The 60,110-nt window shown below is 31.8% G+C and overlaps 2 protein-coding genes, 1 long non-coding RNA gene and 1 other non-coding gene across 4 annotated transcripts; 2 read left to right on the forward strand and 2 right to left on the reverse strand.

Annotated features, from left to right (window-relative positions):
- The first annotated feature begins 12,158 nt into the window (after positions 1-12,158).
- On the forward strand, positions 12,159-12,265 carry LOC123195361. Its single transcript, XR_006497431.1, has one exon. It is a non-coding gene; the product is annotated as a small nucleolar RNA R71 (small nucleolar RNA).
- Positions 12,266-19,100: 6,835 nt separating this feature from the next.
- Positions 19,101-20,649, reverse strand: LOC123193816. The gene is made up of 2 exons (XR_006497152.1): positions 19,377-20,649; positions 19,101-19,263 (listed from the first exon to the last, which is right to left on the reverse strand). It is a non-coding gene; the product is annotated as an uncharacterized LOC123193816 (long non-coding RNA).
- A 1,385-nt stretch (positions 20,650-22,034) lies between these two features.
- Positions 22,035-42,747, reverse strand: LOC123194606. Its single transcript, XM_044607892.1, has 27 exons — positions 42,587-42,747; positions 42,206-42,493; positions 42,060-42,119; positions 41,858-41,950; positions 41,430-41,658; positions 39,925-40,031; positions 38,742-38,804; positions 37,292-37,392; positions 36,230-36,324; positions 36,094-36,114; positions 33,662-33,757; positions 33,457-33,577; positions 33,134-33,313; positions 32,710-32,906; positions 31,751-32,022; positions 29,537-29,638; positions 28,950-29,126; positions 28,648-28,836; positions 28,026-28,267; positions 27,791-27,937; positions 27,065-27,284; positions 24,455-24,583; positions 24,203-24,343; positions 23,403-23,441; positions 23,143-23,319; positions 22,711-22,770; positions 22,035-22,448 (listed from the first exon to the last, which is right to left on the reverse strand). Exons 1-27 carry the CDS (start codon positions 42,590-42,592, stop codon positions 22,374-22,376), a joined length of 3,627 nt encoding a protein of 1,208 aa, XP_044463827.1. The 5' UTR covers positions 42,593-42,747; the 3' UTR covers positions 22,035-22,373.
- A 4,307-nt stretch (positions 42,748-47,054) lies between these two features.
- LOC123194770 (serine/threonine-protein kinase STY13-like) lies at positions 47,055-55,698 on the forward strand. Its single transcript, XM_044608170.1, has 3 exons — positions 47,055-47,246; positions 48,209-49,191; positions 55,058-55,698. The coding sequence occupies exons 2-3, from the start codon at positions 48,281-48,283 to the stop codon at positions 55,395-55,397; spliced, it is 1,251 nt and encodes a 416-aa protein (XP_044464105.1). The 5' UTR covers positions 47,055-47,246; positions 48,209-48,280; the 3' UTR covers positions 55,398-55,698.
- The last annotated feature ends 4,412 nt before the right edge of the window (positions 55,699-60,110 follow it).

Raw genomic sequence — 60,110 nt, forward strand, 5'->3', positions numbered from 1 at the left:
CCAACTTGTCCCAAGTAACCTTAACTACTTCACAATTAGCTGTGATTTTCATTTGGTTAATGGAAATGTAACATTTCTAGTCTAATATACTAGTCCATTATTAAGATACTATCAACTTTGGACACACAGTCTATCATAGTGTTGTTTTTGGGTTTTGCAACCCAAAACACGTTTTGACAACATAAGGAGTTTTTAAGCTATTTAACTAATCAAATATTCTCATCCCCAAACAATATGAAATGTATCGACAAATCTAACATCTCTCTCATACTTTGTGGATATGGGATTTGTCAAAAGGTATCACATACACACCCCCCCCCCCCCCCCCCCCCCCCCCCCCCGCCCACAAGACTCAATATCCTCGTAAAGGCTTGCCCTACCATCACTTAAGATGACGAATAGAATTGCTCTTATACCATTATAACATCTCTGATCTAATAGTTTGGCCCACTATTAAGATATTATCTACTTTAGACACAGTCCACATGTTTTTACATCTGTGTTTTGTAACACATCTTGACAGTTTAAGGAGCTCACAGGCTATTTTAATTAGTAAAATCTTTTCATCCTTATAAACAAACTCAACATATCTCTCATGTTTTGTCAATGTGAGATTTTTCTAAGGATATCATAGAAAACAACATTAAAGTTAGCATGAATAGCCTTAAAGTTTTAGTTACAAAGTTCAGGTTTAGTATCAATCCATTATTCAACAAGTTTTTGCTTAGGAATCGCATCTTCAACAATAATAGGATGTACCTAACCATTTATAATAGATATCAAGAATTATGCATCAATAGATTTCAAAAATGTTCTCATTCTTTCCTTTTAATAAGGATAAGTAGTTTCATCTAACATAAGTGTTCAAGTGAATGAAATGCCTTCTCTAAACAAATCCATTCTGAGGAAGAGAACAATATACAACTAAGGAAGAAACGAAATAACAAAAAGCAAACAAAACTAGAATTCCAAAACCCATGCCCAAGAGGATCTAATAAAAATTCAAAATCCACTATGATACATATTAAAAGATCTCACTTGAGTGAGTGATATGGGTTTGGTTAGTTTAATTGCTTTTAAGCTTCTAGTTAACAGAGATTAAAATGTTCTTTAATCCACAAGAAAAACACACACTGGAAGACAATTAACAATGTAGAAATATAAAAGGAATAGAGTAAATTTTATATGTTTCAGCTATAATCAATATAGCCCACATCTATGGGACCCAGTCCAGCAAAATCAATTCCACTATGAAATAAAATCATTCTCAATTACAAGGTGAAATTAACCACAACCAAACACTTTATGTTCATTCAACTAATTTATAACTTCCCTTCAGATATTAGCCTATTGTTAATTATGAAATGCATCAAGCCTCTCACTCGGTTTCCAAGCATCCCACATGATTTTAAAGCATCATACTCAAAATAGGTTAGGCTTCCCTTCAACTTTAACGTCAAAATCCCTTCAATCACTAGTCTTAAAATCTATTTTAAGCATAAATTAAGTGTTGTATCCATAATATATCCAATTAAGTTATTATGTGAGTAGAATGAAAGAAACAAACACAAAACAAGAAAGCACTAGCTACATATATATACAAACATGGACAATCAAATACCAGGGCAAAAAATGCATCAAAATTTAGGTTTAGCCAAAAATAAAGAAGTATATTAATCCCAACACCTAGCATAAATATACAAAATGTTGACACAAGACCATATCATAACAGAACACCTACCAAATTAAAATAGAATCACATAATAATAAAAATATTTGCCAAGTGTAAAATATAAAAGAATTGGTACAAATGCGGTCACAAAGTGCATATATTGTGCACATAATGTTCATAATTTGCCAAATATATTTACAATTGTTATTATCAAGATTTTAAGAATTGGATCAAAGTATGAACCATTTTGAGGTCTAGCTCTGATCGATCCATTTTGATCAGCTAATCCAACTAAATTTTTAATTTTGTGTAAAAATCTGAAAACAAATTAGTCTGATTACGTATTCCTTACATATTGAATATAAATTTATGTATAATTTTTAATTGAAACCCTGCAAAGCACATGTTGAACTACTATTATAAATTAATTATGTAACATAACCATTATAACACAAATCAACAAATCATATAAGAAAGAAAATTAGATATGTAGGTAAGAAAATTAATAAGGAAGATCAAATCGGGCGGAGGCATAATCATATAAAGACTATCATATATAGGTAAGAAAATTAATAATGACATAGAAGTTTCATGGCTTAAAAGTTCTACCTAGGCTTAAGTAATGCATAACTTCACTGTTATGTCATGTAATGACTATCAACTTATCAATTTTTTATGATAAAACCTGTTTACTTGGAGAAGAAGTCTATTTCACTACTTCTAGGTGCAAGTTTAAGAAATTGATAAACAGGTTTAAGTTATACAAGTTATGCACTCTATTAGTCTAGTGCAGTAAAGAAACAAGAATAAGTGGCTTAATTAATACAAGTCAAGCAAGCAAAATTATAAAACCTATAGGGGGAAGCCGAACTTGAAGAAGACAATTTGGAGAAGAAGTCCACAATAGATTAAACATCAAATGTCAACAACGTGCACGAGAAGAATGATCAAATCTCAACAAAACCCGCGAGAAGAACAAACAATGTCATATGAAGTTAGCTAGCTACGTTTAGTTCTACAACAACAGCAATAACGCAAAAAGGCTAGAGCAACAACGACAAAGTAGGCTAGCGTCGTGTTTTTGGTTTTTCTGTTTCAAGTTTTAAACTTTTAAAGTTTTAATTTTATAAAACCAGAGATGAGATTAAACTTCACTAGATTGCAAATCGACAACAAACTACCAATCCAGCCCTGGTACAGTCCAAAAACTTGCAAAAAACAAATATTTCAACTATAAAAACTGTTTGAGGCACCAATTCACAGCCTAGTCCAGTTTTGCAAACCTTGTTATTGATACATGTCGAGCACAATCAAAAATTAAATTTCTTTACTTAAAATTAGTAATAACGGCAAGTAAAGGTCAATCCACAAAAACTAATTAATCAAATTATCTAATTATCTAATTAATATCACAAATAATGAACAAAAAAGGAAGAGGGGTTTACTTCTATGAGTTGATAGACAAGAAAAAAATTTCTAAAAACTGAATTAAGTAATAAAAATTCAATCAAAGACAATCTCGATTCAAGGGAAATTACCACGGTTGCAAAATGATCACTGACCTCTAATATATAAATTTTATTCTTTATTCAAATTTTAACCTTGAGTACCAAAATCAGACAATTGGTACCTTTCCTAATTTCTTTAATCTAAGTCCAGCACACAAATTAATTCTTATCAATAAACCAGTTGGTATTAAGCAATCCTCATGAATTTATGATAGCATTACAAACCAGGAAAGAGTTAAAGATGAATAAAAATCTAACAAGCTTCAAATTATTTAATTCATTCTATGTCTCTTTTAAACAAGCAAAAAAAAAACTTGGGTCATAATTGTTCTTGCATAATTATTGTCAAAATGTATATTGAATCTATAAGTGTGGAGATCGAAACTCATATTATACAAAACTAATCGGTTTGTGTTAAAGTTCAATCTCTCACACTTATATACCAATCACTTATATTGTATTTATTAGATGTGGGGTTTTTGTCTCCAACAATTGTTACTCCAACTAAACATCATAACAATTACAAATTATGGATTTAGTTTAGCTATAGACCACACAATTCAATCAATTAATAGGCCTCTTAATTAAGTAAATCATGTAATCATTAACATGTAAAATAAAGAAACATAGATATTTGAATAGAAAAATGAATAAGATTATGAACAGAGTCTCACAATTTTGATAACTGGAATGAAGTTCTCTTAAATTGAACTAAAGAACTTTGTCAGACATTATGGAATGAAGAGCATGAAAAAAATAAAAATTATGTTCTCTTCCCTTCCTTTAACCTAGCAACCTAAGAGTTATATTTATAAGCCAATAGAAACATACAAGGGTTGCCCAACCAACTCCTAAAATTAGATAAATAAAATTCCAGCTAAGGCACATATATTTCCAGCCTTCCAGACCTATATTTGACTCCCTCTTGATGTAACACCCCAAAGCTAAAATAAAACATATAACTTCAAAAGACTTAAAAAAATCCCTTAAATAAAGTCAAGTCTTGAATACAAAGTTTTTCAACCACAAAAACATGAGGAAAAAAATATATATATATCTTTCAAACAAAACATACAATCAAATAGTTACTAAACTAATTTATTATTATTATTTTCTTTTAGCCAATCTCCCCAACTAACTCCTCTTATTCTTTATTCCCCAAATGCTAAACAGAAACTCACACTTTATGACATCTTTAATCTGCAAAAATGTTAATGACGAAGGGTGAGCCGTCAACTCGGTAAGCAGAAGCTAAACATTATATATGCATACTTAATCATTTAATTCAAATATTTATAAAGAAAATCAAATAAAAGAAGGTCAAACAGAAAACAAAGTGCTTACACATATAAAACCACAAATAAATAAATAAATTATTTCAGAACCTTTCAAACAACCAAACTTAAGTCAAAATTTATTTTAAACTCTTGTCACATAATGTCACCTGTACTCTCGGTGACCCGGCCAGAATTTCAAAATCAAATGTCACCTGTAATCCCGGTGACTCGGCCAGAATTTCATAAATGTGCACAACAGAACAAATAATCCAGCTGGACCAAACTTATAGTTTCAGAGTTCAGAGCAGATATTCAGAGACAACGGACAATGAGTCAAAACCATATATATAAACAAAATTTCAGATCATAAATGTACTATAAATAATTTTATTGAATCAATGTCTAAGTAATTAAAATTTAAGTGGAACAAAGAAAGTATACGAAAATATTTTATAACTTACAAAAGTCATTTCATACAAACAGAATGAAATATCATTTATATAACTTACAACACATGTATGTGAACAAAACAATCATATATATATATATATATATATATATATATATATATATATATATATATATCAAAGAAATATCTATATTATATAAACAAAACATTTGTAGAAATTCTTTGGGTTTGATAGAAAAAGTTTATAAAAATATTATATAGCTTATGAAAACTAAATTTTTTTCAGATTTGACTATCATTTGCAAACATATAACATTTACATGCATATAAAAAGAATAGTTTCTACTTACCTCGACTAACAGCAAAAACGTCTACACAAACCCTTATACGATCCAAGCTATCATGTAAAACTTATTCGGATCCTAGCCAAAACCAATGAATTCAAATTGTAATAATACTCTTAGTAATATCCTCAAATCCCGCTGAAAATCCTCAATTCCAAAACTAATTTTACAAATTCTAAGAGTGTCTAAGGTGAATAATCCTAGACCTAACTAACACATGTTTACACTGTATAACCTTTGTTCTATGAATTTTATAAATTTCTACACAAATCGAAACATTATAAAACTTTGTAGGGACAAAGAAAACATATAGATGGTTTACCCAAAAATTCAGCTTTGAAAAAAATATATAAACTTCTCAAAAAAATTACTTCCGTCCACAGCTCATGAACACAACAACAGTTTTCAAGTTTGACAGTTCAAGTTTCCAGCAATTTTATAAAATTCTATATGACTCGAAAATTCACGAAATTTTACAAATATAAACTTAACATATTGACGTTTTTAACAAAAAAATATGAACCTAAAAATACTTTAAAAGTCATGTAAAACGAAATTTTTATCACAGACCATTAACACTGTTAAAAATATTTCAGATTGAACATATACTCTTATAATAATTTTAGCAGATAACATATAATTTATAAAATTTTGAAAACTTCCAGAATTCAAGTCACAATTAATTCATAAAGAAACTAAAAATTATATTTCTTTACTGGTCACAAATTCTGTCAAATAAATTTCAGGTTTAACACTTAATACTTTAACAATTTTAATAAATTATATTAAATTGATAAAATTACGAAAATTTTCAGAACATAACTAGACATATTGATTTATATAAAAAAAAATATTTAAATTGAAAACGATAAAAATATATATATAAAAATAAATAAATCTTTTACAGACATGAACTTCATTAAAAATTTCAGGTTTATCATTTAAAAATTTTAGCTAGTTTTATGAAATTTTTTATAACTTAGAAAATCATAAAATTTCATAAAATAGTTAATGACTCTCTGTAATATCTCAAATAAAATTATTTATAATTTTTCAAATAGTATAAACTATCTATTTAAATTTACAAAATTAAGATATCAACAAATTACTAAAAATTTGTATTATTATTTTTTCTTTCTTTTCATAAAATGAACTTAATATATAAAATAAAAACAGAATCAAAGTTATATAATTTTCTTTTGTTTTTAGTAAATTTACAAACTAATATAAAACTATCATGAAACAAACAATTTATAATGCAAAATTGAGTTGAATTCTAAAAAAAGAAGCTCTAATCCTCAAATCATAAAACACCTATATATCAAAATAAATAAATAAAATATTGAGACATACTTTAATAAAATAAAACAACATTGCTTCCCTACTTTAGTCTCCTACTCACAATTCTTCTCCTCCTAAAATCATTACTCAAAACCTTGTTGTTTGTTTTGAAAATAAGAAAATCCTCTCTCTCCCTTTATCAATATTGATTTTATTTTTCTTTAAAGATAAGTTTTAAAATAAATCCACATTTATCACAAATAAAAATATCTCATCTCTTAATGGAAAATTTAACTATTATCTTTGTTTTACCTAATAAAATATTTTTAAAAATTAAACTCACCTTATCCTCTACAATTTAAATCTTATCCTATTTAAATAATAATAATAATAATACTTGAAGTTGACTATTACACTTGAAGTTGGACCAAGTCTTTATGTCAGCCATGTAGAAATAATTTAATTTAGCTAAGGATGAGGGCTTCTGGATCCCAGTAATAACTTTCAGTCCCATTTTGGATAGGAAAATGATCATTCTAGACTTTGACTAAGAATTTTCTGTTAGGATGTGTAAATGAATTTGTGTTTTTGAATCACCTCAATTGGACATTGGAAGCCTCAGATATGCCTTTTTAAAGATTTAGTGTTCAAACAGAAATCCTACTTTAATTAGGATACAAACCAACTTTTTAGATCTATCTTTGAAGCAAAGTTTGGAACGAAACAAACTCAGATTTTGGCCTATAATACCATTCTAAAAAGTTCAAGACGTCATCTACAAAAACTCTGAAGGCCTCTTCCTTATTTGGGAACTCTAGGTTAAAAACCTGCAAGAAACGCAAAATGTTAAAATCACTAAAATACTGGAATTTTCTAATTAAAAGTTCAATTCATTCTAATCTATCTAACCATGCCTTAAACATAAAAATAAACATAAACTAACACAATAGGGCATAAAATACTTCCAAAAGATCAAATGCAAGAGAAAAACATATATGAAAATATCCCCTCATCAAATTCCCCCATACTTAGCCTTTGCAAATTCTCGGGCAAACTAGATTTTAACACTTATTTGCTACTCTTCCCAATGACAATAAGGAATTCAATTAATGTGGTTAGAACACTTCATAAACAAGCTACAAACTCAAAACTCAAAGTAACAAGAGAATTTCAATCTAAAAGAAGTTAACTAGCATGGTAAACACTAACATGTCACTCAAGTGTTTAGAAGGGTAAAAGCATTGCACTCAAGTTAAATTCAGGAAAAGTAACTACCATAAGCTTGCTTGTTCATCCAATCTCTATCACTTAGAACATAAACAAAACACAAATCTAATGGTCTTATCATGGTTGTAATGGACTAGGGTGAAAGTATGAGTAATATGGATAATAACGATTTAAACCAAAGAAACTAAAAAAGCATATGAAACTTGACCTTGAGTAAATAAAAAGAAATTAGAACCCAAAACCTCTCAACTGCCAATTACATACTCATTGTTCTTCTTTCAAATATTCCTCCCTTTTTTTCTTTTTCTTTTTTCAAATTCAAAACTGCTTATATATATATATATGTGTGTGTGTGTGTGTGTGTGTGTGTGTGTGTGTGTGTGTGTTTGTGTGTGTGTGTGAATATACACATTTGACATTGATGTATGAAAGGCATAAGTATAAACACATTGTATTTCCACTTTTTTTTTTCCATCAAGAATACCAACCATATACTTCAAAATACAATACCCTTACACTTATCTATCAAACACCCTTTTAATACCCAATCTTAATACTTTCAAATGTTCAACTAGCCTTAAGTTTAGGTAAAACACAGGATAAAAAGTTGAAGGCTTATAATGTAGGTTTATAACAAAGAACAATGGTAAAATTAAGCTTGAAGGGGCTCCCTAAAGTTAACATTCACAAGGTCGGCTATTTAAGTCAAAATGGCTAAAATTCTGATGTCATCATCATGTTCATGAATGCATAAGATTTAATGCAACCTTGATCAGTATTAAAAGCAAGTTCTAGAGAAACAAATCATGAATGCACACACTCAACAAAAGAAATCAAAGATTATGTAAGAGTACATAATCATAGGCTCAAAAGCTCACTTTAATGGTTCAAAGCCTACCAAAATTAGCTCACTTTCTTTTAAAAATCAAAACTCAAGTCAAACCAAGTTCAAGTTCAAACGTTCACCCATTTAATCATGTTATGAATTTTCAAACTCAATCTTTACTTATAACACGTAAATTCCTTGAAGTCATTGAAAAGAACCTAAAAACACACCTCAAAATTACTCAAATACTAAAAAAAAAAATTTCAAACGAAAAGTACACAATCCTAATCCTCACCCCACACTTAAAACTTTCATTGTCCCCAATGTAAAGCTAAATACAAAACACAATGCAAAACAAAATAAAAAGAAAAGGAATAGAGAAAGCAAATTTCATCATCTTGGGTTGTCTCCCAAACAACACATTAACGTCGTTAGCTCGACGATGTTGCTTTTCCTCATCTGAATAAATTGGATCTCCTAATTGCACTTCATCCATAGTTTGCTCCTAAAAACCTTCATAAAATGGCTTGACCTTATACCCATTCACCTTAAACACCTTGTTAGTTTCAAAGCTTCTAATGTCAACTACACCATAAGGAAACAAATTAATAACTTCAAAAAGGTCCAATCCAACAAAAACATAACTTACCAAGCATCAATTGAAGTCTTGAGTTGTAGAGCAAGATTGTCTGTCCAACCATAAGCTTTCTAGCAATCATCTTATCATGAAATGCCTTGGTCTTATCTTTGTATATTTTAGAATTCTCATAGGCTTCAAGTTATATCTCTTTCAATTCTTGCAACTACAATTGTCTTTGTTCACAACATTTTCAAGATCTATGTTGTAACTCTTCACCGTCTAATAAGCCTTATGCTCCAGCTCTACAGGAAGGTGACATGTTTACCAAAAACCAACCTATAATGAGACATCCCAATAGGCATCTTATATGTTCTCTTATAAGCCTATAATGCATTATTAAGTCAAAGGCTCCAATCTTTTCTATTTGGCTTCATAGTCTTCCCCAAAATGGATTTGACTTCACTATTAGATACCTTTGCTTATCTTTTTGTTTAGGAGTGATAAGATGTAGATGTTTTGTAGAAAACATTATACTTCTTCAACAAAGCATTCATTGTCCAATTGCAAAAATGAGTTCCCTGATCACTAATCATTACTTATGGTATGTCAAACTTGCTAAAGATGTTAGACATGATAAAACCTAAACAACCTTGGAATCATCAGTTCTGGTAGCCTTTGCTTCCACTTATTTAGAAACATAATCAACTGTAAGCAATATATAAACAAAACTAGAAGACGAAGGAAATAGACCTATAAAATCAAGACCCCACACATCAAAAGTTTTAACTACAAGTATAAGGGTTCATACTATCTCATTTCTACGTGTCAAATTACCCTTACATTAACACTATTGAAAATTATTACAGAAAATATAATCATCATGAAATAGTATAAACCACTATCTAACATTTTCCCAACAATTCTCTTAGGTCTAAAATGACCTCCATAAGCATAATTATGACAAAAAGCAAGGATAAACTAAAATTCAAAATTCGGCACACATTTCTTAATAATCTGATTTGAACAATATTTTCATAAATACAAATCATCCCACCTATAATATTTTGCCTCACTCTTAATTTTGTCTCTCTTAGCTCTAGTCATATCATTAGGCAAGGTTCCAGCAACTAAATAATTTACCAAATCAGCATCCCAAGGAATCGTACCTTTTAGAGAAAACAATTACTCACCAGGGAAAAACTCTTGTAATGGCTTAGGATTTTCTTCTCTCACCAATCTGCTCAAATGGTCCACAACAAGGTTCTCAACTTCTTTCTTATCTTTGATTGCAAGATCAAACTCTTGTAAATGAAGAATCTATCTAATCAGTTTTGGCTTTAATTCTTTCTTTGCTAACAGATGTTTTAAAGCTACATAATCTAAAAACACAATCACTTTAAAAGCAAGTAAATATGACCAAAATTTATCTAATGCAAGCATAATAGCTAAAAGTTCTTTTTTAGTCTTAGAATAATTGCACTAAGCTGCGTTAAGTGTTCTTGACGCATAATGAATCACATGAGATTGCTTGTCAACTCATTACCTTAAAACTGCTCCCACTACATAATTACTGGCATCACACATTATCTCTAACGGCAAGGTCCAGTTAAGGGGTTGTATGATGGGAGTTATAGTCACTACAGATTTCAACTTATCAAAAGCTTCCTGACACCCTTGTTTAAACTTAAATGGGACCTCATTCTATAAGCAATCTATAAAAAGTCTTTAATAAAGCTACTATTGAACGGTCCTCAACTACCCCCTTAGGGTATGCATTAGAATGGTCAACTAATTGAATAATTACACCTGTTTCTTTCAAATGACCCAAATTCAAGGATGCATAAATTGAATATGGATGACATTAATAGATGCTCCTAAATCTAACATGGCACGTTCAAATCTAAAATTATCAATCACATATAAAGTTGTGAATGTACCTGGATCCTTGCATTTTCTAAGTAACTTACACTAAATTACTACAAACATATTTTCCCCTACACTAATCTTTTCATCACCTCTCAACCTTTTCTTTGTAGTACACAACACCTTAAAAAATTTGGCATACTTTAGGAGTTGTTTAATGGCATCCAATAAAGTAATGTTCATTTCTACCTTCTGAAAAGTCTAAAGGATCTTATTTTCTTGTTTTTCCTTTTTAGATTTAGATAATCTGCTAGGAAAAGGAGAAGGAATAGAATTAGTAGAATTTTACATAATTGGTTGAGAACTTACCTTGGGAAAATTTTTCAAAAGTAATTTCGGTCTCCTTCTCCGTTTGTCTTCTCTTGGTCGAAACTAGAGTGTTTTGACTGGAAGTTTTTCTTTCCTTTCCACTCCTTAATGTTATGGTTTTTGATTCTTGTATCAGGTTCATTATTGTTTGAGAAGTCCATTTCCCAAACCCCTGAACCTCAAGGTTGCTCACTAATATTGCCAGTTGAGTAATATATTTCTCCATATTTTAAATATTGTTTCTCATCTAATGTTGAAATTGTTGTATATTGTTAGCTAGCACTTTAATAATATCATTAAATGACATATTTGAAGACTGGGTTGATTATTACCTCAACTGGTATGAGAGTTGGTATCGATTCTGAGTAGCTAAATTCTTGTAGCTTAAATTAGAGTGATCTCACCAACCTAGGTTGTAGGAATTGGAATATGGATCATATTTTCACTAGGGCTACCTTAGAAGTCCTCCAATAGTTTTAGCTTGTTGGACTAGCTCTTGTTCTTATAAAGTTAGGTACATACTTTAATTGCTTTTATATTTCCTATAGTCATTTGTTTTACCAAAAAGGTTAAATCAAAAATTTAACGTTCAAGGTTAGATGTATTTACCTTACTAACCTTATTTAATGTATGATCCATCCTTGTCTTGAATTGTTGTGAATTGGCTGCTATGTTGGAAATCAAATTATTTGCAGCCTCTGAAGTCTTATCCACCAACACTCCTCCACTAGCAGCATCAATCATACTTTTATCCATTGGTAACAAACTCTTACAAAAATATTGGATTAGGAGTTGATCAAGAATCTGATGATATGGGCAGCTTATGCACAACTTCTTAAAGCACTCCCAATATTCATATAAGGTCTCCTCATTATTCTGCCAATTAATGCATATCACTTTTCTAATGTTGGCAGCCCTTGAAGCAGGAAAGTATTTCCCTAAAAGCTGCTTCTTTAATTTGTTTCAGGTATTAACGGCTCTAGATGGCAAGTCATAGAGCCAATGTTTTGCAAATTCGTCCAAGGAAAAAGGAAAGGCCCACAACTTTATTTGTTCTTTTGTCACACTAGTTGGTTTCATACTAGAATAACAACATGGAACTCCATAAGGTGTTTATAAGGATCTTCTCCGACAAAACCACGAAATTTGGGCAAAAGATGAATTAGTCCAGATTTTAATTCAAACACAACATTTAAATTAGGGTACTCAATACACAAAGGTTGTCGATTTAAATTAGGAGTAACTAACTCCTTCAAAGTTCTATTATTTGCAACCATATCTTTTACTTTAGAATCACTAGCTGAGTTACTAGACACTAAGTCAAGGGCTATGTTGACATCAGGCAATGAAACTCCTACTTGTTAATGATTCTGCCTAGCCTCTCTCCTTAACCTACTTATAGTTTGTTCAATTTCTGGAACAAAATTTAAATCACCACGATGAAAGGACCTAGTCATAAACTAAAACTCACATAAATAATTAACAAAGAATTAAAACCAACAAAAAAACTAGAAAAAGCAAAAAAAATTTAAAATCTATGGCCAAAAACCCTATCAAAATCATTTTTTGGCCTCAAAAGGGTGGGGCTAATGAATCCTTAAATGGATTCACTAATCCTGTGCAAAATGTCATTTTCTTCAAAACAAATACTCGTAATGCTCCTAATTCCACCAAAAATTCTACAGTTCACTGAAACCATAAACTAAATACTCACAAACTTCACTCATAAAGGTAAGAATGATAATAATATTATCAATCACTAAATGAAGCAATAAAAATAATGAAAACACCAAATCTGATTATAACTAGTCCCTTGCAACGGTGCCAAAATCTTGATGCGTGTCGAGCACAACCAAAAATTAAATTTATCTGCTACCCATTAGTAATAACAACAAGTAAGAATCGATCCACAGAGACTAATTAATCAAATTATCTAATTAATATCACAAATAACTAACAAAAAAGAAAAGGGGGTTTACTTTTGTAAGTTCATAAAGAAGAAAAAAATTTCTAAAAACTGAATTGAGAAATAAAAATTCAATCAAAGACAATCTCAATTCAGTGGAAATGACCATAGTTGCAAAATGATCACTGACCTCTAATATATAAATTTTATTTTTTATTTAAATATTTAACCCTAGATTACCAAAGCCAAACAATTTGTATCTTTCCTAATTTTGTTAATCAAGGTCGAGCACACAAATTAATTCTTATCAATAAATCAGTTGGTATTAAGCAATCTTTATGAATTTACCGATAGCGTTACAAATTAGGAATGAATTAAAGATAAATAAAATCTAACAAACATCAAGTTATTTAATTCATTCTATATATTTTTTAAACAAGCACCAAAAACTTAGGTCATAATTGTTCTTGTGTAGTTGCTACTCCAACTAAACATCATAACAATTGATGAATTATGGATTCAGTTTAGCTATAGACTGCACAATTCAATCAATTTATAGGCCTATTAATTAAGTAAATCATGCAATCATTAACATGTAAAATAAAGAAACATAGATATTTGAATTGATAAATGAATAAGATTACGAACAAAGTCTCACATTTTTGACAATCGGAATGAAGTTCCCTTAAATCGAACCAAAGAACTTAGCCAAACATTATGGAATGAATAGCACAAAAGAAATAAAAACTATGTTCTGTTCTGCTTCTTTAACCTAGCAGCCTAAGAGATATATTTATAAGCCAATAGAAATGTACAAGGGGTGCCTAACCAACTTTTAAAATTAAGGCAAATATTCCAACTAAAGCACATGTATTCCCAGTCTTCTAGACCTATATTCGACTCCCTCTTGAAGTTGGACCAAGTCTTTATGTGATCCATGTCGAAAAAATCCAATTCAACTAAGGATGAGGGATCATGGATCCCAACAATAACTTCCACTCTAGTTTCGAATAGGAAAATGATCTTTTGGACTTTGACCCCTTTATAAGAATTGTAGCTTAGGATGTGTAGATGAATTTAGGCCTTGAATCATGCCCTTTTAAAGGTTCAACGTTCTAACAGAAATCCTACTATAATTAGGATATGAACTAGCTTTCCAGATCTACTTTTGAAGCAACATTCGGAAACCCAAACAAACTCAGATTTCAATCAATAATATCATTCCAAAAAACTTAGGACGTCCTTTACAAAACCTCTGAAGGCCTCTTCCTTTCTAAAACTCTACGTTGGTTAAACACTTGTAAGAAACATAGAAGGTTGAAATCACTAAAATTTTAGAATTTTCTAATTAAAAGCTCAATTAATTTATTCTTACCTATCCAAACATGTATTACCCATAAAAATAAACATAGACTGACACAATAGAACATAAAATACTCCCAAACAATTAAATGTAAGGGAAATACATATATGAAAATACGTACTCATCAGTTATTATATAATCAATCTACAATTAACTCATTAAGATTGTTAAGGTAAATGAAATAATGCATTACATTACTTGACCTTGGTATTTTAATTATACATAAAAAAAATCCACTAAACATTTGATAGTATATTTTTTTCAAAATTTTTTATTTTATATGTTATTTTAATATTTAGTCTTTGTATATAATTTTGTAAGATTTTTTCAATGTGACATGACAACAATACATTTAAGGGCATTATTATACTTTAGCCCATTCATCCTAGAATCAATAATATAGTTTTAAAATTGAGGGGCTTCGATTTAACAAGAAAAAGAAGAATCTTGTCTTGGCACAAACTATAAGGCTATTTATTATAATAACAATTCAAATTTATGGACTATACAACAGGGAAATTAATTAAAATAAGCAAAAATATTTTCGTTTATACATTTTTAGGCCAACATACAAAAGTTTAATCTATTTAAGCAAATAATAAATTTTTTACCCATTTTACCCTTATGTTGAAAATACAAGTTAAAAATACAAAGTTGAAAACTTGAAAGTTACTTTTGTAGAAAACGGAAAAGAAAAAGCCAAAATTACAAATCGGAAAATACAAACTAGAAATCACCGACGAATATCCTACAAGTAGTGTGGGGTAATCAGCAAAATATATAGAAGCAACAATATATCGACAATGGCTTCGCAAGTTAGTTACCATTTGCTATTTTATTTATTTGGTTTGTGTCATTTTTATCAAATAAGTGTAAATAATCTATTGTGGGTATACGGGTATTGAATGTCAGGTGTTATTGATTAAATGAAATATTTTTTTTGAGAATGTGCATCGATTATAGTGGTTGTCATGGCGGTTAGGGTTTTTACAGTGGAACCATAAATTTGCCGATTTATGTATATGGATGTTTTGAATGATATATAAAAATATAGTTTCAATGTTAATGGATGTCTGAAAGTGTAACCGACGAAGAGACGAAAATCACGCAAATTTTTAGGAACTATGCAAAACTGCACAAACCATACAAACTGCACGCCAACTATGCTAACTGCACCAACTACGCACAAACCGTGCCAACGCCAACTATGCAAACCGCGCTAGTTCCAACTGCCTTTGTGCTTCAATGCCAACCACGCTACTTTGTCAGCGCCAACCTCACAATGTCCCACCATCTGTGTAATGTCACGCAATCATACAAAATCACACATTATGTAATGTCACAAAATGATACTATTCCCATAATGTGATATTGCTTTATACCTGATTAAATTTAAACTTTATTGAATGAAACTCATAACATTTCATTTTAAATATGTTTTTGTAGAAATTTTCAATTAATGATCAAGTGGGGGAGAGGCAATTTCATGATGCCCATGATTTTAGAGTTATAATCAATATTCGTAGTCATAAAGATATGATGAAACATATAAGAGCAAAATTAAGTTCAAAGCAAAAGATATTGTTTAGACAAACATGTTTCAGACATTTTTAAATCTTGAAGTGCATGGATATAGTTCGACCCTATTACATAGTGTATTATTTCAACAAGTAAATAAGGGTGAGTTAGGAGAGGTGTTTTGGTTTAAATTAAATGGGGTCGATTGTAGATTTAGTCCAATTGAGTTTACTATGATTATTGAATTGAAATTTAGTAGAGAAGCGGATATAACTAAATACATAACAACAAATTTATTGAATTTTAGAAACAAATACTTTCCAAGTGGCAGATCTGTGACTCATGGTGATCTCAATAAAAGTTTAATGTCTAAAGCATGGGGAAACAATAATGAAGATGTTGTCAAAATAGTTGTATTGTATCTAATATATTATGGATTATTAGGAGCAAATAATCAAAAAGTGGTATCAGAACATATAATACAGTTAGTAAATGATTATGATAGTTTCAATAGATTTCCATAGAGGACTATAGTTTGAAAGTTGATAGCGGAATCAATGAGTTGAGCAGTGGAGAAACGGTATGAAGAAGTTATGAATAAGCATTGAGCATACGATCTAGATATTCTAGTGCAAACTTATGCGTTAAAGGGATTTACAGTTGTATTTCTGGTAACCTTAGAGATAAATATGAGATTAAATTATATTTATATTACTTTTACTTTTTTGGTTTGCTTATGTTATTTATTCTACAAATTCTATTGATCCCTCGCATGTTGAAATGGAAATCCTTAAATTTAGGGGGTTATTCATTTTACTTTTTTACTTATGTTATTTATTTTACAAATTTCATTTTACAAGTTATTCAATAACCTGGGGGGTTTCGCAGCTTGCAAGTCCAAAGATAGGATCCCTCGCATATTGAAATAATAGTCACTTAAGCGATTAAGGTAAGATCTTGTTAACCACATATTTGGGGCTTCTCATGTACGTTAATTTATTTTTAACATAATAAGAAGTAAATTTGTTATATTATAAAAATTGATACATTTATTGAAACATTTATTATAATGTTGTCACTCCTGTGTTGATTCCATCTACCAAAAAGACACAATCGATGTGGTATAGAAAGGTTATGGATTACATGGGGTATACAGAAGAATCTGATGATGATCGTAGCCTTACTCAATCTAGCGGTACAATCCAATATCCTCACCATGCACATCAAAGCACACATGTACACAGTCCAGTCATGTTTAGATGGACTGCATCACCAGTTACCAGGTCAGAGCGTTGATCCACACATCAATCGTCGATGTCCCCGCATCAAACTACTAGAAGATCTCTTGATGCCATATATATTAGAATCATATCTACTACTAAAAATGTTCGTTTTGAGGAAATGTTATATGGATTCATGGAAATAGTGGAGCAACGTTTTAGACAGTTTGAAGAGTGACAAACATCCATTGAAACAAAGATTGCAAAGATGTAACGTATGTTTTATGCCACCCTTAGAGATGAGGTTAGTGTAAAAAAAATAAAAAAAACATATGATTAATATTTAAAATGCAACGATGATAATGATAATAATTTTTCATGATAACACAGAATGAGTCGACTAAGCTCATTATTGAGATGGCCCAAGATGATGATGTATGTCCACATGATGATTATAAAGTGGTAATTGAGTGTAAACCTATGGAGACACCAATATAGCCTCAATCGAGTACTTGAAAGACATTACGGGGCAGAATTATCAAGAAGGGTTGAGCACTACTCAGCCCGTTTACTAATCCTATGACACAACGCCAGTCACGAAAAGGAAACCAACGAATGAATATTGATTTTGGGCAATGGCATAATAACGCTGACAGTGATGACATAACATTAACTTATTTGCATGGCCCTTACAAGAAGCTTGACTGGTGGGATAAGATTTGCACAGAAAATAAGTGGCTAACGGATGAGGTGACTAAGTTATCAACATATATTATATTTATGCAATGTCGTTATTATAAACAATGTAATTATAATGTATGTTTTTGTTGTATTTTCAGCATATGCATAATTACTTAGTTATGTTGCGTCATTCGTACCCCACTGCTAATTAGACATGTGTAATACGTTTGGGAATGATTGGCTACCACATATTTTACAAGATCGAGATGTGGCTACCTATGAAAACTTTCAATGGCCTCGACTATTACTAGATCCCATTGAAGGGATAAGTTCACAGCTGTTAGATCAGGCAAGAGATACGGGATACATTCCATGGGCGAAAGTTGACAAAGTCACAAATTTGTTCAAAATTATATAATTGGTAACACATTACTAACTTTTGGTTATTCTTTTTACAAGTGTACATTCCTATTAATTACGATTGTCAACATTGGGCGTGCGATGAAATTAACCTCAAAGCATGGACTATGACTGCATACGACTCTTCAGTTAATTTCATAACTTCCACAGATAGGTTTATTGAGATGATGGCGCGATAATGCTACTAGCTAATGGGAGGTTAAGAGTGATGACCTTAACATGGAGTCGTTCACGCTTATCGATGTACCGATGTTTCGCAGCAGGGCACAGCCTCGGGTGATTATGGAGTCTTCACACTATGATGATGGAGTACTTAGCCACCGAGCACCCATTTGACTATGCAACCTCTGACACTATTCGTTTGTGCAAGATGACGCATCTAAGATTTTTGCTCACGGACGCATTGATTGATATTGTTTCATGGTTGATGTATATATATATATTTTTTTTTTGGCTGCATGGTAAATGGTCGATGTATATTTATTTTGTTGATTATCATGTTATCATTTTATTATTTCATACTATTCATGCTTTGGAACTAAGTTTGGGTGGATTGAATATATATATATATTGGAGTGTATTTTTGGATTAAATGTAAAGAGGAAGAAGAAAAAGATATGGATAATGGAAATAATATAGGGGAGAATATGCCGAAATTTTTTTAAAATGTTAAAATACCATATAATAACCATTGAATGTTTAAAAAGTTTATAATACAAAAATAAAATAAAATTTGTCACAGTTCAACACCTCGCAACACTGGAGTGCAAATTCACCCAGCCTCGCACACCCTGAACACCTGTAACAAGACACATAAAACATGATAGTTTAAAAACACTTTAAATACAAATGTAATGTATAACAATTTGATACCTAAAAGGCTATGGAAGACCAGCACGTGATATTGCTTACCCTCTACTTGTCTCGGATAAAGGGTTCGTATATGTAATCTAAGTATGTCCACTCTTGTGACACCAACTATAATCAGGCTGACATACTTCCTCCCCCTGAGATGGTCTCCTATTGTGTTCCGATGGTCGATTTGAACATTGATGTTGCATTGGAGATGGAAGGACCATAGGAAAATCCTCTAGATGTACCTATTCAAAAGGATCTCTGAGTGGTTCAACACTATCTTTATTTACAGCTTGCCAATATTCTGTTGAATAGTATTTGTTTACCCATTGATAACAATCAAAAAGATTATGGAACCTAGTCACGACTACAACGTGTGTACATGGAATATATGACAATTGAAATTTCTTACAACTGCACTCTCTCACACATAGATCCACTATAGCGACCGACTAGCCCACACCGTGCACTTCATATCTATGCATAGTAATTGGTTTGACAACCATATTAGTTGATCTAAGGATATGACATGTTATTTTCTCCTCTACCCACGGAGTAAGTTGATTATTAGAAGTCTCTACATGATCAAAAAAATATTATAAGTGTATAATTCAACATCATGCACAGAAATAGGAAAATTATATGAACCTGCCATATTGCTTCAAATGATTGAACTCCTAGTTGTGGTTCAATTCGCTGTTGTTACATATTGGTTCTAACTTCTGTAGGCCTTGTAAACACGGTAAGAAATAACAGATCCCTTTTATGTGTCTTTAATAACCTCATCATAATCTAAATATCAAAATCATCCTTTAACAAATATAGTACATCACTATAGATGGTTGGATTTTGCATATAAATTTTTACAATATTATAACTTCGATTAATGCACAAACGAGAACACACTGCTTCTACAAATCCATCATAATTTATTTTTTTACTATTGATACAAATGTTTGAACTCCACAAATATATTTTAAACTGTTATCACCTTCGTTAACTCCATATCTATCATATCCAAGCAAATATATTAGTTTTCCCATTTTTCCTACACACACAAAATTTAAAATAATTAAGTAACCACACAAATACAAACCATGTAAACGAAAACCATACAAACCACGCAAATGCAAACCACATGAACGCAAACCACGCGAACACAAATCACACAAACGCAAAACCACACAAACGCAAACCACGTAATTTACCAAAAATATATAGCGATTTCCATTTTCACTTAAATCTGGGTAACAAAACTATTGAATGTACAAATAATGTAAGTATTTATAAAAAGATTCAAGCACTTAGAGATCATCATTAAAGTTTTTAACTTTTAATTCTTAGAAAAGTTATAAGCTTCACAGTTTCTTTAATACAGGTTGCTATTTATATAAAAGAAACTTAAAAGAAATTTACTTGCTATATGATGATGATGAATGACAAAGAAACAATTAAAATGTGTTGTCGTTAGAGTGTTGACAGAAAAAGAGTGTTGAGAAAAGAGATGATGATGAAAATTACAAAAGTAGATTAGTTAAGTAAAGTGAATAAAAAGTATTATTAGAATAAAAATTTTGGTTTGCTTATAAAAGTAAAAAAATAGAATGATTGGCTTAAAAATGTATAAACAGAAATATTTTTACTTATTTTAATTAATTTTCCTATACAACAAGTCATTCTTTAATAATTTTCAGTATTTTGAACTTTTGGAAAAATTTTATCTATTTAAATGATATCACCAGTAGGGATGGCAACGGGGAGGGGCGAGGAGGGGATCTCAATCCCCGTCCCCGTCCCCGTCCCCGTAGGGGATATCAATCCCCGTCCCCGTTACGGGGATGAAAATGATTCCTCGTCCCCTCCCCGCAAACAAAAATCCCCTCCCCATACCAACAAAAAATATATATTATTTTTACCTTGTAAATACAATATAAATATATTAAATAACAAAATTAAGCAAAATTAAAATTAATCTACTATTTCAAATATCATAAATATAATATATTAACTCATTTAATATGCATAACAAAAACCTAAATAAATTTGAAAAACATAAATAATTTAAAACTATAAAAATATATTAGTATTTTAAATAAATATATTAATATAAAGGGACAGAGATAGGGGCGGGGAGGGGAAGGGGTTGAGGCGGGGAGGGGAAGGGGTCGAGGCGGGGAGGGAACACATGTATCCCCATCCCCGGCCCATCCCTGTTGGGATCGGGGAGGGTTAGAACCCCTAAAGTCGAGCCTAAATTGTCATCCCTAATCACCAGTGAAACTAGTAATGAAATAGCTTACTTATTTATAACTACAGGAGCATTTAGATGAAAATTTATTCGATGGCATTAAAGTTTTTTAAGTAAAAAGTTCAGATTATAATCTTCCAATTAATAATGAATTTCTGGCCAAACGAATGAGAAAGAATAATGCTTGAATAATGTACGGCTTCAATGAGTACACGAAGAATATTAAGGTTGCCTTCTTTGAAATGTTTCTACAGATTTATAGATTAGATTATAGCTTCAGATGGGTGAGTACTACCAGACAGTGAATGTTTAACGAGGGGGGCTTTGTAGGAATATATTTATTACCCAAACATACTACTAAATTACGAACAAAAAGCAAAATAAGAAGTATACTCTCCAGATTATTTCCAATACTGGTCGTAAATTATCAAACTTGTGGAAAATTTTAATAAACAGATTGACTGCTGTTACACTCACTAAATCTAAAGCTTTATAAATATATATGTATAATGACAACTAGAAGAAACTATTAACAGAATTATCATGGTAAAAATGATACAAACAACAGAATATCGACAGGCTGATCCCCTACATGATCTGCTGAGCTTGAAAACTAAGAATGAGAAAAATAACAAACAAGGAACTCCAGGCATAGAACCCTAGTAATCTGCATTGTCCTTGCACGCAATATCTTCAATTTCAATATGACAAAACACGATACAAGAAAGCTCTGACAAAATTTTCACGCAATAAATGGCTCAGAAAACAGACCAAAAGATGAATGTTTAGCATATGATGAAGCGACTTCAAGATTGATTGACATAGAGGACAGGTACCAGCCCAGCCATTTTGCCATCCCTTCCAGGGCGTTTCTTCTTCACCTGCAGATAAAATGATAGCACATTAGCCAATTACATGATTTGATACAAGTATAATTTTTTCTCTTTTCCCACATAAGAGCTCAGTTTGATCAGCAGTCAAATTTAGCTTGGTGAAACAGAGAAAAGATCCAAAAACATATATGCATCAACTATGTGGCCTAACAACAATATACTATTATTATGTTTCTTTCCACACAAAAAGCAGAAAACAGAGAACTAAATTCTTTTCTCAAAGTTTAATGTTCTTATTCTGTCTACTTACATAAAACCATCCATCAACTTCGTATTCAATTTCGAGCTCTTCTCCAGCTGTCAAATTTAACTGCAAAGAAGAAAAACAATTAATTAATCCCCTAAACATTTTCCCCTAACCATGCAATGTATCTATAGACTTCAAGTATATATCAACACAAGAAAGGCATTGTAGAAAAGAAGGCCATAATAAACATGTAAAATGGTCTATCAAACACATCTGCATCCAGTAGACCGCACAATTGACCTCAAGATAATAGATCACGCGTATTTATCAGATATTATTCCCTAGACTGGTGACAGTAGCAACAAACAAGTACAAATGATGAAACTTTGGAAAGTAAAATCTTTTTGAAAATTTGGAACTTTGGAAAGTAAAATCTTTTTGAAAATTTGGAGCAGCACCTCTAATTCTTAAGGACAAAAAAATGGGGCAACCTACCTCATCATCTCCACCAGCAGTGAAGTCATAAAGTGCTGTCCCAAACTGTGGATTCCCAGATGATGATCGCCCATCATCCTGAGACCCAAAACTCTGTGATCCACCAGCTAACGGGTTCTCAAATGACTCGTACCTTTGCATGCCAGGTGATGTGTATGGTGGAGGCTCCTCCCTAATCTGGGGAAATTTTCAAAGATCAGAACTTCAACAAAAATTCGTTACATACTAGATTAGATTCATAGGAGGCCATCAATACTTACTGGAGAACCATAACCTGACGAAAACTTGCTTGCTCTTTCCTGTTAAACACAATATATGTAAGATAGAAACAAATTTAATTTTTTTGTCATATAACAAGATATTTTTAATGATAATCTTGATAACCAAGGGTAGGATTATAATAATCTGTATGTATCAATTCAGTAACACGTTTCAAGAATCAGGGAAACAATGCTAGTCTGATTAGCCCCCAAATGATGGCTTGGGTGGTAAAAGGGTATAGCTCAAAGTGGAAAGCTTGCGTTCAAATCCCACCGGTGTTATACCAAAATAATACTTCTGACTAATCTGCTCTAGTGATTGTGGAGTCAATCATTATACCCGGGGTTTTACTATTCAGTATAATTGATACAGTCTCAAAGGAGTGGTCTGGCATTAGTGAGGTTCCTCATTACCAAAAATAAAAAATATTACTAGTCTGATAAACACAAAAATTGGACCTTCACAAATTAACTTAAGCTTTTGAGCCAAGTAGCAATTTACCAGGTATAAATTTGAGCATTTATTGCCTGCATTTAATTTAAATCCTTTATTCAATTCTATCAAACATATGACAATTTTTTTGTGTTCAATGTTTGAATGTGTTTAGATTTATATAGATGGCAAGATAGCAAGACTTTTAAACTATACCAACTTCTCCAAACTCTACCATTCATCTTTCCAAGCTATCAATATGATATAAACCTAAAGTTATGTAACTGATCTAACTTCAACAACTTAAACCACAGAGACTGCAGATTAAGTACATAAATTGAAAATAAATTTAATTGATCAAACATACCGAGGTTTGTGAAGCCCCATAGGTAGACGGCTTTGAACTGAATAATGAAGGGTAGCTCATTCCACCAAAGTGCGATGATATAGAAGTTTCAACTGATCCAGCAGAATCTGGGGAAGAAGACCCAGAGTTCACATCATCTTCCTGGAGATTACAAACATACAATCAAAAGAGAAGTTTATTTAATAGGCATTACTTCAAAGATCAAAAGCCATTTATGCCATGTCCATGTACAAAAAAAAACAAATTGTGTACCTCTAACTCTGAAGACTCTAAAAGAGTCTTTGCCCACATATCATCATAACTAACTGAAGGCCTGGAAATGACATTTTCCTCATCAACATCTGGAGCATCCGTACCAGCACCAGCTAGGAATTCATTAACCTACCATGGAGTAATGATAATAAGATTCTTCAATTAAAACATTTATGAGTCGCATATAAATCTGAAGAAATAGTGATGTTAATATTTTGAGCATATGCTAGCACAACTTATTCCAAGATGAGTCTAATTGTAACCTTTCAAGTAACAGCTTCAGCAAATAAACAAATGATTTTAAAACCAAGTCAGACTAGCCGGTTCAACTTATTGAACCGGGAACAAGCTCCAAGTCCAGTCCGATTAATATTAAAAAACGGTTTCTTAATTAAATTGCCAAAATTTTGAATATTTTTTGAAATTTTAATTATTTTTTAGTAATTTAATTATTTTTTATTAGATTGAATGAATTTCTAAAGGTTTGTAAGGAAAAATAAATTCAAAAATAAAATTAAAAATTAAGAAAAAAAATATCTCATATCCATTGAAACGTCTTCTATAGACAATAATTTACAGAAATATGTTTTTTTTCTGCATCATGAGATTGAGACTTTTTTTATTTTAATTGTTTCATTGAAATCAAATGAATAATTATTATTCCTTAAAAAAAATATATTCTAATCTTCATAGGTATGAGTATTTTGATTAATTTTATTTTTTACAAATTTTTAAGCAAAATCTATTCATTATAATTTGATAATAAGTTTAATCGGTCGAACCATGAACCAGTGAGATAACCGATTCGATCACGGGTCCGGTTTTAAAAACATTGAAATAAACATTTCAAGTAAAAAAGAGCCAGGCAAGAAATAGAGTTAATTCTCAAGACCCTCTGAAACACAATCTCCATGTGCAAGAGGTAAAATAAAAGGAACCTGAGCCCATTACATAAGCAATGAGCAAGCAAGAGCATAATATAGTTTGCAATCCTAAAAACGCTAGACATTTTCGACTGTGTATTATTGCTAGCTCACCACAGCCGAAGTCCATTAATGTGAGCTCCAATAAAAGATTCCAATATTTCTTTGAACTGACATGAGCTATGTCATTGCATACTTTTCCAGAAAGTTAATAGTTCCAGTATATTTAGTTAAATAAGGATTTTCAGTAGCCAAGGTGGATTGTATTCCATGATCATCAAAGCAACCATCTCCCCAGACAGGTAAATGTTCAAAGAAATCAAAATTTCTCTCAGCTAAATAAAAAATGAAAGAAAATCAAATTATGGTAAAAGCGAAATAATTTGGAAAAACAACACACATAAGCAGCTTTGATGCTCTACCAATAAAATATTTTGAAGGATAAGCAATGTATTCTTGAGTTTTAATTTTCCACACGTCAGAAATGTATACCTCATTCATGGGTGTGTAATATTATTACAATACATGCATCATGAATGCATGTGTAAGTGTGTTTGCTGGTTTGTCTTGGTTTTCAAATTAGACTGCACAATATTTTGTTACGTCATGCCAATGCAAACTTCATAAAAATAAGTTAAAGAGAATGAGCTGTTTTGGCTTCTGTTCTTGGGACACCTAGCCCAATTTTGTGAGATTTCAATTCTATTGCACCTCAAAGAGACATAAAACTCTAATTCACATTCTACTCAAGAGGAACTCTACGAGCAATGGGATGAAAAAGCCAGTCAACATTTTTATTAAATTGTATTCCCAAAAAAATTAAAATAAAATAAACAAAAATGGATTTTTATGTTCCTAATATTCCTTGTCATAGCTGAATGGTGATAAAATTCTTTTTACCCAGAATTTCATCACCTTTCCTATTTCTTTTGCTTAAATAATGATTAACTTTTCTTATGGCAAAATTTTTTTTGAAAAAAAAAAAAAAGGCAATGATAAAATCCCTTGGGGTGCAGCATATATTGTTCTGAAGGAGTGTAATGTAGTTCCACAGAAATTTGTATTTGACGATGGAGTTTTTTTTTTTTTTAATTCATAGATATGTATATTAATGTAACAAAAGAAAAAAGAAACTTTGACAGTGTATCAGAAATACACTACTGCAAAAATAACCCATATAAAAGAGCTATTTTTTTAGATAAAGGCATCATGGACCTGAGCAAAATGATACCAAGAAAAAAAAATAAGGCAGGGGCAAATCCTAAAAAACCAGAATCATCTTACTACTACTAACCAGTAAAGATAGATCAACGTTTCTTAGAAATTAACCTTAAGGCTTCATAAAAGGCTCCAATCAAAGAAATCATGTAGCTTTAACATATTTGCTTTAGTGCTTGCACACAGAGCACAATTTGCCAGGCCTTCATAGACAAGGAAGAATATGAAAAACTTCTGAAACTACACTTACAGGAGACTTTATGCACATGAAAAGAAGACCAAAAAGCAAACTTCATTTTCTAAATTTCCTGATTCACTAAACTTTTAGCTTTTCTATAAGAGGTTCTTTCAGACATTAAAACAATGGATTTAATTACCATTAAAACTACACGTCTCAAATCATAATTCTTCCAAATAAATCAGAGAAAGAATGTTATCCAAATCTCATCAAAATTTAATGAAGTCTTACCCTGTTCATGGCTGGTGCATTGTTTCCCAACAGGCCATCGTCACCAAGGTTCGCTGCCCAAGCGTTCACAAGGTCATCATCAAGTGCATCAGGCTCAGCAGGTGCTGGTTTAGTAGATTCATAAACAAGGTCAGAAATTCCAGTGGCAACTGCTGGATCACTCAAACCAGTGGATGCACTTATATTATGCCGCGTACGATAGATGTCAATAAGTTTTGCACTGTTGAACAATTTCAAGGGAATAAATTCAAAATCAAAAACAGAAATTCATAAGTACAAGCAACATTAAACAGTCAATGAAAGGCATTCAAATCAAACTTCTGATTCAGTTAGCAATGAGTGTCAACAAATTATTTACAAGAAAAATATTAGCTACGTTGATGGTTCTAGACAGATTTCTGCATTAACACCATTAAAGTGAAATAAACACTTTGCTTCATTTTCATGTGCAGATGACACACTACATATCAATTAAACTTCTCACTGTCCCATTGTACTATGTAACCTTAATTAAAACAATATGAACAATCACATATAGTTTCACTGTAAGATCACCAACATACTCAGTGACAAAGGTTTTGGTCCAAAATAAATGATAATCTCATTACTGGATTATCTATTCAGAAAACAATCAATCATTCTAATTCACCTGTTCATAAATGAAACAGATACCATTATTGCCAATAAAATAAAGATAAAAACAATCTACAAGCACAAAATATTCACCTAATTGGGCCCAATGGAAGATATTTTGCCCTTGGGACATAGCAAAAAAGTGAAACAAGATCCAATAAACGCTCATGTGTTTCATACAGCTTCTTAAGCTCATCATCTGTCCATTCTTTTTTTGCGTTATCATGATTGCGTATGTCCCTGATTATCCAACATTGATAAAATACTTTAGTTCCATGAAAAGAAAAAATAAATTAAAATAAATCAACACAAAGTTCGCATGTCTTACTTGATCAGGTCATCTTGTGCTTGGTACATTTCATCAAGAACCTTTATCATAGGACTTATCAGCACTCCAAGGCCTGTACCACTGGCTCCTTGATCTTCCCCATTACTGAGATGCATTTCCGAAAATTGCGACTGCACACCACCATGAGCTAAAGCATGCAAAAATTCATAGATCTGCAGCCTGAAAGGCTCACCAGACCTGATTGCCATGGTCGTAAGAGCTTGAGCAGCAACAATACGAACCTGAAGTATACATAACCAATAAGGAAAGCATCTTCAATCAACAGTTATGTCTATCTGTTACAGTGAAAAAGATTCTGATGACAAATGGAGAACTTATCCACCCACTAGACACGTTATAAGACACACAATTACTTAATAGAGTCCTGTATGAGCAAGAGCTATCTATATAGATTGTTCAATTAGGACTATCAATTAATCATTACTCTAGAAACCGTTACCACTCCAACCTGTATCTGTTAATGATTTTTAGGTACAAGAAGGAACTTAATGGTAGCGTTGGGTTGGATTATTATGACGTTTAACACTTTACTCACTCCACTGCCTAAGTAAAAGATAGCAAAAATATAATCACAGGAAGACCAGCATGCCAAAAGTTATACCTCCCAGCTGCCAGAAAAAGCACACCTCTGAAGTCGAGTCAAAGCACCAGCAAGAGTAGGGTTGCGAGAACTAGCAGCAGCAACCATTTTATCTGCATCTAACATCATCAATGCAGTACCAGGAGGAGTTGCAGATTCCCAAGCATATTCAGAAGCAGCATAATTTGCATTTTCTCCCAAGAACCATACCTGCAAGTTTATTTTTCCAGAAATTAATGCAATAAACATAAATCCATGCTGAATTTCAAATCAACAGTAATTAATGCACATCAAGCAATTCAGCTGATTACTAAGATACTTACTGCAGCTTGGACTAATCTCTGTAATGCAAGAGCAGACTTTGGATCAGACGCAGACACCCTATCTACTGAAAGAGGCCCAAACATCGACCCAGGCTGTGGTGGTGGTAGGTCAAGCACTATAGTGACTGCTTCCAGAGCAGTATGTTTTCCATCAGGACCAGCTCCAACAAGGCATGTCTACAATTCAGAAATGAAGGATGAGACAGTTATTCAAATATAAGTGTGCAAATGTGTGTGTGTGCCGGCACATGTGCGTGCGTGCATGCTCATATATATACTTTAGGGAAAAATAAAATGAGGGAGCATTGCAAAATCATTAGTGAGATAACATTTAGTCTTCTGTCAGGAGATCAAGCCATTTTAAAAAATAATGGAAAATTGTGTGTTTCCAATATAAACGACTACATGGAAACTAAAAACAAAAAAATTAATAATGGTTAAAGGAGCAAGAAGAAATTGAGAGAAGGACATTCAGTAAGAGATAAAACCAGTTAACAAATTATAAGACACACACTAGAATGAAAAGACAACAAAATTAAAGCTGAGCAATTGAAAGTTTTAGACTTTATGATTGAACCAAAACATACTTTCCATAGCAGTTGCAATACGTCAGCATCAATCTTCCCCGGAACTTTAGTAGCAAAGATTCTTGCAATTTCAAGAAGAGTGACAGCCATATCTGGAGTTGCCTGGCAAACCAACAAGATTAATAGTAAGTAACTATCTTTGCCCAGCCTATAACCAATGGGTCTAATGGATTTCAGAATCCCGAAAAACTTGTCAAAAATTTTTACTTCCCACCATCCAACTCAACAACAAAAAGTTAAGAAAAAAAAACTTAAGTATTTTTGCATGCCAATGTCAATCTGACTTAAGTTTATGACATATTGGCCATATACAATGTCAATCAAGTTTGATAAGATTTCAAGCCTGGACATATCTACAATTCTTAAAGTATCTTAAAGGAGATTCATACAGAACATGCATACAACATGGCTGCAGCTTCTTCCTAAGTCTAGCTGAGGTAGTTAGCTATTGCAGGAATATGCCTAGGCCAATTTATTGAAACAAACGTTGAAAACTATGTGATCTTAACATAGAGATACTTGGTGTTTTGCTACTTCCACCTAATGTATCTTTCAAATCAGCCACAATGCTATTCCAACTGATACCCCCAAACAGTCAACAATTGGAAACTTTGATACTTTTAAATAATTTACAAAGACACAACAGAGACATGTCCGCAAAAACTATAAACATGTTGCCAGGATCAACAGCCCTTTTAATTGAATCAAACAGTAACATGGTTTACATAAATTATTTGATTAGTTTATCGGCTCATATAAAATGAGACATGCATTAGCTTCCAATATGCACTAGCTTTGAAATTGTCAAGGCTAATCCTAACTGTTAAAAGCTATGAAATTGCAAGTTTGTGTTCCTCAAAGTAGAAGTTATAATAAATAGCTCATCTGAGCCAGATTTTATTAAGAGGAAATCCTAAGTAATAACTATTTGAAATCCATTATTGAGAAGTTGGAGAAAAGGTTGGATGGATGGAGGAAAGATCACCTATCTGAGCTTGGGAGGCTGACACAAATCCAATCAGTTTATCTTATCTTCCTATTTCTAGTCCCTTTTTTTTCTAGATTCTTAATTCTGTGGCCTACAGGCTGCAAAAGACCATTGAGAGATTAACTTCGGGAAGGGGTTGGTGAAGGAACGAAAGATCACTTTGTGCGCTGGAAGATGGTGTGTCAATCTTATTAAGCAGTTTCTAGGTCAAGGCTTCATTTGTTTATAGATTTGAGTTGACTTATCTTGGGTATAGTTTTGGACACTTTTTGGGCTGAAGGGCAGCTTGTCCTTTTTTAGTCAGTCAGCTTGTTCGTTACTTTATATGTTCCTTTTTCTTAATACAAATTTTTGTTTCCTAGAAGAGAAATGAATATATAAAGATTGATAAGCCAGTGGTCATGGCAATGAAATAGAACTAAAAGCCTCAGTAAGGGAAGAAGAATTTACTTAATACCTAACATCTGCAAATGTGGAACCAATAAACCCCGAGACTTGTATTCCACCTCAAAAGGGTAAATTGCCCTAAGAAAATATAAGTGTTAAGCACCCAACCAATAAGTCAACTCATCAAAATCCTTACACTTAATGTTAAAGGGAAATTAATTCAACAAGGGACACAAAGACAACCTCTTAGGCCAGAAGACAAACTGAATTTTTCCCCTGCAGTGAATGTTTATTCTAGTCTCTGGTATGCTTCAACAGTTGTGATATACATGTGTATAATATATACAAATAATAAAGCTCACAAGTCCAGACTTGGGATGCTTGAAGTTTCAAACATCCGTGCTCTCACCCTTCTGCCTCATAAAACATTCCACTTTCTCTCAATAAGTAGCTAAACAAAGTTTCAATAATATCTACCGCTCGAGCTGATTCATCAATTAGTTACGAAATAACTGACAACTATTGGCTAAAGTATAATTATATCTGAACCTGATAAACAGCACATATAAACTTAGAAAAGTCACACAAACTTGAACAGTTAATAGCCACAGATAATTTTAAGCCTTATTGAGGCAAGATAAACTCCAGTTGAAGTGTCACAACACATAGCGGAACCAGGATTTACTGGTAAAGTATCTAAATTGCTTATTCCCTCCACAAGTGTTTAGTCAGCACTAACCAACTCAGAACCTTGCAAGTAAATTAAAATTGCATAATAGATTAACCAGATCAGCAAAATAAGTGCTAGAAAATACACAAACTATATGTCCATTACTTACTTTAAAACGAGCATGCAAAGTGAGCAAAATGTCATTTAATAGTGTTGCTGGCCAAGATGGATCAGAAAGCTCCGATGCAATAATTGATCCTAGTTCATCAAATGACTCGTATGGACTTTGCATCCATATCAATGCCTTGATTACCATTGCCCGAACATAAACACACTCACATGCTACAGTTGTTCGTACCACTTCCATCAGTGAAGCTAACAAACCAGCGATTGTATCCTTACTACCTGTTCCATTAGATACAGAGGACGTTTGCCGGACACCTAGTTGAAGATCAAACAGAAAAATCAAGTATCATCCAATAAATAAATAAATATATATATATATATATAAAAGAAGAAAAAAGAAATAGAAAATCAACAACAAAATAAGATAATATAGAATAAATGACCCCACGTGCAACTAGGAATCATTTAGCAGAAAAGTAGCTAATAAGCATGAAAATTCAAAATTTAACATGTTCCTTAGTAAATCGTATGAGGACCAAATATAATGTTGGCTATGCCAATATTTTTGAAATAGAAACATAATTCTGTTGAGAAAAAACATGCAGACATGCATACAGGCAGTTAGAAAGACTTCCCAGAAAACTTGAAGTGTAAACATAACACATACAATGACTATTTTAATTAAATAAAAACACAACATGAGCCTGACTGGTATTTCAAAAGGAAGCAAGAACCCTAAAATATGATAATAAGTAACTTTCTTTTTTGAGGTCATTTAGCTGTGAGTATAGTTTTAACCCACTTTGAAAGATGAAGTTCATGTAATTAGAGAAAACTAACCTATTTCAAAGAAGCAATGGTTGAAGAGCCCTAACTAACATAAACAATTTAAAATTGCTTGATATGAAAACATAAAAATTTTGATGATCAAGGATCATCTAGAATGTTACATAAAACATCTTCTCTAAACACATAAAAATTGAAAAAACTGAGATACAAAACCTTCAGGGTGTGAGGTTTCACTAATATCTGAATCAAGTGTATCAGTCATCTCAGAATATGAATTAAGATGTACTCCTTCATCAATGTCCTGTAAACCTACAGCAAATGCTGCAGCCCGACTTTTTCCCATCTCCTGCACAACTCTAGCAGCTGCATGAAGCACTGGCCTGGAGAAACTACGAAAAGAGCTCTCCAACCTTATGAAAAGCAGGGAAAGAAACATGTTAAAGGAATCCCAAGTATTAACAGGATCATTATACTACCTTAAACCACAACTATTGAAGCATATTTTTCAAACATGAGAAACCACAACAGAACTAACCTAGCAGATATAAACCAACTGCTAGTCAAAGAAAAACTGAAAAGCAAAAAAAGATTTTTATATATATACATATATAGAGAGAGAGAGCGGGATCTTAATTACCTTCTCATTACAAGTTTAATGAGAGGTTGTGGGCGCCTTGTCTTTGAAGATTTCTCTTTAGAAGATTTTGGCGGAAGTGCATCATTTGCCTCAGATCCCTTTGATGATACAGAGGGTGCTTCTGGCAATTTGAGAATTTCCCTAGTTAACCGGTACCAGCCAGCAGCACGCTCTTCCGTCCTACAGCACATAAGAGTAAGGATGACCACATTCTAGAAAGCTAATACTGGAGGGATAAAACCAGAAACAGAACTACTGCACCCATAAGTTACCTAAAAGCGGTGAATTGGAAACTTAATTCATTAAAAATAACAGACAAATACCTATCTGTGTTATCAGATCTTCCCAATACACATAAGATTGCCTCAAAACAAACTCGTTCACTGGGATCCAACAGGAGCTGATAGAGTACTGAGTTGAACTGAGATTTTATGTCTGGCCTCTCTACACCAAATTCCCAAAATGCCACTTCTTACATTTGCAGATAATACATGTCCCATATAATACAAAAACATTTTAAACATTTACCATCAAGAGACCGAGCTCTAGCTATTGCATGGCACAACCTGGCCAATGCAACTCTAGCGAGCACGTCAGGCAAATGGAGAACATCCTGTAAAGCCCCTGATTCATACAACAACCTAACAATCTTAAGAGAAGTAACTAAACAGTAGTTAATGTAGTTAAAATTAAAGTATATCAATAAATGCAGCATAACCTCATGCTATCATTGTAGAAGTTAAAGCCAGATAGATAACTAACAAGAAACAAGACTAAATTAATATTTTATCACTCATTTGGATCACATAAGATGTAAGTTTCAGTGACAGGAACCCTTTTAAACAAAAGAGTTAAACATTCAAGCAAGCAACCAATCTAATGATTAGACAAAGAATATATGTTACTTAACAATACACACACACACACACATACTGATTAGACAAAGTATGAGTTCTGATGACAATAGAAAACTTTTATATTTAAGAAATGGCCAACTAAATTTAGCATAGTCTGGGAGAACAAGGTTCTTTTTTCTTTCATTTACTTTCATATGGATCTATCTACTACAACGGAGAAGAACTCCTAGTCAACTCGAATGCAGTGACTCAGCCTATGGTAAAGGGATTTCGGAGTAACTTAGTTAAAATAACTAGGCTTGTGCTGGAAGTGGATAGAGGGGTTCCTTTTGGAGGACAAATTCTTAGGCATGTTGTAACAAAAAGCAAGCATGGAATTCACATGGGCCTCAAATGTTGCACCAGGGACTCTCACCAATATCTTGAGACTATTACCATTCCTTATAACAGTTTTATTATTGTCTATTTTGAAGTTTTTTCTTTTAGGAGAATTCTTTGACAAATTGTGAGATGACAAGACAAATTGCGTCATCAAAGAACATTTACAATAGATCTTTCTTAATAACCCAATTTATTTATTTATTTATTTTGGTGAGAAACATTTAAACTATGTTAAAGAAGATAACAGAGTTACATACATCAATGGACTACAGATCCACAAAGAACTAAGGCATTCAGAATATATCTTTCTTAATGCCTCAATTATGATTTTTTTTTTTTTTTTGGGTAAGAAATTTTTAAACTATATTAAGAAGAGACTGAGGCAGCTAAATCAGTGGACTAGAGATCTACAAAGAGATCAAAAGATCTGAAAACAGGAACAATTCTATAAAATACAACAACAAAAATAATGTCAAAGATAATATTCTCTTCACTAAGCAAAGCACACAAAGATAGCTGAACACCCCTTCCCAATTAAGATGTACAATGAAAAAAGAAGAGTCCATAATTTCCTTTGAAATGGAAGCAAAAATTGAAGAAATAAACGCAACTCTGTCCCATAAAGGTTTACAGTCCAATAACTTGGAATCGCATATTCTATCCTAGATTTTTTACAAATTTTAGCCATTATTTTGAAGCCATTGATCAATAAAGGATAAGGTAATTCTCACTCTCCACCTTTTACACATCACACACAAGATGGAGATAGGCACATCAAAGAATACCTTCTGAATCACATCTCCTGTACTGATTTTGTCTTGACTAAAGTCAAAACAATACTTGGATTTTGGGAGGGATTGTGAACCTCCATATTATTTTGAGACTGAATTCATCAACAATGGGATAATCATCTACCCACCATTCATGGTAGGATTTACAAGATCAATTGCTAAAGCTTCAAAATTCCATAATCCTTAGTCGCTTTTAGTCTCATCAATATTTTTATATTTCCTGCCAACTCTATAAGCTCAATGAATTCTCCCATTTCCCTTTCATTCAAAATACTTTTAAAATTGAAGTTCCACTTCCAAGATAACAAACTCAAAGACTTGAAATCCCAATTGATGGCTTTACATTTGGTATTCTAAACAAAAAATATTGATTTTGAAGGCTAGGGTTCCAAGCACACTAAAGAATTTAGCTTAGTTGATCACTAAAAGGAATAAAATGAACAGCATGGATGCGTCTTTCTCCAAAGTGGTACAATATCTGCAAAGAGGCTCAATGAAAATCAATCTTGCTTTATATTGTCCTACATCCTAGAAAAAAGTATGCTTAATTTGTTGGTGATTTATAACTTCCATTGAGTAGATAAACTCCCCTGTAATTCAGTTCTCAATGTCTGATTTTTGAGCTTGACTTAAAAGACTGCAATTTTTTCATAATTTGGTTTTCTGCCTAGTGAGAGTACAAGAATTTTTTTAGACAATAATGCGGTGATCTCAACATTGCCAGGCAAGATTAGATAATGTTCTTTAACCATGGGGTCTGAAAATTTCGAGATGTGTCCTTCCTTTTCACCTTTTCGTAGATATAATTGCATTCAATAAATACATGTGTTTATTATTTAGAAAATTATGAAGATAAAAAAATTGTGTTTCTTTTATTTTTCCTCCTTGCTATAGCTAAAAAAATGCAAGCAACAGAGATTGGGATTGATACCTCCAGGGAGAGCAAGCTTTCCTGCATCAAGGTCATGTGTAAATGTTAGACACATAGGAACAACCCATATTACATTCAATATTTTAAGACTGTATCACCACAAGAATATGTACAGTTCAATAGATAATGAAATCACCTAATGCCATTGCAACAGAATAAGGATCCCTCGTTGCCAAATCAGAGAGGATTTCAAGAGAATGTCTCACAGCAACAGGATCAGCAAATGAAACCCTACAATAATACAATGATTAAGACTTATTATCGAGTGACACCAGCTTACAAAAGGATCTAAAAGAATATAAATGAAAACATTAACAAGGGACCAAACATTAGAATCAAAAAGAGAGACACAAATATATAAACAATATTTGAACTTGAATTAATACAAGGAAATCGCTGAAGAAAACATAAAGATAAATAAAAACAACATTACAACCAAAATTAAACACTAAAAAGCAGATATTTGTCAGCACTAAATCTGTCTTAGTAGAATAAGATCTTAGACATTACATGTAAAAACTCAAAAAAAAAAAAATCATCTTCTATTATCGTTATTATTTCCATGACACAGGATCTTAGACAATAAAAATAAAAAAGAAAAAACTATAGAAACAAATAATTGAAAGAAACAGAATGGATAATAAACAAACTATTGAAATAGAGTAACATATCAACATAAACTAAAATTGATAAAATATTGAACTGACAAACTTTTGATCTTCAAAGTTTAAATATATAGGATACAACGAGTTATCTTAAGAAATGGTTACAGCATGTTGAGGTTTGTGAGACTATAGGCTCAAAAGATTCTAACAAAAAGAACTTTAGTGAAACTATAATTTCCGCTTGTCTTTAATATTAGCAGTCCCCTTTCCTAGATATCTAGAACTGTTTTCTTCAAAACTGTTAGTGAGTATAGGATGGATCAGCAACCCTACTTTCATTACTCTATACCTTATTTTTAAATAGTTTTGTTTCTTCATAGCAATAAAAAATAAGTAGACTTCTGTTTCCCAATAATCAACATCCTCAGCAAGGAAACAGATAACAAAATGGTAGTCATTAACTAGGTATTGAGTCCAATGTTTGAGTATTTAGATGCTACCTAAATGCAAGCAACATAACAAAACCACCAAAGTTAATGTGCCAATACAGGTAATTGTCAACTAAAATAAGGCCACTAAGTAGAAAAACTAACCCCTGCACAGCACGATGCAGAAATGCTGGATTTCCGGGATCCAAAGGAAGCCTCCTCAAAGCACTTAAGGCAGCATATTGCAAGTTACTCCGGATGATTGACTAGAAAAATATCAATGCCAGAATTGAGCAGGAATGCAATAACCCATATTCAAGAAGGAATAGGATAATAATTAAATAGCAAATGATCTGTGAATTATCTCACATTGTAATTAACTGGTAAAATCTAAATATGGCACATTTTAATCAAACAAACAAAAAAATGCTCAACTAAGAGCACATGAAGGCAATCATGCAGCCTGTCTAATAAAATTAAGCAACATTCACAAAAGCTTAAGCTAAAAGGAAGATGCACAATTTAATCCTTTAAGGTTGGGTTTGGTTCAAGGAAAAAAATATTATTTTATTACTTATATTACTTTATTTGAATGATAAATAATAAAATATTCCAGTAATCTTTTATTACCAATAGTGATATGACAGGTAATATAAAAAATAATTTTATTACCACCTTCACATTAGGTATTAAAATATTACCAAGGTAATATTGATTTTATTATAATTATATTTTTACTTAATATTTTTTTAAAACAAAAAGAACCTCATTTCAATTAATATAACAGATAACATGTAAAATATTTTAGAATAATTATACCAAAGAGCATTTAAGAAAAAAAATATTTTAGTATTCTTTTATTATCTTTAACCAAACACAATAATTATTTATACCTATCAGTTTTTATCAAATATAGTAATAATTTATACCAAGTAATCTCCTAGGTACTCTATCTTTAAAGTAATTTTTCATTTTTGGTAATAAAACACTACCAAGACCAAACGCACCCTAAAGGTAATGCATAGCCCCAGACCAAATAAATGCAAATATGAATGGTAAGACTACCCATATAGCACCAATAGGTACATGTAGATACTCCTACGTGTGCTTAAACGATATTTCAAGAAGCATGTCAAGTAGCAGGATGATGTGGGCCCCCATAAGTCAACTTTATCCCTGTAAAATAAAGGGGGTGATAATATTTTTATGGGTTCCTGCTCTGCTTGAGACATTTTGGGTATTGATTTACAGTTACCTGTCCTGAATTAATATGCATAGAAGATTGATAATAAGTTCCAACATAGTTCATCAGGAAAGAGCAAATAAGAACAATCATACAATTTACTAGCAAGAGGAAGAAGCCTTACAAGAAAGGAATAAATATCTCATAACTTTAAAAGTGACTGAAGTACAGAAAACCATTGCCCTTGTAAAAATCATCTCAACAAATTTAAATGAACAAACAAAAACTTAAATTGTAAAAGCATCAAAATAAAATTTTAAATTTTTTCTTTTTATTGAGATTTTTATCTGCACAACATATTTTATACAATACTAAAAGTTCAGATGACAAATACTAATAATAATCATCATTATAATAAGTTTATAATAATACCTCTTTATCACCACCTTTGGTCCCAAACATGCCCTTTTTACGTTTTTGGGGGCCATCAGCAACCTGAATATCAATATGAATATGCAAATCATTATTTTGGTAAGTGAATTCCAAGGAAATACGAGAAAGCACCAAGGCTAAGTAACTAAATGGTAGGTATAACATGTTATCCAAAAAAATAATACTAATAATGAGGGTAAAATATTGTCAATTTCGTTTACCAACCACCTTCATAAAAATTTCAACAAAAAAAATCAAAACAACCAAAAATTATAATATAAATGTGTTTCCCTCCATATGTAACAAAAAGGACAAACTCAAGGCTTCTTTGAGAAATTTATACTCACTGAAAAAGGATAACCAAAGTGGGAAAAAATTACCTCCAGATGATTCGCGTATTCAATGAACTTAAATATTAGAAAGAAAACTGTGGAATTAATGAATCATGCACCCTGCCAAAATGACTATATTAAACCCTAAATTTTATCCCAAACCTCCACTACCTAAAACCAAATAATTACTGAAACATAAAAATCCCCAGACATTTAAATAGCAAGATGGGACAATGTTTTTCCTGTGATGATATAAAATGCTCACATTTTCAATAATCTCATCCACAAATGCATCATAGAACAAACAGGAAAATTGTCTTATTGCTACTAAAGTATAAATTAAAACTTAAAAAACAAAAATGAAAAAATTTCTATATAGTCCAAATATCATGTTAAAGTAAGCAAGAACAATATGAAACAACTAGGGCTGGATTCGAGCCGAGCCAGCTCGAGCTCGAGCTCGGCTCGGCTCGGTTCGAGCCCGAAACGAGCCGGGCTCAGCTCGGCTCGATCGAGCTCGAGCCGAGCCCGAGCTGGCTCGGGATATTTTTTAAAAAAATTTTTTATACAAAACGGCGTCGTTTTGATTCATATATATATACAAAACGATGTCGTTTTGATATAAAAAACGAGCCGAGCCGAGCCGTTACCGAGCCGAACTGAAAACGAACCGAACTCGAGCCGAGCCGAATTCGGCTCGAGTCGAGCTCGAGCCGAACTCGAGCCGGCCCTCAAAAAGCCGAGCCGAGCCCGAGCTGGCTGCGAGCCGAGCTCGGCTCGGCTCGAATCCAGCCCTAGAAACAACACAAAGTTAAGTCAAAAATTAATGAAAAACTGCCATAGGAACAAACCTTATCAAGAATGCCGAACACAATTTCATACAATTTGGAGAAAATTTCAGAGTTGCTAGAAGGAGAATAAGTAAGAGCCTTCAAAGCTTGAAGTCTCCGAGCATGAACTTCACAGAAAATAAAAAAGTATTTAGTCAAAGATGAACGACAACATCAAAAAGTACTTTTCATGGTCTTAGAAATGAAGAAATAACAAAAACAAGATTATATTCATATAGCACTATTGTTGCTTCAATCAAGATATACTGCAAGAGAAAGGTAGACAATTTAATACAAATTTCTAAAAGAAACCATTCAAAGAGAACCTTGCCAAAACAGTAATAAAAGTGAGTGATGACAACTTTACTAAGTCTTGGCCATATAATTTCCGAGTGAAGGGTACATAAGTTATTACAGATCAAAGAATAGAACTGTTGAACCCAGTCAACTGTATTCACCATAAAATTTTAATATTCATTCATGCATGCATATAGCCATGCACTGTTCAAATTATGCGATAATAAATATTTGACTGTAAATACTAGGCTACAATTTCTAATTATTTCATTTTTTTTTTTTGGGCATAAGAAACATAAGTTACATTAAATCAGAAAAAGAGGATACAAAAAATGAACCACAGGAACATCCAAAACCAATCCCACTGTAGAAAACAAGAACAATACAAAAAAGATTACAACTCCATGAACAAAGTATCAAAAACGTTAATTAAATTCAAATTGAAAAAGAAAAAGGAACTGCCTTTATCCTCCTTGGTTATACAAGGCCAAAAAGGGGAAAATAAATTAATTCTGTCCCATAGGCTACCAACCTATTCATTTATTTTTCCTTCAAAACTCATCTCTTTCTCTCTTCCAAATTAACAAAAAATAAATAAAAGGCTGCACATTTTTAAAGAATTCTGTCCCATAGGATTTCTAAAAGATTTGATGATATCTCTTTCTTCTTTATTTTTTTATATTGACATGCTTTGTAACTAAATTTGGAGTTCAATGAAGTAATTTTATCTTTTGACTTTTGCATATTTAGTGTTTCATGCACTATTGCAATTTCAACCCTCTGATAAAGATCTCTTGTTTTGTACGGACAAAAAGGAACAAACTAAAAACTGTCTAAGAAAAAACACAAAAGAAATTAAAAAAAAAAGAGAGAAAGAAGAGTGGGACACATAAGGGAGAGTACAACCAAACTTTGGTCAAACAATAAATGTATCCAGAAAAGTGGGACACATAAGGTAAACTATTTTTAAGGGAAAAAAAAATTTTAGAACAGATAACAACTGAGAAATTTCTTAGACATAATGCTGACTAATCACACTAAACATAAGTCTCCAGGGTCTGATCAACCTTCAAGGGCTTTTTTTTTAGTTGAAACAGTAAATTGCAAAAGCACTGAAGTACAGATGAACATCATTATAGTACTTGTGAAGACGTGTAAATATTTAAACTACTGAATCAATCAAATTAATAAACATTTGCATATCATGTAAAGCTAGGAAACAACTTTACATTCAACATCAGGATTTGAAGCTTCTGTTGTAAGCTGGTTAACAATTCTAGGAACCACATCAGCTCTAGTTACACCTCCACCAGCATCTATGTCAGCAAGGGCATCCCAGTTCGGAGTTGGGATCCCACCACCCGGACTTAAGCCTTGCACCCCAGTATCCGATAAAATTCTGGCCAAGTAATAATAGACATAGCGTAGTACACTTCTATCTTCACATTGTTGATCCAGCTGTTGAATTCATTAAAACAAACAGAAATCAAGCAACAATTACAATAAACATGGTCTATAAATAAAAGAACCTACAGTGTTTACTTTATAACAAGAGCATTCCCACAGGAACTATTAACTCATTATAAAAAAACAAAGTAGGCTTCTACTCAATCAGATACAAAATAATGTATACAATGATAAGAAAACTATAGCATACCATAAGAAGAGAAGGCGCCAAGGAAGGGTCAACAGAATTATACACAGCGAGCTTTGGAAAAACATGAAGCACTAATTGTTTCTGTGAACTTTTCTATTCACAAATCATACAAAACAAAAGATTAAAAAAAATAAATTGCAAGTAAAAGTAAGTAAATATTAGAAAATATTAGAAAATCGAAGTCAAAAAAGGCAATGTTCACCTGATCTGAAGTAGCAGCTAGTTCATGAATACTCCTCGCAAGTTGCGCATATGAAACCGGCTGTAAATGTTGCTTTCAATTTAAATTTATTTACATATAAATTTTCTTTAGCATAATTTAGACAGAATTAAGACAATTTAGTTAACCTTTTTGTTCTTGTTTTGCCTCTGCGGCATGATATTGATGTTGCCACGAACCGGATTCAAAACGGCCTTGGCCGCAGAAACGGTGTCGTTCTGGATCTGCATCAACGTCGCTCTCTTGGACTTCTTCTCTCCCAATGTCGTCTTCGTCGAAATACCTCCGCCACCGCTCGACACTGATGTCGGGGCAGCCGCCGACGGCGCCGTGGATCCCGACGACGCCGTCGTCATTGTGGAAGCCGTGGACGGGTCAGCCGTTATCAGATCCATCAAAGTGGTTCCTGAAGAGTCCTGCAAATAAAATGAAATTAATTTTTGTTAAGAAAATTGAGTAGTTGACTGAACAATGAGATCTGAGAAGTAGTGATTTAACGTATAATTTACCGTCATGATTGGTTTGAGAAGACAGAAATTGGGTGAGATTATTTATTTGTAAAATTAAATTTTATAAGACTTTTGAAGAAGCCATTTGATTCATCAACTTTACTTCCTGTTGATGCCGCCCCTTTAAAATGACGGGGTGCTTCGGTTGACGATGAAATAAGCAAACAGAGGGGCTTACTTGGAATAACAGAATTAAAGCGCTCTTTAGCTTAAGCGCAATACTGTTCTTATGTAAAATTTAAGGTGATTTAAAAAAAAAGTAGAATAATATTAAGCACATTCTGCTCAAATGCCGCATTTCCATGTTAATTACAAAAGTAATGTACAGCACTGTTGTGATATAAAATGTATATATTTTACAAATATATGATATTTCATCTATAAAAGGGAAATTAAAGAATTAACCAAAACAACAGAGGTCTAAGTGAGATTATTCTAAAAGTTAAAAATTAAGCAAAAATACCCTATTTAGTTGCAATGACCAAAATGTCTTTATATATAAACTAAAAATAATCATATCTCTGCCCAAATTTCCCCTTAATCACCATTAGGATTCAAAGAAATTCATAGGTCTCTTATGGGTAGGGTTGGATCCAAGCCGAGCTTGACTCGGCTCGAGCTCGACTCAGCTCGGTTCGAGCTCGAGCTTGCTCGAATTGGCTCGGTAAATTTTTTTAAAATTTTTTATACAAAACGACGTCGTTTTGATTAATATATATTAAAAACGACGTCGTTTTGATAAGAAAAAACGACGTCGTTTTGATAAGAGAAAACGAGTCGAATCGAGCCGAAACGAACCGAGCCAAACGCGAGCCCGAAACGAGTCGAGTCGAGCTCGAGCCAAACTCGAATCGCTCATATATGAACCGAGCCGAGCTCGAGCTAGCTACGAGCCAAGCTCGGCTCGGCTCAAATCCAGCCCTACTTATGGGTCATTCACGATTCAACGTCGTTCAACTTCTTTGAACTTTTGTCGGCATTTTTTGTGTTTTCTGATGACTAAAATGGCAAAAAAAGATAGTACATCATCTCTACTCTTGTTTGAATCATTTTATTATTAGAATTATTGCGATTTGATAAAAATTTTAAACGTTGAATGTTTAGAGTTTTAATTTTGAATAATGCAGAAAATATTTTGATTCTTACTTATTTTGGTTGAATTTTTTAAAGGATGTTGTGTTATAGGATGTATAGATTTGATTTTTGTTGAAATTGAACTCTGAAATGATGATTTTTTACTTGAAAATATCTTAGTTTCATCGAAAATTCACTTGAGGGACCCCGAGATATCCTAGGACCTAAGGGACATCAAAGGAAACCCCCAGGGGGAGAGGGTATTTTGAACAATAACCCAGGAAGTGATCCAAAGAACATAGAGGAATACAGGGGGTGGGAGGAAATTTAATTTTTTGAAACTATAGGACCTGTGATGATAGGAAAATTGATAAGGCACCAATAAAAAAACTATAGAGCCTATGAGCGGGTAGAAAATATTTAAGGGGGCAAATAACATTTTTTCACTCTTAAAGTTTTTCGACGTGTAATTTTCGAATTTTATATCAAATTCTCCTGTTTTAGTGTTTTTCGATGTGTAATTTACAAATTTAAGGTTTGTTTCTTATTTTTCTACTTTTCTAAGCACATTTTTCGATGTAATTTCTGAATTTCAAATATCGATTTTGTGGTTTTTGTTATACTAAGCTATTTAAATGTTTAGTTTTCAAATTTCATGTTCGTTTTTCCTATTTTAGGGTTCTTCACCGTATAGTTTTCGAATTTCAGGTTTGTTTCTTTATTTTTGTATTTTCTAAACTCGTTTTCTTATATAATTTTTTAATTTTAGATCAATATTTTGGTTTTTCATTTAAAATGTTACTTCTCCACTTCCATGTAACTGCTCCTAAGGGTTAACAAAGTAAGTGGTGCATAACTCTCACCTTACTTTTCTCTTCAGTTATATATTTGATGAAATTATGTATATTAAGAATTCATGCATAAGTACTGGAGAGAACAAATTCGATAGTTACATACACCCTTTATTGTGTAATTTGGATAGTTTGGAAGCTCTTGTAGTTAAAGGATGAAGCTAGCTGCTACTATGCTACAATTCAAAACAAAGCAATGACGAGAGATTAATTTTATATTCCACAAATTTTTGGTTTTGATTTTATTATGTGCAAATTTGATTTTGTTGATAGATATAAAATTTTATTATGTTTAACATTTGGTATCAAAGTATGTATGATTTTTGCTTTGATTAAGTGTTGAATATTTGATGAAATTCATGTTGGAATCGATTTTTCTATAGAGAGAATTATTTTTAGGCCTTTTTGGCTTAAAACGAATGTTTAGATGAATTAAGATGAAAAAATTGACCTTTAAAACATTAAATATTGCATTTTGTAGGTCATTTTAACTCTGGGTTTGTATTCAAATTCACATTAAGTTAATTAACCTAAATTAAAACTTGGTTACAGGTAAGCGACGATTTTCTAGCCGTTATGTCAATTGTTTTTAGTTACAATAACTAATATGTAATTCACTTTTAATAAAAATATATAAACAAATATTTTTCATATGATATATTAACTTCTTTTGGTTCTACTAACATTGTTTTGTATAGCCAAAATTTAAGGTAAAAAAAAATTGGGTTGGGTACTCAATCCAATACTCAAAATTGCAATTAGGGTTTATTCCAACGTTGATTATTGTTCTTTAAAGGGAAAGATTGGAACAAGACTCAAAGCCTATCGATTCCTCAAAAATTAGACTTGAAACCTACTTGACGTTTGCTAGTTCTAGGATAAAACCATGTAGCCAACTGTTGCTCAATTTCAGTCAGGCAACTTTGCTCAGCCCATGTTAACGCTTAGTAGAATATCATTTTAACCCCCTCATTTTGCCAATTAAAATATCATTTATCCCTTGAAAAAATTTTGCCTAGTGTTCATTGTACCCTCCAAAACCCCAACAAAAATTTGATTGTACCCCTGTTTCGTCAAAATCTTGCTAGTAGGTGTGATCATTTCCATGACAAATCTTCTGTTTTACACTTAAAAAACACACTAACATTTTCTAAATCACTTTTTTGTCAATATTGAACCAATTTTCATATAGAATAAAACAATATTTACTAACTAAAATTCCTAAACCCATACTTGAAGAAATCATAACATTAAATAATCGACACTTCAATGATTAAAAAAAAAAAAAACTCTATAAAAAACCAATCAACATTTTATTGTAAATTTTAAACTTATATAGAGTAAGTTTTAATTTAAAAATTATTGATTTTTGGTAAGGATTTCTTTACCTTTGTCATATTCTTGGTTTGAATATAAGTCAACTTTAGTTAAAAACTCTTTTATATATTTGAGTAAATTCATCCAACATAATTTTATTCTCAAATAAGGTTATTTTAATTAAATACCGTTTATAAAACGAGTATATTACATTTTTGCACTTAAAGTCTCAACTTAAAAATATTTTTTCATCCCTTAATAAAAATTAATCACACTTTTTCTTAAAACCTAAAATCAAACTTTGTTAAAAAAAGCAATACTATAAAGGCAAAATAGTAATTTTTAACATCTAAGAATTTTGAAAAAAAAAAATTAAAAAATGAATCTTTTTACATATTTCATTATAACTTTTAAAATATAATAGTTTAACTCTTTTATAAATTTGAAAATCTATAATTCAAACATTAAAACCCTAGTCATCACTTGACTAGATCTTATTGTCATTGACTTCACCAGGAAATAGAGATTATAAAGAATGGTAAGGTTATACAACAAAGAGGTAAGGTGCTATAAAGAGGTTTGATAAAAACTAAAGAGAGATTGAGTCACATTGTGTAGGGAGATCGTGAGAATAACATCAATGAATTTTAAGAGTAGATGATAAAGGAGTAACCAATGGTGAATTCAACTTTGGATGGAGTGGGAAAGGTGAGATTAAAGAGATGAGATGCCAAAAGATGTAATAGGCATTTGATGGAGTTGGAAAGGGAGAGATCGATGTGTGGGATAGGTTGTTGAAGGTTTGATCGATGTAGAATGAGCTAAAAATATTGAGTGAATTCGGCGTAAGAATAAGTCAAAGATGGCAAAATCAACATCAAAAGTGTGTGTGGAAGTCAAAACAGTCAATATATGAGTTGTAAAAAATGAGAATAAAAGCTATGGTTTTTTGGGCACCAATTAAGAAGATGGCAACGACGAAAGGAAAAGAAAAGAAGAGGGTTGTAATGAAATTTGTCATCTAAATGAAACTTTCTTAATTTTTGTTAATTTATGGGAAAAGTCTTTTTTTGGTCAAACCTTGTGTGGGAAAATTGTCATATTATAATTTATAAAACCCCAATATTGGGGTGTGTTTAACACTTCCCGAACAAAGTGGATAACTTTATTGTATGCTATATTACGGGGTTAAAAAAGTAGACATACCAAGACAAAATTAAAAAAAAAAAAGAAAAAGAAAGCAACCAAGCGAAGAAGACCAGAAACAAAGAACCAAAATTTGTTTTTCTTCTTAGTCTTTCTTTTCTCCTTTCTTCCAACAACCAACTCATAACTCTTTCTTCTCCTTATATTAACTGGATCTCTTCCTTCAGCTTCTTCCGGAATCAGAATCTGCAAGTCAACTGCTCCTGATAGAGGTTCGTTTCGTTTCTGTTTGTTTCCTTTTTTAGTTTTTTAAGTCTTTTAACTCATATGTATTGATTTGCGGCTTTTGATTTTTTTTTTGAAAAGATGTGTTTTCAAGTTTGTGTAATATTTCATGTTTGGTGTGGATTTAGTTGATATTTTCTCTTTTGATGTGGACTGTTTCTAATTTTGGATTTTAGGGATTCCTAAGTTTCTTCAAGGGTTTTTTCGATCCTTTGAATTTCATTTTTTTCTACGAATTTAATGAATTGAGGGTTTATTTGTGGTTCTACAACCTTTTGTCTTAGGTTGGATGGATTTTCATGGTATTTAAACAGATTTTTTTTTTTTTAATATTAGTTAACTTGTTAGCGGTGCTTACTTTTTTTATAAATAATTTTAAGAAATTTGTGTTTTGGCACTCTCAATTTGTTCATCAGGTTTATCTGATAATAATATCCATAACATTTATCAATTATATACTGTTTAATTTGTTCACCAGGTTTATCTGATAATAATATCCATAACATTTATCAATGATATACTGTTTTTATTATTGTTTTTGTTGAGTTAGGTCTGTAAGTTTGGCATTCATATATTGTTCTTGGGGTGATGGGTATATGGTTGTCACAGTAATATTTATCCTGAAACGCTTTCTCAATATAAGAAAGAGTAATACTATATGCACAACTCTTGTGGTCAACTTTATGCACAAACAATGATATGTCATCATGTGATTAGATAGTTGAAAATTAAAGATAAAACAATATTCAATTACATTATAACACATCGTTATTTGTGTACAAGTTGTGCACATAGTTTTATTATAGAAATGATTATTGCAATATAAACTAGAATGATGTTGATGTGAATTTTTCTAACTTTTGTTTGGCATATGAGAAAATAAAGGTTGAATATTAAAGATTTATGCTCAATTAATTTCCAATAATGAATTAGCTTTCTGTGTTTTCAGGTTTACTAGTAATTGAGCTTGAAAATTCTGATGCTGAAGAAATAATTAGGGTCTTTCTTATCTGGCTAGAAAATGTTGGAGGGTGCTTCCAAATTTCCTGGAATAATAGGGCTGAGCAACCATGTTAACAGCTATGATGATTTGTCTCAAGGGTTTTATCACAAACTTGGTGATGGAACCAACATGTCAATTGACAGTGTTAGTAGCTTGCAAACAAGCAATGGTGGAGGATCTGTTGCAATGTCCATAGATAACAGCAGTGTTGGATCAAATGATTCTCATACTCGTATTCTAAACCACCAAGGACTACGGCGGCGTGCTAATGACAACCATTCCTTTGGACATAGTGTTAATCGTCGAGGAAGAGTCACACATGCTTTGAGTGATGATGCCTTGGCTCAGGCTCTTATGGATAGCAACTCTCCCACAGAAGGGCTTGAGAATTTTTATGAGTGGACAATTGATTTAAGGAAGCTTAATATGGGTGCACCTTTTGCACAAGGTGCTTTTGGGAAACTCTATAGAGGTACCTACAGTGGTGAGGAGGTCGCAATTAAGATCTTGGAGAGGCCACAAAATAATCCAGAGAGGGCACAGTTGATAGAGCAGCAATTTCAACAGGAAGTCATAATGCTGGCCACTCTAAAACATCCCAACATAGTGCGTTTTATTGGTGGATGTCGTAAGCCAATGGTTTGGTGCATTGTGACTGAGTATGCAAAGGGAGGTTCAGTGCGGCAGTTTTTAAACAAACGGCACAACCGGTCAGTGCCACTGAAGTTGGCCGTCAAGCAAGCCTTAGATGTTGCAAGGGGAATGGCATATGTTCATGAGCTTGGTCTGATTCACCGGGATTTGAAGTCCGATAACCTATTGATTTTTTCGGACAAATCAATCAAGATTGCTGATTTTGGAGTTGCTAGGATTGAGGTGCAGACCGAGGGAATGACTCCAGAAACTGGCACATATCGCTGGATGGCTCCGTAAGATCATTTGACTACTTGGCTGCTATGATTCTTCTACCCCCTCATCTTTATTTTCCTTATTATCTGCCCTTAAACTTACTGGATGCTTTGCGAAACTTATTGTTAGCTGTGATAATTATTTATAAAAACTTTTTAATTTCTTATAATCTTACTTTTGTCTTGGCATGATTTACTGTGAGAGATTTTAGTTCCTGTTGGTGCAGTTCTTTGCTAGCTGATAGAGAGATATTTATATATTGCTTAGAGTTTGGATCAGTATCTTTTCTGTTGCTTCTTAATATTACTTGTGATTATGTTGCTTTAGGAAAAAATAGATTAATCATTAATAGCTTATCTCATGTTTCTGCATACTTAATTTTTTTTTTCTGAATTGTGTCTATTACCATGCATAATCTCTGGGATTTTGGCCGTTGATTCACTTATTTGCTGATTACTTAGGGGATGTTTGGTTTGGGTAATGTTTTATTACCAAAATAGAGAGATTACTTTGAAGATAGATTACTTAGAAAATTATTTGGTATAAATGATTACTATGTTTGATAAAATTTGGTAGGTATAAAAAATTCTTGTATTTGGTTAAAGGTAATAAAAGAATACTAATACATTTTTTTATTTAAATGCCCTTGAATATAATTATTTTTAAATATTTTTATATTATTTGTTATATTAATTAAAAATAAACTTATTTTTATCTCAAAAAATTAATAAATAATAATATAATTATAATAAAATCAATATTACCTTGGTAATCTTTTAATACCTAAGGTGAAAGTAGTAATCAGATTACCATCTATATTACTTGTCACGTCAGCATTGATAATAGAAGATTACCGTAATATTTTATTACTGACAAACCAAACAAGATAATGTAATAAATAAAAGATAGATTGCTAAGGTAATCTTTAAATCCCTGGAAGCAAATGACCCCTTAGTGGCATGACTGTGCAATGTTAGATAAAGTTTGCCCTCTGTAGTGTAGAAATACTTCGAGCCTTCTATTTAGAAGGGGCATAGAAACTCTTTACCGATGTTTATTTCTGTTTGCTGGAGCTTGGAGATGACCTTTTGTATAAAATTTAAGATGATGGGGAAATTTTTAGTTTTTCATCATTTATCAATTTGTATTTTTGGTTAGATGACCTCATTTATGTGTGCATGTGTTTATAGAATGTATCATGTAGGCAGCCTGTCTGAAAAGAATCAATTTCATAAACTAATAATCAAATTTCTCATTTGTTTGGAGCGATAGCTCTCATATGACATCCAATGCCTTGATGTTTGATGGATTGCCTTTACTGGTGATATAACTTGGTGAGTTAGGATCACTCAATTCAATATATTGGGTGCAGATGTATGAGGATGCAATGAGGTGAAAGGTTTTTACCCTTTTCTTTTCATGATTGTGCAAGAGAATTATTTGGGCAGTCCTTTTTCTTTTCTTTTCTTTTCTTTTTTGGGCTTTTGGGTAATTTGGCTTAGGCTTGAACCAGGTAAGTTTTTTTTCTTCTTTGGTTTTTGTTTTCATGTGCCTGATTGCAAGAGTTGAGTGAAACCGGCTATACTTATGTACCATTAATCATGATAACATATGCGGGAATAAATTAAGAAAAAACATATATTATTACTATAAATTATCAAGTTAGCTTTCTTTGCTATATTGGTGTGAATTTAACCATTGTTTTTGCCATAGGCTTTATTTTATTAGCTGATTTAGTTCAACCATTTTGTTAAAAGCCAAAACAACCATGGATCCATTTTCTTGTACATTGGCTGAGTTTGGGTTGTGCTATTCTTAATGTTCCCACATTGAGGCTATTTGTAATTGTGACTTACATGAGGTCAGTTGACCCTGGAGGATGTGTTCTTAATGCATGTCATTTAGTGTAATGAAGAATATATCTATATTAATTATACCTCATCTAGATATCTATTATCTTAGCCTTTTTGTTACTATCATGGTATAAATAGGAATATTAAATACACTAAGACATGATTTGGTTTAAAAAAATTATTTTTAGAGCAACATTTAATGCACAAATCTTCAAATTAGTTGCATGGAGATTAGGACGAGTGAAAGTCTTTTGTGTTCTGGATTTCCATTTCACATAATGGTCTATTGTGTTTGCTTCTTCTTGTTACTCAACAAACCTACTATTTCAAGTAGTAAACAACAATAGGCATTCAATCTGATCCAAAATGGGCATAAAATTTTGAAGACGATTAAATGATAAATTGTTCATGATTGTAGAGTTGCTATTACTAAAATTGCGCATCTCTTTATTTCCCTGAGAACATTGTGTCTCTTGTGTAGAGAATGTACTGTATAGAAAAGTTTAGTCAAGCTTGGGAATAACTTTGGTTTAAGGGTAGGTATGGATTAGGGTTTTACTACGTTTATAATTCAAATATTACTAATTTAAATCGAATCTCTTGTAAAATTTATAAAAGTTTAGAAAAACTGCTTATTTTTCCTTTTCACTAATTGGTTGTGTTTGGATTATATGTTAGATTTAGAGCTAATAGAGGCCAATAAATATTACTCTTAGGGAATCTCTTGCTAGACTTGCACATGGATCCCAAATTTGGCTTGGCATTCAACATGTTGTCATTCAAAATGGTAGGACCATGTTTGAGCTCATAATTCATTTCGGTTGAGAGCAAAACATAATTTGAAGGTATAGGCCCTCGGATTGACCAAGACTTTCCGAAAACCAAAAGTATGGTTGATTGGATGAAAAGGACTATTAACACTGTAAATGTATTTTTTGTGAATGCCTAGAGCCACAAATAAAATTCACATAGTTGTTTCAATCTTCAAGATGTGTTCATTTACAAATTAGTTTCTCTCAAAAATGGGGCAAAACACAAAGACAAAAACAAAAAAACAAGCTAACTAATAGGATCTGACACACAAAGGAATAAAAAAATAGAAGCTATTTTATTTACAAATAGATAATCCGACAATTCAAGGAGTTGATAGCCTCCCAAATCAACTCAAAGATTGCCCACAACCAAAGTCTGCTCAAAACCCAACCATATTTTTTCTTCTCCCTTTCTTCTCACTACTATTATTCATCTCATATCGCAATATCCTATCCTAATTCGAACTCTAATAAAATTCTTATTTCCTTATAATTATTCCATCCTTATCCAAACCATTCATTACAAATATTATCCAATTCCTTTATTTCTATTATTATCCTAATTCCATTATGCAAATATTTTTTCTAATATTTAACTTCTATAATTTTCATTATTATCCTATTATATCCCTTTCCTAACATTACTTGCCCCTTTAAGAATCACTTTGTTCTTAAGGTTGGAAAATTTTCCTTTTTGTTTTTTTTTCCTTCCTTCCCCTTATCCCTTTTTTTTTCTTCCTTTTTCTTTCCTTTATGCATCTTCTTCCCATTTACAACCCAATGTCCAACCAGCCCAAACTCACCACTTTCAAGCTATCTTGCCCATTTCCAACCACTTCCCAACATTGCATCATCTCCTCAGTGTCGATTCGCCTTCCCTTGCCTCCCATTTTCCATCTAACCCTCCTTTTCTTGTTCCAAGCTTTGTCGTGACTTTTTGTTTTTCAGCAAGCTTTTCTGGTGATGGCTAGTCTTTCTAATGCTAAATCTCTGTGATTTTCCTTCTCTCTTGTTGGATCTTACCGCGTTGACAATAGTTGATCGAATTCCAGCCAATATTCAACCAAAATAATAGAAAAACACAAACAAATAAAGACAAGTTATTGATGAAGGTGATCTACAGCTAGATAAACTGACAATTCGAGATGCTAGTAACCGCCCAAATTGGCCCAAATGTTGCCCACAACCAAAGGCTGACCAAAACCTGCAACAATATTTTTTCCTTTTCCTTTCTTTGTCACTACTACTTCTCCTTTTATTCTGCTCATATCATAATATACCATTCTAATTTAAAATCTATTAAAATCCTTAATTCCCTATAATTTATTCAATCATTATCTTAATTTTTCATTATTCAAATTCATTATTTTCATTATTACCCTAATTCCATTATTCAAATATTATCGATATTTAGTTTCCAATATTTCTATTATTATCCTAATTCTAACACAAACTAAGTAATTATCAGGATTTCTATATCAGAAAACCATTGGCATGAAATGTGTAAGTATTCTCTTTCAAATTCTGCTTGACCTATGGCCAATTTTTGTTAAATAGCTGTACAAATTATGTTGCATACTACACATGTACTCACCTTTTTCATATTTCTTCCCATCTCCCTGTCTTTCATGACCTTTATTGATGGATTTCCCATGTTTTTGGGAGGTAGAATGTTGCTGAGAAACATGTCCTTATGTATATGAGTGAAGGTTTGTACAGTTAGGTCAAGTCTAATTTATATGCAGAGATTTGTAGTGTGTTGGTTTTCATCACAGGTATCTTTTGCCTCAGCCAACGTTCCACTAGGCTCTTAAGTTAAGTTGCCCTCCACTGAGGCTTTTAAGCTGTCTTTCGGGTGCTTCCCCTTGAGTGCTTAGTAGAGAGTTTGCTTTGCCTTTGACCAACCTTGAAATGTCAGGAAATAAAATATATCTTCTTTATGTCAATGAATTATAAACTCTGCAGCTGCAATTTGTGATTATAGATTGACTAAAATTTATGTAATCAAGTTTTTCTTTTCCATTACTCCTAACTATAATCTGGATCAGTTGTAATCCGTCCTCAAATCAATGCACTTACTGGTTCATATATGGAAGTAACTTTTACAATTTAAGAAAACGTTTTAAAGATTTAAATATCAAATGTGTTGAAAATGTATAGGAGAGTCCAGCAAAATACTGGTAGTTAATTTTTCAATACTTTGTTTGCACTATAAATTATGAATTGTGTTTGTCTGCTCATCTTGTGATTTGGTGCAAGAAAAAAGCATACTTAAAATTGTATATTTCAATGATTACAATTTCATTTTGATTCATTTACCCTTAGACTTTTTAATGTTTTGACTCTCATTTTTTCCCCCAAAATTCTAGCCATTTGGAGCTAGATGGCTGATATCTCTCCATATAGAATTGTCCATATTGTTAACTATAGGTTGCTGTCTGATGGTTATAACTGAAATACACTTTTACTGCGTCATATATCTTGTTAATTGTGACATTTAAGATGATTATGCAATTTAATGCATTGGACACTTTACATGCATTTTAAAGAGTGTTTGTCATGATTCTGAAGCACATTCATTGCATTAGAAATTGGCTTTTATTGCTTTGTATTTTTCATCATTTGTGGTCATTCTTATCCTTCTATTGTTTAAATGGCATTAATTGATGTGGTAGAGTGAAAATAAATTGTCTGCTTATCATACTCTTTTGGTGTGTTTATTGTGAGAGGAAAAAAGGCATCTCTTTTGATGATATTGTAAGAATTGTTGCTTCTTTTAAGTGGTCATTTATTTTTTATCATTACAATTAGTGTGTCCTTCTAGCTTGATTGCTTCATTTTCTTTTGTAGGTTTTGTTTATCTTTATGAGATTCATAAGTTTTGAACTTAACTATTTATTCCATTTCTAAAAGAATGCAGTGAGGTTGAGGTCATCGGCTTAATCATGTATTAGTTACCAAAGGGTCGGTTAAATCCTGCAAGGGTGTAAGAATGTTATCTGCTGAGTAGAATTCATCACTGCTATGTTTCATAATATAGTATATAAAATAATACTTTGCACCACTGCATTTCGTGCATGGGTTCTGTTCTAGTTTTTGTTGTTTTATTGACTGAAAGTGAAGTATGTGCTTTTATATACTAAGTGAATATTTCTCTGATATCTTTGAGTTAACTTTTTCAATGTGGCTACTGGAGTGCAATAATTATTCTGTCTCTGCAGGGAAATGATCCAGCACAGGCCATACACCCAGAAAGTAGATGTGTATAGCTTTGGGATTGTTCTCTGGGAACTGGTCACTGGATTGCTCCCTTTCCAGAACATGACAGCAGTACAGGCAGCATTTGCAGTTGTCAACAAGGGTGCACGTCCGATCATTCCTAATGACTGCTTGCCTGTTCTTGGCGAGATAATGACCCGTTGCTGGGATGCCAACCCAGATGTGAGGCCTCCATTCTCTGAAGTAGTTAGAATGCTTGAGAGTGCGGAGACTGAGATCATGACAACTGTTCGCAAGGCTCGTTTTAGGTGTTGTGTGACAAAACCAATGACAACAGACTGATGTGGAAATATGTAAATTAAAAAGTGACAAGAAAACAATGAAAAGAAGAGAGAAAAGGGAAAGACAAAAGGAGCAAGGGCCAGGAAAACATGATAATATATCATAGCCTTCTGTATCAATCAGGTTTAATCTGTTTGTTAAGATAGGAAAAGGACGACAAAGTTATGATAAGAAATGTTATGGTTTCAGGGTTTTCATTTGAATGGATTAATGTTGCTAAATTTGTTGCTGATGAGAAGAATATTTGATGTTTGTATGTATACATGTCCTTACTAAGTTTTACCTGCAGCTTGTTTACATTTGTTTCCTTGCAAACAGAGAGGTCGGTGTGCATCTCTGATTTTTTTTGCTTTTGTTGTCTATTTTAGAGATATTCTTTAATGTTTGATAACTGATGTTTATGAATGTTGAGGTTGAAAACTAGGTTAAAACCAATTTGGAGGAGCCCAACGATTGAACGGTAGAGGTGAAAGCCATCTGGTACCTGTAAGTTTTCGGACAATTTATTTTAATAAAGGTTTTACTAAGTAGGTAAACAGAACTTGTAGAATTTGAATTTTGCTGATAGAAGTATCACCCTTTTTCAGAAATGACTTCTTACTTAAAATTATAGATGTAAGTAAAAAATTTTAAGATTAAAAAATATGAATATATATATATATATATATGTATATATATATATATATATATATATATACATACATATATATGTATATATATATATATATATATATATATATATATATATATATATATATATGTATATGTATGGGGTTAGTAAAGTATTGCTGCACCATTAAGATTCTTGATCTTCGATGTAGATGCCGCCACTGTTGCATTTCACCGTTAAGACTGCTTGGGGACGATGCTAAATGCACCACCAAAGACACCTCGCAACTCCACTAACTTCGTATAATTTATTTTAAAATCTAATTTTTATTATTTGAAAACCCTGTTTAATAGATTCTATTTTCAAAAAGTTGAATGAAAGAAAAAGAACTGAGCTAAATCTGAATAATCTTCGACTCGAGTTTGATTCAAATAAAGAATATTTTGGTTTGAGTTTAAAGAGTTAAAATTAAGAATAACTCAAGTTTAGTTTAAATAAAAAATAATTTAGTTCGGTTTAACTCGAGTTCATAACTCAAATTCGCAACTTATTGAAAAAAAAAACATTGTTTTATTTAATAACAAATAAAATGACGTTGTTTTGACATAATTCAAATCAAGTTCAAATCAAATTGAATAATTCTCAGACTCTTGAGTTAAACCGAGTCAAACTCTTTTTATTTCAAGTTTAGCTCGGTTTTAAAACAAGCCAACTCTCTTGACTCAAACTCGATTTAAATTCAAGTTAAACAAATTTAAGTTAAGCCAAATATTGAGGCCAAGTTACTTTGGTTTTGTTCCAACCCTACCAAGCTTGAACATGGGATGACTTGAGTTCGACTCAAATCTATTATAGGCAATTGAAACTAAATTTAAACTTATAGAGATGTTGTTGGAAGGTCTTTGATAGGATGAATATTGTTAGTGACAAGATGAACAATATTACTAAACAATGATTCCAACCAAACTAGAGTTAAATTGCTAAACTGAAACTTCAACTTCAATTAGACATGAATCAAGTTGAATATCAATTTGAGGCAAGTTGACTCAGTTCGAGTCCACTCTTAAAAGAAATGTTATTGTATTGTGTATCTTTACCATTAATTAGTATATATTCATCAGTATATTTATCCTAGTTTCAATATTGTGAGTGTGAAAAGTTTGCACTAATAAGAAATATACTGAATTTTGGTGAAATTTGGTTGTAAAAATATGAAGAGACTCATTGAAGAAAGTGAGAAGTTAATTTTTAACATGGTTCAATAAAAAATATCAAGACCCTAAATCCACGTTAGTGTCAATAATTGAATGTTCTGTCTTCTTTATCTATCATTATATGTCTCCCACTATTAGAAATTTATACCAATAAAGGTAAGGATTATATGTTTCATTGTCTTATGAAACATAAAAGTCGATTACTTGATAAATTTTAGCATGATCCTGATGTAATAAGAGAGTGATCGCACTTTAATTATAATTTCCTAAATAGGGAAAAGTGATTCCCTAATAAAAAAAATAATTATATAATCTTTGGATGATTACACGAGTTCAGGCGAATATGGATAATTATTTTCTTTTTGTTACTTTTAAAAGAAATCATATCTTATATAAGGTTTTTTCTTTAAGATGCAACATGAAGTAATCTTTACTTGCAAATTGTTGGTCATGCTGATGGACATTATACCTATAAGTTTGACTAAAGAGAAGATTTGACCTCATAACAATTATCCTTAATTTTTGGAGTGTTGATGTGATCTTCACTTTTCTACATAAATGAAAGTTACATAGACAGTCAAGATTCATTAATTGTCAAAATATCGATAAGCACCAAAGCATTTAATGTGCTACATGCACAAGTTGTGTGTTAGTCGAGTTAATATGATTTAAAGTTAAATTTCATGCAAAATATGTAGAACTCTTGGATGGGATTAAGATAGGAGTGATAATTCCTACATCACTATTTCATTAACTATGTTATTTTGTAGTTAATGTTAGTTTAAAGAATAATTTGTTTACTTCAAATCTATTTTAGTATGAAATATTGATATGATTTTGAGTTATTATTTGTGAAAAATATATAAGAAACTGAGTGTAAGAGTATTTTGGGGAAGGTAGGTGGGGTAGGCATGAATAGGATAAAATGTAAGTTTTTTTTAAACTTTTAGGGGTTATGGTAAACATATAAAAATATAAGGTATGTTTTTACATTTAAAACTGTATATATCATCACATCAACTTTTGTATACTTACATAAATACAAAGTAAATAAACTATTCTATAAATATTTTATAAATATATAGTTCTTCAAAATTATGTGGTTTTTAATTGAATTTTAGACAAAATTGTGAATGAAGAAGTGTTTGAACAACTATGATTCTTAAATTAGAGATGAGGGTCAAACGGATATTAACTTTAGCTCTTAATTATAATCATATGATCCATAAATGCTGTTAATATCTTTTAAACCACTTAAAATTAGGTTATTTTGAGAATCTACATAAAATATAATCAATTTAGGAACAAAAAGACTACTGTACACTTCACTCTTAAATTTTATACCTTTTTATAATAATGTTATTTTACAATTCTCACAAATATAATAAAAAAAAGGAAATTAAATTAAATAATCATTTTACCCTTTTATTAAGCAAAAATGCCCATTTTTCTTATTCCTAAGTAAAAATACCCTAAATTTTTTTTAAAATACCAAACTCACATTTCACCAAATCTATATAAATCCTCTCATTTTCACTTTCATTACATACACTTCTCATATCACTTAAACACTCACTCTCACTCTCATTTTTATTTAATATCAATTACTACGGTTTGTTCGGAAAGAAAAAGTTCGTATTTCTAAATTCGAATCGAAAAAAATCAATTCATGAAAAAAAGTATTTATATGAATTTTAACTCAAAACTTACTTTTATTTATTAAATCTAGTTTGTATGTCATGTAAAAGGGGCATCTAAATATTTGATAATAATTTAGGGGTTAAAAAAATATTAAAAAAATATGGGGGCATTTTGATATTACACAATATATAAAAAATTTAAATAACATATTAAGAATAAATAGATATATTGAAATACTCTAGAGTGTCAACAATAAAAAAATCACTTGAAAATCTGAAAAAACAGATCTAAATTTTGAAAACTATATATTCAAATAGCTTAGAAATGAGAAAACCAAAAAATCAATCTAAAATTTAGTAATTACATCAAAAAACATGTCTTAAAAAGCACAAAAATAAAGAGATAGATGTCAAATTTGAAAACTACATATCAAAAAAATCTAGCCCAGTCACAAACAAGTTCAAAATCATAAAAATCGAAAATCCTAAATTTGGTTTAAAAAACTGCATAATACACATTGAAACAGTTTTATTTGGGTGTCCAAATTGGGCACAACCAGCTAAGCCAATTGTCGTTATAGAGCTCGAAAACGAGCTTTACGTTGATATATTACAGGCCTCGTAATTCCTTCCGGATCAAAAGTTATGGTCGTTCAAAGTCTATTTCCTATAGACCCTATAGTTTTAAAAAAGTCAATTTCCATCCAACCCATGATTTTCATAGACTGCCCCACGGTTCAGTGAAAAATTTCCCACAGACCCCCGTGGATCTCCTCTTCCCCCTCCTCCTCCCCTAAAATTTTGAAAACGCTAAATTCCCCCCCTCCCTTTCCCCCCACCCCTAGGCACCCATAGGAGATTACTGTAACGTCAATAGATCTAACCCATTTTTTGGGCAAAAATCGTTATTTCAGCCTTTAATTTCAACACAAATTAAATCTACATATCTAATAACACAAAACCCTTCAAGAAATTCAAGCAAAATAACTAAGAATCACAACATTTTATGCATTGTTCAAAATCGAAACTCCAAACATTCAAACCTCAAAATCTCCCTTAAATCTCAATATTTCTAACAATAAATTGATTCAAACAAGAAGTGAGATGATGTACTATTCTTATTTGTCATTTTAGTTTGTTGAAAAACATGAAAAAGACGAAAACATATTATGTCTATGAGAGACTTATGGGAGATCCAAATTTTTCTCTGAATTTGAACAGTAAATTCATGGGAGATGTTGGGTTTTTA

This window comes from Mangifera indica, chromosome 13 (genome assembly GCF_011075055.1).
Source record: "Mangifera indica cultivar Alphonso chromosome 13, CATAS_Mindica_2.1, whole genome shotgun sequence".
In the NCBI taxonomy this organism is placed as follows: Eukaryota; Viridiplantae; Streptophyta; class Magnoliopsida; order Sapindales; family Anacardiaceae; genus Mangifera; species Mangifera indica.

Excerpts from the sequence above, each read along its gene's own strand:
- LOC123194606 (XM_044607892.1), bottom strand. Across the intron at positions 28,268-28,647 it reads CTTTTTCTGGCAGCTGGGAG|GTTCGTATTGTTGCTGCTCA; the intron begins GTATAACTTTTG and ends TGTATACTTCAG. Across the intron at positions 24,584-27,064 it reads ATGCACCAGCCATGAACAGG|GTTAATGAATTCCTAGCTGG; the intron begins GTAAGACTTCAT and ends ACTCCATGGTAG.
- LOC123194770 (XM_044608170.1), top strand. The coding sequence starts at position 48,281 with ATGTTGGAGGGTGCTTCCAAATTTCCTGGAATAATAGGGCTGAGCAAC. Across the intron at positions 49,192-55,057 it reads ACATATCGCTGGATGGCTCC|GGAAATGATCCAGCACAGGC; the intron begins GTAAGATCATTT and ends CTGTCTCTGCAG.